Source organism: Castanea sativa, chromosome 5 (assembly GCF_040712315.1).
Source record: "Castanea sativa cultivar Marrone di Chiusa Pesio chromosome 5, ASM4071231v1".
Taxonomy (NCBI): domain Eukaryota; kingdom Viridiplantae; phylum Streptophyta; class Magnoliopsida; order Fagales; family Fagaceae; genus Castanea; species Castanea sativa.
Window position 1 is genome coordinate 69,376,992 of NC_134017.1, and position 72,089 is coordinate 69,449,080.

General features: G+C 34.4%; 5 protein-coding genes and 2 pseudogenes across 5 annotated transcripts; 1 reads left to right on the forward strand and 6 right to left on the reverse strand.

Moving 5' to 3' along the window:
- Nucleotides 1-5,973: 5,973 nt before the first annotated feature.
- LOC142635679 (uncharacterized) lies at nt 5,974-8,127 on the reverse strand. Its single transcript, XM_075809801.1, has one exon. It carries the CDS (start codon nt 8,125-8,127, stop codon nt 5,974-5,976), a length of 2,154 nt encoding a protein of 717 aa, XP_075665916.1.
- A 25,108-nt stretch (nt 8,128-33,235) lies between these two features.
- LOC142635680 (F-box/FBD/LRR-repeat protein At5g56420-like) lies at nt 33,236-34,150 on the reverse strand. Its single transcript, XM_075809802.1, has one exon. It carries the CDS (start codon nt 34,148-34,150, stop codon nt 33,236-33,238), a length of 915 nt encoding a protein of 304 aa, XP_075665917.1.
- Nucleotides 34,151-36,055: 1,905 nt separating this feature from the next.
- On the forward strand, nt 36,056-37,003 carry LOC142635681 (uncharacterized). The gene has a single exon (XM_075809803.1). The coding sequence runs from the start codon at nt 36,056-36,058 to the stop codon at nt 37,001-37,003; it is 948 nt and encodes a 315-aa protein (XP_075665918.1).
- Nucleotides 37,004-42,536: 5,533 nt separating this feature from the next.
- LOC142635682 (F-box/FBD/LRR-repeat protein At5g56420-like) lies at nt 42,537-46,958 on the reverse strand (annotated as a pseudogene).
- A 7,377-nt stretch (nt 46,959-54,335) lies between these two features.
- LOC142635683 (F-box/FBD/LRR-repeat protein At5g56420-like) lies at nt 54,336-56,191 on the reverse strand. Its single transcript, XM_075809804.1, has 3 exons — nt 55,061-56,191; nt 54,782-54,943; nt 54,336-54,665 (listed from the first exon to the last, which is right to left on the reverse strand). Exons 1-3 carry the CDS (start codon nt 56,189-56,191, stop codon nt 54,336-54,338), a joined length of 1,623 nt encoding a protein of 540 aa, XP_075665919.1.
- A 3,736-nt stretch (nt 56,192-59,927) lies between these two features.
- LOC142636793 (F-box/FBD/LRR-repeat protein At5g56420-like) lies at nt 59,928-62,925 on the reverse strand. The gene is made up of 4 exons (XM_075811090.1): nt 62,671-62,925; nt 60,690-61,847; nt 60,433-60,582; nt 59,928-60,343 (listed from the first exon to the last, which is right to left on the reverse strand). The coding sequence occupies exons 2-4, from the start codon at nt 61,830-61,832 to the stop codon at nt 60,011-60,013; spliced, it is 1,626 nt and encodes a 541-aa protein (XP_075667205.1). The 5' UTR covers nt 61,833-61,847; nt 62,671-62,925; the 3' UTR covers nt 59,928-60,010.
- A 2,223-nt stretch (nt 62,926-65,148) lies between these two features.
- LOC142637033 (F-box/FBD/LRR-repeat protein At5g56420-like) lies at nt 65,149-68,191 on the reverse strand (annotated as a pseudogene).
- Nucleotides 68,192-72,089: the final 3,898 nt, after the last annotated feature.

Sequence of the window (72,089 nt, forward strand, 5' to 3'; positions counted from 1 at the left end):
TTGATTTTTGGAAAGTAAAGTGCCACATAAAAAGAAAATGAAAAAAAAAAGGATAAAGATAAATCACTTCACATTCCATAATCTAAATACTAATTCTACCTTATATATTTTAATTCACTTAATAATATAAAATTTACAAAAGAAAAAAAAAAGTAAAACAAAATTTACCTAGTACTTGATTTCTTGAAAGTAAAGTACCATACAAAAAAAAAGATAAAGATAAATTACTCCACAGTCCACAATCTAAATATTAATTACTATCTTAAATATTTATAATCCACTTAATAATATAAAATTTACTAAAGAAAAATGTGAATTTTTTTTTTACTCAATACTTGATTTTTGGAAAGTAAAGTATCACACAAAAAGAAAAAGAAAAAAGAGGATAAAGATAAATCACTCTGCATTTCAAACTCTAAATACTAATTATTATCTTATATATTTACAATCCATTTAATAATATAAAATTTACAAAAGAAAAAAATGTGAAAAAAAAATTTACCCAATATTTAATTTCTTGAGAGTAAAGTGCCATACAAAAAGAAAAAGAAAAAGAAATAAATAAATCACCTCGGAGTCTATACTCTAAATACTAATTATTATCTTAAATATTTATAATCCATTTAATAATATAAAATTTTCAAAAGAAAAAAAAAAGTGAAAAAAAAATTACCCAGTATTAGATTTTTTGAAAGTAAAGTGCTATACAAAAAATAAGAAAAAAAGAAAAAGATAAATCACTTTACAGTCCACATTCTAAATATTAATTACCATCTTAAAAATTTATAATCCTTTTAATAATATAAAATTTACTAAAAAGAATGTGAAAAAAATTACTCAATACTTGATTTTTGGAAAGTAAAGTACCGTACAAAAAGAAAATGAAAAAAAAGGATAAAGATAAATCACTCCACACTCCACATTCCACACTTTAAAAAGTAATTACTATCTTATATATTTATAATTCACTTAATAATATAAAATTTATAAAAGAAAAAAAAAGTGAAAAAATATTTACTCAGTACTTGATTTCTTGAAAGTAAAGTACAATACAAAAAAAAAAGAAAAAAAAAGAAAAATATAAATCACTCCATAGTTCACAATTTAAATATTAATTACTATCTTAAATATTTGTAATCCATTTAATAATATAAAATTTACGAAAAAAAATGTAAAAAAGCAATTTACTCAATACTTGATTTTTGGAAAGTAAAGTACAATACAAAAAAAAAAGATAAATCACTCCACAGTCCACAATTTAAATATTAATTACTATTTTAAATATTTGTAATCCATTTAATAATATAAAATTTATGAAAAAAAAAATTTATAAAACAATTTACTCAATACTTGATTTTTGGAAAGTAAAGTACCATACAAAAAGAAAAAGAAAAAAAAAGGTAAAGATAAATCATGCCACATTCCACACTCTAAATATTAATTACTATCTTATACATTTATAATCCACTTAATAATATAAAATTTACAAAAGAATAAATAGTTACAAAAAGTTTACCTAGTACTTGATTTCTTAAAAGTAAAGTATCATACAAAAAGAAAAAGAAAAAGATAAATAAATCAGTCCGGAGTCTACACTCTAAATACTGATTATTACCTTAAATATTTATAATCCACTTAATAATATAAAATTTAGAAAAGAAAAAAAAGTGAAAAAAAAAATTTACCCATTACTAGATTTCTTAAAATTAAAGTACCATACAAAAAGAAAAAGAAAAAGAAATCACTTCGGAGTCTACACCCTAAATACTAATTACTATCTTAAATATTTGTAATCCATTTAATAATATAAAATTTACAAAAGAAAAAAAAAAGTGAAAAAAAATTTACCCAGTACTGGATTTCTTGAAAGTAAATTGCTATACAAACAGAAAAAAGAAGAAGATAAAGATAAATCGTTGCATAGTCTACATTCTAAAAACTAATTACTATCTCAAATATTTATAACCTACATAATATTATAAAATTTACAAAAGAAAAAAAAAAGTGAAAAAAATTTACTCAGTATTATATTTTTTGAAAATAAAGTATTATACAAAAAAAAAAAATGATAAAGATAAATCACTCCACGTTCTACACTCTAATCTCTAATTATTATCTTAAATATACCACTTAATAATGTAATCCACTTAATAATATAAAATTTACAAAAGAAATAAAAAAAGAAAAACAAAATTTATCCAATACTTTATTCCTTGAATGTAAGGAACTATACAAAAAAGAAGAAGATAAATTACTCCATAATTCACAATCTAAATACTAATTACTATATTAAATATGGGTAATTCTATTGTATACTCCTTTTTTTTTTTTGGGTACAGTACCTACTAGTAAACAACTTGCTATACCAGGTTATCAAAACATCACATTTGACGATTTCATCCTTAAATTGTGCAGTTCCAATATCACATGTGATAATTCTTTTATCACATTTGATGGTTCCCTTATTTTTTCTCAGCTTTGTTATTTTTTTCTTCGTGTCTTGTCTAGCTTTCTAGATCCCGCAATTCGCCCAATTGCATCTGGCAAAACTTGGCTTCTTCTAATACTTTCCAACAGCACAAAAATCTCATCGGACACTCAGTATAGGTGTGGTAAGTGTTTGGGCTATCAACCTTTTAAGGATTTGGAAATGGAGAGGTAGGAGTGGAGGAAAACCACAATGGATGATGTAGAGAATTATGGGTATGACAATCTCTTACTCTCAAGGGTTTGTGGCTAGGGTTTTCTCTCTAAAAAGCTCTCTACTCAATATATGGGTAATGATGATATATATAGTGTGTATGAGGATGTAGTGGAGCAGATAGTGATAGGCCAAAAAAACGTATTGACCCCTTGTGATGGATTAAGTTGATTAATTAGCCAAGTTCAATTAATTAATCAAATTAACATGCAAACGCGTGGTAGCACAAACAAATCACCAATAAACTAAAGTATGTAGCGGAAAATAAATGACACGGTGATTTGTTTACGAATGGGGAAAACCTACACGGCAAAAACCCCACCGGGTGAATTTAAGGTCACCACTCCCGAAACTCCACTATTATCACAACAAGCAGTTATAAGTAAAGGAATCCCAAGTACCTTACCAACCTACAGTTGAACCCTTACCCCAATACCCAATTGGACTTGTTCTGTAGTGACAGTTTCTCCTTTTGATGCATGGCTCCCAAGTACGTGACTAACCAATTGCGCGGATCCCAGTACGTGACTTTTATCACCAACCAGAGAAGATTTTTTGGCTGCAAAGTTCTTCAATTCATCCACACGATGAAGATCAAGAAGATGCTTGGTTACAAAACCCTACGGTGCAAAGACACATCAACTTCTTCACAAGAAAGATGAACTAGGGCAAGAACTTCGTCTCAAGTTACAATTTGCATGAACAAGGAATTCTCAATACTTGTGCAACTTGCCACGCTTTGACGGCCCTTAAAATAATCCTTTTATATGTCTAGGGTCAGGAGAAAAGAAAGCCCAAAGACACATCCACAGATTAGAGTTAAAACAGAACTTGAAATCTGTTTTTCTTAAATCTCGACAGCTACAGGTGTCGAGGTGCTGTCGAGCTTCAGGGCTAGAATAGCTTCTTAAAGCTTGATAGATGCAGTTGTCGAGTTTTAATGAAAAACACTTCTCAACTTGTTTATTGGACAAACTTCATGGCTTTAACACTTGATCTTGAAGCCTTGTTTCTTGAAGCATTAATCTCATCTTAAATTTACCCAATTACAAGTAAAGTGCGTTTTGATAAAGGATTAGCCAATTACATAAATAATGAATGACATATGTTCTAAACAAGCGAAACACATATGTCCTAACAGATAGGACAAAATAGCAAAACAGACTGTTTCGCGGGTATCTCACGAGAAAGCCTTACCTGCGAGACACTCGCGAAAACCAGTTGTCACCATCTGTAATGATTCTTCGCATTCTAGTCATGTGCTGGGCACATGCATTACTTCGCGGGATGGCTAGTCACGAGCTACCCGCGAAAACTCCTTTTGTCTTCATTAAATGCCTTGAGTCTTCACACTCTCTCTCTCACATATAACCCTTACAAATAAATCCCACATAAAATACATGGTTCAAAAGATTGAACAAAATTAGAATCAAATTTAGCACGGAATTAAAGCCAACACAAAATAGTTGTAAATTACAACTTTACAGAGTTTAATGTAATTTTTCGATTTGAATTTACCTATTGTTAGTTAGGTTATACTGGAAGGGATTTTTAAGAAACTAAAAATTTTGGGATTTGAAATAGAGTAAACTTCTGAGTTTAGTGTGTGCTAGTTTTTAAGAAAAAAAATTATCAAATGTGCGTGAAATATATTTAAATAGAAATTTTACTAATTTTTAGGAAAAAAAATTTCTATGGTAGTTTTTTATTTATTTAAATTTTGTTGAATTACAATCATTTTTTATTTTTTAAGAATAATGATTATCTAATTAACTTAGGGGTATTTTTTGACATTTTCTGATAGCATAACTAACTTTCTGAATTCTCTTAATATATAGGGATGATTCAAAATGTTTGCTCGGTAATATGATTTGTTTATAGGAAGAGATTCAAGCTCGGTAAAAGGTGAAAATTCGAAAAATTGTACCAATCGTATAGCGCACCCTCCCATCAAGGACACAACCACACTAAACTTAAAAGCATTAACATCATGCTCAATAAGTTCAGAGCCATACAAAATTTTACAACTGTATAAGTAAAGTTATTGTTAGTAGAGAAGAAGTGATATTAGTGATGGACCCAAATAAAAACAAAGTATAAACTTACTACCTCAATTATTGTGAAAAATATTACAACAATATTATGTACACAACCATTCTCACATCTAATTTCACAACCTGTTAATTTGTGCAATTATGAGTATTTAATGATAAGTGGTAGATTCATATGAGTAGAAAATATCTATCGCTCACAGTCTCATAAGTCAGCAAATAGTAAAATCATGTGTGCAATTGGGTGTATCTTTAGAATTATTCATATTATTATGCATATAGCATTACTCGTCTCAATGTAGTTGTAGGCAAATTTAGTCTAAAAATCCCACTAGCTAAGCTAAGGATGGTGTCTTATCCATAACCCACCTAAGAGCACTTGTAGCAGTTGAGCTAAAAAGCTATATAGCTATTTTAACTCCACCAAAACACCAAAAATAACCACATAGCAGTGGAGGTAAAACTATTTTTTTTTAGCTTCATTGCCACAGTGCACGTCTATCTATGGATGTGCAGTGTAGCTTAGAGTTTAAAAAAAAAAATTATTCCTTGTCCGGTTGTGTGTGTGGCTGTGATGGTTGTATGTAGTGAATATATTATTTTATTGTAATAGATATCTTATTTTATTGTGTTAAAATAAAAAATAGATTCATTGCTGTAGCATGTCTGTAGGTAAAATAGATAAAATAACTTTTTGTGGTGTCAAATAGCTAAATTTTTAGCTCTACTGTTGTGGATAAGGGTGAGTTAGGTTAGATCTTTTTACTTTTTACCTATTGCCAGTTTTAATTCAAATAATTTAACTTTAAATTTATTTTTTGAAATAAGCTTAATTAGTTTTTAGCTTTTTATTACATATTTAACATAAAATTTACCAAAAATTATATCTTTTGATAAATATTATACAAATAAGCAAGGTCAAATGTACACTGATTCGGGAAAATAGTAAATATCTTTCTCTACAGAAATCGGAAAACATATACTCTAATGAATTTGAATACGTTAAGCAATGCGAAGGTTAAAGAAATCAAATCAAAGGAAATGAGAGAAGATCAAACACAAATCAAACCAAATATACAACGCGCGTTACAATACAACCACAGCGCCCTACACATGTTTTATTTATTTATTTATTTTATATGAGGGCACACATCTATTATACATACTCGATTGGAAATGCATGAGAAATCACACAATATCAAACAATCATAAGGAAACACATCAAACATCCTGAGTTGAGTCTCGCATGAGTATACCAGCATGGGAGAGTAATGCCCACAAGTGAGTCACAAACTCTCCTCCCATTGCTAGGTGGTCTGCATGGGCAGTTTCATCACCTGAAGAAGCCACAAACAACATCATCTCTGCCCAGAATTCTGCCAGAATTTTCCATTTCAGCCCATTGTCTTCTATTTGTTCTATTTGCTTTGCAAGAGTAGCACCCCTTTCAATAATTTCTTCAGCTTCCGCAGGATCGTCTTTGCCTAAAGTCAACATATCTTCGGAAATTCTTTTCATGCAGTCATCTTTGCAAGTCAACATCTTTTGGTAAATACTTTTCTTGCATCCCTTGAGTTTATCCCTGGCTTCAACAACTACCTGATCAAAAATAAATTCAGTGGTATATGCATGACCAGGTAAAAGTCTTGGAGCAAAAGCCACCAAATAGGCACAATATTTAGACAACTTAGTTGCCACAATGAACTCATTGCTTTCCCTTCGTTGGTTGGACTGTTCTCCTGTAGCAATTACTTGTGATGATAAGTTGAGCTCGCAAAAACTAGTAGCTATATGCCAGACCATGATAACATGTGACTGTGTCTCAAGTCTACATGCCCATGATAGTTTATCCTGAACCTCGTTTCGCTGCAGAGAAGCTACCCCATTTCTTAGTTGCTGCTCATTGGTCTTTAGTGAATGAATAACTGCTTTTTTCACCTCCACTGGCAATGTGATTTGAGCACTTAGCTTTCGACCTTTTTTGTTAATATCTATCAAAAGAGAGGTCAAAGGATTGTGGAGAATTTTGCAAGGGTTATGATTAAAAGATTCAAGAAGAGAATATTGGCCAAGCTTTCTATCCCAAGGTTTTAACGCTTTCCTATGGCACAGAATTTGTATGATCATCTCTATGCATTTATTATTCTGCAATGAGGGTTTTTTAACATAATAGCAAAGCCACTGTACCTTAGCCCAATCCGAGAAGTTGATAACAAAAATTTGCCCAACTTCCATTAAAAGCGTAGCGCCTATAGCTATAATAGTAAGAAGAGTAGGAATCTCATATGAAGTCAAACGTTCCTTTTGTGCGTAGAAGCTAACTAGAATGGATACCACAATCCAACAACCAATTATAACAACAACGAGCTCAAGATTTCTTAACCAAAGAAGTCCATTGGCAAAGAAGACGGGATATGTTGTGTAGAAGAGATCATGCAGAAATGCGAGCTCTACCTCAATAACTCTAAATGCTCTCTTGTGACCGTCATCTTCTTCGGAAAGTAGCCCATATCGAACGAAATTCCATGTCTTCTGTTGGGAGCTTTCAGAGAAGGGATATCCTGCAAATCTACGGCAGAGAAGCCTATACAATGCATACGAAAGGCAAATATCCTTGAGTCGACCGTCTGGATCTCCAGTGGAGCTTAAGAGACTTCCTTTGCATTGCCAGATCTTATCAATGGTAATGACTTCATCATCTGCAGCCTTTAACTGCATGTGGTAGCGTGGTGCTTTAACTTTCTTCTCTGCCTTTCCGCCTTTCACCAAATACTTGTAGCCTTTCATGCAAGTAAGATCTGCACCTACATCTTCTTTGTCCTCATCTTCCATGAAGTCTGCAATCAGTTTGGTTTTTCTCACCAAACCATAGCTGCTAGCCATGGTCCAAGCTTTACTTCTTGCTACTGTCTTGAACACAGACAAAGCAAAGAGAACAGAGATCAGTACAGCGACACTGGTCTCAAGACTAGAAATAGACCTACCTAGCTGCCAGCCCAACCAACAATATAGAACCAAAAGTTCCAAGTTATATTCCTTTCGACATTCACTGTCTTCAAGCCTGTAGGAGGAAATGCAATCAGCGCTTCCAAGGGTAATAACTAAAAACGTCGCCCAAATAGCAGACAATGACTCTGGGAATTCTCCCGCCATGCCCATGGTGTATGTTACCAGGTCCGGAGGCAAACTATAAGATGCCCATATCAAATATTTGAGCATCAAACTGTGGCTACGACGCCTCCATGATCCGAAGATTGTTAGAAAGGCTATTAGCAGCATTGTCAAAAGGACATATACTTCAATAACCAATAGCGTTCTACAGGATTCTTTGATCACACAATTTCTGACAACATCAATTACAGTAGAATTTGCCATTTTGTTATGGCCTCCCAGTACAGCACTCCTAATACCAAAAATATATGAATGGATACTTCTAGAGCCCTACATTCTTAATTAGCAATCTGAAAACAGTGAAGAGTGAGAGTGAGAGTGAGAAGAAAAAGGACTTTCAAAAAAATAAAAGGAAGAATAGTGAGAAATGTTAGAAATACTGAATTCAATAGTATTGTATTTCACACTAAAAGAATATACATGAGTGCCTTTATATAAGAGGCATATCAGTGCAGTACAAGTAAGAGTGTAGTACAAGAATGTGTGCTATACAAGTAAACTAGTTGGGCCTAAATCCCACAACACTATACATGTTAGCAGCCCCCCTCAAACTCAAGGTGGATGTGAGACCAACTTGAGGTTGTCAACCAAAGTACGAAGGCGTCCCTTAGGATGTGACTTGGTGAAGATATCTGCAAGTGAATCTGTAGAGGAGACTGAGATTAGCTTGAGAGCACCATGGACAAGATGATAACGGATAAAATGACACTCGATCTCGATGTGTTTAGTCCGTTCATGGAAGACATCATTGTAAGCAATATGAATGGCACTCTTGTTGTCACAATAAAGAGGAGTAGCAGAGGATGTAGACACACCTAAAGCTTTGAGAAGCCATCGTAGCCAAAAAAGCTCAGATGTGGTATCAGCAAGGGCACGATATTCTGCTTCAGTAGTAGAACGGGCCACATGAGTTTGTTTCTTGCTTCGCCAAGAAATCAGAGAAGAATCAAGAAGAAAGCAATAACCAGTGGTGAACCTGCGATCAGTGGGATCTCCTGCCCAATCGGCATTAGAAAATGCACGGAGAATAAGAGGAGACTGAGCAAAGTAGAAAAGACCATGGAAGAGAGTGCCCTTTAGGTACCGAAGAATGCGTAGAACAGCAGCATAGTGAGTCGATCGTGGAGCAGACAAATACAGGCTCACCTGGTGAACAACATAGGAAATGTCTGGACGACTAATAGTAAGATAAACTAGGCTGCCAACTAAGCGTCTGTAAAGAGAGGGATTAGACAATGGTTTCCCCCCTGAGGGAGTCAGATGCGCATTAAGCTCGACTGGAGTGTCAATAGTCTTGCTATCAGTGAGTCCAGCTCTAGACAAGAGTTCAGAGGCATACTTGGCTTGAGTAATGTAAAGTCCATCTGTAGAATGAGTAATTTCAAGACCCAAGAAGTAGCTAAGATGTCCAAGATCTTTCATCTCAAACTGCTGACTGAGAAAATCCTTGAGTTCTTGAATGCCACTGAGGTCATCACCAGTTATGATCATATCATCTACATACAGGAGAAGTAAAATAGTGCCTTTGTCAGTGCGATGAAGAAATAAGGCAGAATCATAATGACTGGCCATGTAACCCAAACGAGAGATTGTAGAGCTGAATTTGGCAAACCAAGCACGTGGAGCTTGTTTAAGGCCATAAAGTGCACGTCGAAGGTGACAAACCTTGTTTGATTCAACAGAGAGACCAGGAGGAGGTTGCATATAAACTTCTTCACTTAAATCCCCATTAAGGAATGCATTTTTGACATCCATCTGGAAAAGATCTCATTTACTGGCAGCAGCAACAGCTAAGAGGGCACGAACAGATGAGATACGAGCAACCGAAGCAAAGGTCTCTTCATAATCAATCCCATACTCCTGTGTAAAACCTTTTGCAATAAGACGAGTTTTGTAGTGCTCAATGGATCCATCAGAGCGAGTCTTAATCTTGTAGATCCACTTACAACCAACCACAGATTTTCCAGGGGGGAGAGTGACCAAGTCCTAAGTATGGTTTTTAGATAATGCATCAAGTTCCTCTTTCATTGCAATCTGCCATAAAGGGTCAGTGGAAGCCTCACGATAGATGTGAGGCTCGTGCAATGTAGCAAGGGCAGTGTAACAATGATAGTCAGGTAAATGTGCAGGAATGGACCTTACCCGAGTTGAGTGACGAGGTGGAATGTCTTGTGCATGATCTTCAGGCGGAGCAGGAGCAGAGGAACCAAGATCAGGGTTGGGTAGCTTGTCTTCAACCTATTCATCTTCCACCTGTTCATTAAAGGAGGAACTAGGAAAGGGATCAAGGATTTCTGGTGGTTGGACAGAGAAGTCAATAGGAGAATCAGGAGCAGCTACAGGAGGACCAGGATCAGCTATAGAAGAGTCAGGAGCAGCTACAGAAGGAATATGTGTCTCATCTGGAAATAGATCTAAGACAGAAGAGGAAGATAGAGAAGCACGGAAGTGAGAGAGCTCGACAAAGAGGCGATGTTCCAAAAAGACAATATTGCAGGAGATACGAAGACGATGAGAAATAGGATCATAACACCGATACCCCTTTTGAGTTTCGCCATAGCCAAGAAAACAACAAACTCTTGACCTAGGCTCAAGTTTGTTATGCTCATGTGGCTGAAGAAGAACAAAACAAGCAGAGCCGAATGAGCGTAGGTGGTGATAGTCTGGAGGTGACCCAAAAATGTGCTTATATGGAGTTTGATTTTGGATGACAGGACTGAGAATGCGATTAATAGCATGAACAACATGAAGAGCAGCTTCACCCCAAAAAGGAGCAGGAATTTTGGCAGAGAGAAGAAGAGCACGAACAGTGTCAAGAATATGACGAAGTTTTCGTTCGGCTTTACCATTTTGCTGAGAGGTACTTGGACAAGTTAGTTGATGAATAGTGCCATAGGAATGCAAAACAGCTTGGAAAGCATATTAAGTGTACTCAAGAGCATTATCAGATCGAAAAATTTTGATACGTTTAGAAAATTGAGTTTCAACCATTTTTGCAAAATTAGAATACACTTGCAATAATTCAGAACGATGTTTCATATTAAAGATCCAGCTATAGCGAGAGTAATCATCAACAAAATATTGAGATCCACCAATACTAGAGACAGAGGAAGGTCCCCAAACATCAGAATGAATAAGGTCAAAGATATCAGTGGATATAGATTCACTAGAATTGAAAGGCAAAGCTGGTTGTTTTCCTGACTGACATGAAACACAATCAAAATTTTCTGTAGACACTGAACCTAACAAACCTCTAGAAGCTAATTGTTGTACACGGGAAGAAGATGCGTGACCAAGTCGAGCATGCCAAAGAGCAAGAGAAGGAATAGAAGAAACTGCAGCAGCTGCGGCAATAGAAACAGGAGCAACAAGTGGAAGACGAAGGTTGTCCACGGGAAACATACGCCCAACTCTGGGACCGGTCCCTAGCTCCTGTCCCGTCCTTGGATCCTGCACAATACACCAAGAATAATCAAATATAATTCGATAACCCAACTCAGCTAATTGTCCCACAGAAAACAAATTGTAAGAAAGGTCAAGAACATTAAAGACTCCAGAAACGGAGAGGTTGGAGGTTGAAACGGAACCTATATTATGACCAGACATTGTGGAACCATTTGCTGTGCGAATAGTAAGAGGGTGTGGTGTAGGTTTAAGTTCAGAAAATAAGGACGAGTGAGGTGTCATGTGATTGCAACAAGCAGAATCCATAAGCCAAGAGGAAGGAGACATACTGGATAAAGCTGAGAGAGAAGAGGAATAAGATGCATTACCAACCATACGAATGACATTGGCGATGATGTTTTTAAGGTCATCTGTGGTCATGGTGAAAGTGCGACCTAAAGACTTAGACTGTGTAGAGACAAGAGCCATTGGTTGGACACTCTCAATGTTAGCAATAGTGGCAGCAGAAATTGAAACATCTGATTTATTGCGCTGAAAGTAAGTCTCAATATTATGGCCAAAACGTTTGCGAAAATTGCAAAAACGTTTGTTGGATTATCGGCGACGATTGTTGCAAAAGGAAGAAGACCTGTCCTTATTCTTCATTTAGAAGCAAAATATGCAAAAATGGATTGCAAAAATGAAATCTACGTGAAAAACTGGGTAAGGAGCACTTGGACTGCAAAAAAGTCAACCTTGGAGTAAAGTCAACAGTCAAAGTCAACGCAGGTCAACGATGACGTGGCAGGTGACGTCAGCAGCGCAGATAGATGATGATGTCAGTGATGATGTGGCAGTGATGATGTCACCTAGGGCTGACGTCAGCAGGTTCAAGTCTGGCGCGTGCAGCGCGTGAGGAAGAATGGCAGCGCGTGGGCGCGTGAGCTTTAGTGCAGAATATTTGGACAGCGCGTGAGGGCACGTGGTGGCTCCGATTACTGCGAGGTTTCCACGATTAAGTAGATCGGGAAGAGGCGATCACTGTGGTACCTGAAAAATATTTATAGGAGCAAGATGCACGGCGGAGATAGGAAGTGCAGTGGTCTGTGTGGTGCAGTACTCCTCAACGACGGCGGCTGCAGGTCCGGAACCCAAGGACAACAACTGGAAGACGTTGGAGGTTCTACGGCGAAAAACTGCGTCGGCTGCTGTGATGGCAGAAGCGATGTTGAGAATATAGTACCACCAATAAAGACAAGATTGCTAAGAAAAGGTCAGAGCAGTGGCTCTGATACCATGTTAGAAATACTAAATTCAATAGTATTGTATTTCACACTAAAAGAATATACATGAGTGCCTTTATATAGAAGGCATATGAGTGCAGTACAAGTAAGAGTGTAGTACAAGTAAGAGTGTAGTACAAGAATGTGTGCTATACAAGTAAACTAGTTAGGCCTAAAGCCCACAACACTATACATGTTAACAAGAAAAAAATGAAAAGACAATGGAGAGAGGAGAGGAAAAAGAAAGGAGATGAAGTCTTGTCTGAAGCCTGAAATGAGAAAGAGTGGGACAAGAGAGAATAATGAGTGACCCATATATCATTTTCCAAACAAAATGTTGTGGTTGTGGTTGTGCTTTCCTTTTCTCTCTCTTTTTTTTATTCTTTCTTTATTCTTCACTCAAAGCAACTCATCAGGTTCTTCTTTCTTTTCTTCTTCTTCTTCTTCTTCTTTTTTTCTTTCTTCCTTCTTCACTAACTCTTCAGGTTCTTCTTTTTCTTTGGAGCTGCTGCTTTTTTTTTTTTCTTTATGTTTTTCTTCTCTTTTTGCTCTTTTCTTCTGCAAGTCACGCCAGGTTTAGTGCGTGTTATATTTTAGGAAAAAATTATTAAACGCGCGTGAAGTATATCAAAAAAAAAAAATTGAAACGCGGCTATACCTCTAGCCAAATAACATATAAGTAACACCAAAAAACCAAAAGCCCTCTCTTAAGCTTCCCACATACGCCCCACTTTCATCTTTTCTTCCTTTTCTCTTTTTTATTTTTATTTTTATTTTTATTTTTTATTCTTTCTTCATTCTTCACTCAACGCAACTCATCAGGTTCTTTTCTCTTTCTTTTTTTTTTTTTTTTTTCCTTATTCTTTCTCCCTTCTTCACTCCAACGTAACTCTTTTTTTTTTTTTCCTTTCTTTTTTCTTCTTTTTTTGCTCCTTTCTTCTGCAAGTCATGCCAGGTTTAGTGTGTGCTGTCTTTTAGGAAAATATTATTAAACGTGCGTGTAGTATGTTAAAAGAATTTTTTTTTTTTGAAACACGGCCATATCTCCAGCTGAATAATTTTTTTTAAAGGAGTACCTATAGCTGCGTTTTTAAAAACGCAGCTATAGGTAACACCAAAACAAGTACCACTTTTTCTTAAGCTTCCCACGTACGCCCCACTTTCCCACCTACATCCCCACCTACCCCACTTTCATATTTTCTTCCTTTCCTCTTTCTTTTTTTTATTCTTTTTTCATTCTTCACTCAACGCAACTCATCAGGTTTTTTTTTTTTTTCCTTCTTCACTAACTCTTCAGGTTCTTCTTTCTTTCCTTCTTCTTTTTTTTCCTTTTTCTTTCTTCCTTCTTCACTCCAACGTAACTCTTCTTTTTTTCTTTTTCTTTTTTCTTTGGAGCTGCTGCTTTTTTTTTCTTTTTTCTGAGAAAAGATAAAAAAGACAGTACTGTTTTTTCATCAATACAAAAACGACAGTGAGAAGTATTTGTTTATGCCATTGGCAGGAACGAAACGACAGCTTTGTGGTATGGGAATTTGTTTGTTTTTTTTTTTCAGATGGAGAGGATGAAAACTGAAAAGGTATCTCTTTCACATATATTTAATATTTATAGGTTTGTTTGTTTTTTTTTATGGCGGGAAATAGTGAGAAGAATTCCCTCCAAAGATTGATGGGCCAACGATGGAAAACATCAGCGCATTGGTGAAAATGATTAGGTGAGTCTGGGCCCATTAATATGGGCTGATTACTTAGATGTGTGAAGCCCATATATTATTCAACAAGACTAAATTTTTTCTTGTCATTGAACATGTCAAGTGAGTTCTTTAATGGTTAATCGGTGAGGATAAAGATAAGCTTGCGAGAAGTACTATGGACCCCTTTATGAACAGACTCTTGTAATCAACAAGTACCAATATTTTGTAGCTTTGAAGATTTTATGAGGCTTAGTCCACGGTATTGGCCAAATTTAGAGTTATCAGGGAAAAAAATATTTGGCCCGTTTTTAGCCTATTGTGAATTATATGTGCATGACATAAATACTATTGTTTCAAATTAGGGTTTGACGTGTTGTTTGAAAAGAGAAAAGTTGTACTGGCACATTTTATATTTTTCTCTGAATATAGTAAAATCATTGTAGTTTCAAGAACGTAGGCAAATTGTTGAACCACGTAAATATTGTCTTGTGCAATTGTTTTCTTTGGTGCATATTTTTTCTTTATTTTTGTATCTCACAAATTTGAGAATTTCATCTGTAGGGGCTCAGTCCTAAGTGACCCGAACAACCTATATGTAGGGGTTTAAGCCCAAGTGACCCAAAATGGCCCAAGCAATCCAGGACAGTTTGGGTAGCTGAGGCCCACTGTTGTTAGGCCAAGACTAGTTCGCTAGTAGATGTGCTAGGTCTAATTGCAATGATTGGAAAATGTACTGCGTTCGGGACCACGTTGGGCCCAATGCAGGTTGACGACCAAGGGAATTCAACAAGAAAACAGGGCTGATTTAGGTTAGTAACAGATCATAGTTAATGCCTTTGGGAAATTCGCTTCCAAACACTATTCAACGTTTGGAACAAGTTTTGAGAGAATTTTTAGAGGACATGATTATTCTGGGGATTGGAGGTGAAAGTGGGATTGTGTGGAAACCAGCGAAATGTAATAATTTCAACCCCACTAAGAGGAGGCTATATAAGGGACTGAAGCACACAAAGTTAGGGGTTGGAAAAAAGGGGGGGGGGGGGGAGAGTGGAGAGAGAGGAAAACTCAAGAAAACACAGGGGAGTTAAGGGAAACCAGAGGGAGGTTCTTGCATTGGGGTTTGGAGGAGATAAACCAGACAAAATTTAGATCCCAACCTGTACGATTATGACATAGCCCACATATAAATAAATTGGGGCCAAAATACTATCAATTGTGTAGTTTTTGGAGACCACATCGTGTATATTCCCTATGGTGATAATATTGGCTTCACAAAGGAATAAAAGGAGTTGGACACCGAATTACAAAATATGTTTTCTACTATTTAAAAAAAAAAAAAATGATTTTCACCACTGTGGGCTTTTTTTTTTTTTCACAAAACGTTTTCAATTTATTTTTGATTTTGGATGTACTCAATGAAAAACACAGGCAACTTTTCTAGAATATCATTTTCCACAAAAACAAATAGAAAATTAGTTATTTAGATCGATCTCAAGGTCCACATTTAGCCACATCTAAAATATCATTTTCCACAAAAACAAATAGAAAATAGATTGATCTCAAGGTCTACATCTAGATAGAAAATTAGATTGATCTTTTGCTAAAGCATTATGAGATGAAAACGAAACAAAAGAAATACAAAATTGAAGGCAAATCAATAATGTATAGCCCACTATGCACCTAGACGTAATGTTCACTCCACAAATGATGGAGAGTCAAGCTCCTCACTTCTTCATCCTCATCTTCTTCGTCTACACCTTCCCTTTCTTCTGGAACTAAGTTAAGTCGAAACCCATCGGCCGCCATGACCCTTTAGTGAAATTGACTCCCTCTCGTCACAAATTAGATCCAACTCACTCCAATTTTGCGAAATCAATTATGGTCTTTAGCATTGTTGATTTGAGTGGTGATGATGATAACGTTGATGAGGTTTTGGTGGATGTATTGGGTGGTGGGATGGTGGACTAACTTGATTACGTGGTTTGACTTTGAAGAATGGTTTGAAACATGAGCACAGGAGAATAAAGATGGATGGAAATGTTTTAAGTTAATGCTATTTGGGGATTTTAGTTAAATAGGTACGTGACTTAAAATTAAGTAGGCAACTTAAAGTACTGCACTTAAGGTACTTTACCTAAATTTTGCCTTTTATATAGGCTAAAATAGCCAAATACCACTTTTTTTGAAAATATTTTGCGATCTGCCACTATTTGCAAAATATTTAGCAATTTACCATGAAATTCAAGTTCCATGAACTCCAGTTATATCAAAAACTTAAAAAAAAAAAAAAAAATTCATGGTACTCGAGTTCATGGAACTCGAGTACCATGGAAAACTCAATTTCCACAAATCGAGTTTTAAAAAGGTAGTAAATTGCTAAATTTTCGCAAACAGTGGTAGATAATATATATTTTCTCAAAGAGTGGTATATGACCATTTTGGTCTATATATATAAAAGACAAAACTGAGATACATGACCTTAACAAATAGCACATAACAAATAGCAAATGGCAGTATCCCACGTTGGGTGTGTGTGTTGGGGTGTGTGAGTTTGTATACTGCTCCGCATAATCAATTGTTGCATGCACAGTTGGTTATGGCATAAGCACAACCACTTGTCTGCATGCTTTTTTGGTTCTAGCATGCAGTATTAAGCTTTCAACCCCTTCCTTTTTGTACTAAGAAGGGGAAAGGAAAAGAAAGTTTTGGTTGCAATATAATGGCCACAAGTTTTGAGACATTCAAATTCTACCATCAGTTTGTTTACATCAAAAGTCCTGTTATGTGCCATAGAATGTAGAAATCTTAGGTTGATGTAGCATTGATATATGGACTGCAAAAAAGAAGAGTTGAAGCAGTACTTCTAGGATTAAATCTCTCAAAAATTACCCTTTCAGCATCCACAGAATAAACCTGCTGGAAGAGAAATAACTAGCACAAATGATCATCATATGACAGCAAGTTACATAGTTAGGTACTTAGGTAGAAATAAGTATAATGAAATAACTAGCCATACATTTACATGTTCCAAGAAATAAGTATTAAAGGCTTTTCTGAGTGTAAAAGCTCAAAAAAAGCTCATTTTAAAAACAAATTCACAATTTTTTGACCCTCTAGGAAGCTTCAAAAACTGCTCACAAACCTTGCCCCGCTTCTCCAAGTCCCCTGCAAAATTCTTTGAAAAAGATATAACTATCCTGTCCAAGGCCACTGCATTCTTGAGCAAAATCTTTACTGCAGATAGCTCCTTTTCATCTTCATTATAATGATCAACTTTAATGCACTTTAGCTGTGACAAAAAACACGGAGGCACTGGGTCCAGTATGCTATCAACTTTTTCACAATCTGTGGACAGAGACCCCCTAATTTATCATTGCACATTAAATGTTTTAATCATCATGGCAAAAGGCAACAATAATATGGAACAGACACAAGAAAGTAATCATGGTAGTGCTGGTGAAGTTACCTCACTAAATTCCAGAGTCTAAAGATTGGGAGATTCTTGCAATTAATATCTTCAACAGTGCTATGGAGTCATATTTATTGACCCGTCAATGAAATCCAAATCCAGCAGGTTATTGAACATGGGCATATGAGACAGGAGTTCTGCAGCATATCTTAGAGCCTAACAATAGTATAAAGCAATGCATCATAATTAAGACTTCGTGGAACCTAGCAAAAAAAAAAAAAAAAACGAGGCAAGAAAGAAATGACAAATGTATTTATGAAAGGATGCAAATATGGTATTGAAGTGTGACTAAAGGTTGTAAGATAAGCAACAACTAAGAATTAAATAAAAACTTAGGTTATGTTTGGTAATAGTTTTTGTTTTCTATTTTCAAAAACTTGATTTTGGGAATATAAAGAAAAAACAATTTTCTTGTATTCTTTAAATCAAAAACATGTTTAGTTAGTGGAAATTAAAAAAATAAATTTTTGAAAAAAAAAATAGAAAATACTAAAATATGTTGTTATTAGGATTTGAACTCTAATGCTAACTCATTATATAAGACAAATTTATTAAATTAAATGCATATTTTCATTAACTTTTGAAAATTAGAGATTGCAAACAGCATTTTGCATGTTTTCAGTTTCCTTTACAAACTCAAATTTGAAGGTAGCACAAAAATTAGACCAAATTATATGCATTAACTTACCTGGGTTGCAAAAGGGAGTTTATGATACAAATCTTGATATTTTTTAGTCTATCAAAGCAACAAAAACACCATCAACGGAAGCGAATAATTGGTTGGACTTGTCAACACCCACTACGTCTACAATCCCATCAATCCATGAATTCAATTTCTAATTCATCCATCATCCAAGTCTATGCATAATGTATTAAAATAAACAATAACCAATATAGCAGATTTAGGGAAAACATAAAAATTATTAAATGATTATCCCAACAACGTTGTGAAGGCAAACAAAGAAAAAAGATTGAAACCTTAACTATGTAATTAATAATTATTATCTGGTAATCATCCTAAACAGTAACATACCCAAAATTAAGCCTAAATCAAAAGCAATTCAATTGAAATACCAAAGCCAAAAACATATTTTGTCAGCAATTTTTTAAATCATAACTGAAAACTTTACTGGCAATGTTTCAGGAGGTATAACGGTGACTTGAAGGCAGAATTTGGAGGGAGACCGGTCTGATAAATCCCTCAAATTTCCCTATCTCTCTCGGGCTCTTTGCGACTTTGCCCCATATAGCCATTCGCTCCCAACTATAGTGAAAACTGATTAGGGCTGGTGGGCCTTTTTTAACATTGTAAAGATTCAATAATTCCACCAAACCAAACGATCCCTTCAAAAAGTACCAAAACGGATCGCTCAATATTGGACCAAACGAATCTCCATATTTTTTTTTTAGGGTTTGTGAATGAATAAGAGATGGTAGTTTTGGGACGTTGAAGATGCAGAGGAAGGATTTGTGAGAGGATTTTTATGGGATTTAAAAGAACGTTTGAAGCAGCAAAAGTTAAAATTTTAAGAATACTGAAACGATTCTCTTTTTTCTCAAAACAAAAGCAAATATCTACAAACATTTTGATAGAAAACCCTAAAACCCAAAACAAAAATGAATCAAAAAAGTAACCCTAAACCAAAATCAAGTCTTTTAAAAGAGTAAATCATATTTAAAATTGAGAAAAAAAAAATGTTTTGACAGAGAATCCAAAAACCCAAAACAAAAACAAAATCAAATCTAAATCTATCCAACAAAAAAAAAACTCAAATAAAAGTAACATTTCATACCCAAATCTAAAAAATGGAAAAAAAAAAAAAGAAGAAGCAATGTACGGTGCCCAATTGATGCAGTGCTTACCGTTCTGCCTCTTTCTCTGTTTCTTTCTCCATGTCCCAGGCCTCATACTCTCTCTATTTTATCGCCTCCCTCTTTCTCAGCCTCTCTCTGTTTCATCGCCCTTCTCTCTATCTCTGTCTCTCTATTTCTCTCTCTTTTCTCTCAGTCTCTCTCTCCATCAGTGCCGGCTCAAGGCCTAGGCAACTTAGGCCTAGGCCTAAGGCCCCACAACCAAAAAAAAAAATTCCCTACTAAAAAAAGGCCCCATTTTTATTTGTAAAGGCCCAAAATTTTATAAAAATATAACATTTTTAAATAATTAGTACTTTTTTTTTTAAGTGATGTTAAAGATACCACAAATTTTACTATTGGTTTAAGTTTAAATTTAACTAACATGTCACCAATCACATAAAAAATAAATTCAAACACAAATAAATTAAGTTGTTGAATTTCATCAATTACAGTCATTATCACATTATATTGTGAACATTTTGCAGTATCTTTAGTATTTTTCTTTTTCATTTCTAACAAGGCTTCCAAAATAGGAGACCAATAGAAATTAAAACCAATTGAAACTCTAAAATGTTTCAAAAAAAATGCTGCAAATGTAATAGATCATCAATGATGACTAATCTCCTCTAATAGTTTGAGATCTTAATTTTGGTAAACTAATATCCTGCAAAGCCACACACCAAATAATATTTATCTATCTCTTTCTCTTAAAAAGAATATATAAATTAAAATTTAGGTTACAACTGTACTTAACTATGCATAGTTATATATCCAAGTTAAAGTAAGTTTTTTTTTTTTTTTTTTTAAATATTTTTTCTAGTTCTTTTTGTTTAAATTTATGGTTCAACTATAATATTTAATCCTCTGTATGAAATTAACCTTAGTTTAATTATTATAATTCATCAATTTTTGTATTTACATCAAATTAGTCTTAATTTAATTAGTATTATATATATTTATTTAATTAATGTTTATATATAAAAAGGCCTTATATAAAGTTTCCGCCTTAGGCCCCAAATTTTGTTGGGCCGGCCCTGCTCTCCATTCTCCGAGTAGCAATCTTTGTTTTTTGTTTTTTGTTTTTAACGGCTAGTACCCTTTTTTTATACCAAGAGGGCTGCAAACAGTGTTTTAACGTAGGAAAATGCTTTTAAATGGTGTTGTAGCGTTACCAAACAATGTAATATATAGCTTTTTAACTTAAACTTGTCTGAATCTTAGATAGGCTTTTTTCCTATTTGTCAACGCCTCTTTAATTGTAGGAATCTACTTTCTCGCAGCTTCTGTTATTATATATACTAGCATTTAACCCGCGCAATGCGCGGGGTATTCCTAACAAAGCGGCTTCTATTATAGAGGATTTTTTTATTTTGGGGTTGCTTTTCTTTTTTCTTTTTTCTTTTTTCTATAAAAAAAAGTCAATACTTTCTATTCAACCCAATTCAAGTCAGATGTGTTTTCTAGTTACATTACATTTTATTAAAATATCAAAATTTCTTGATTTTTTTAATTATTTCTCATTCTTCATACACAACAACCATCTACTTTCTTCCTTCATCCTTAGGATACATAAAAAAAAATAAAAAAAACTAAATGTATAATAAATAGTGTTGATGTGAATTTAAAGGTTTGCTATAAATTTACACGGTCACTAATTAGTAAACCTATAAATTTACACGGTTATATATGGATTAATGTGGGTCATTTTTGTGCAAAACTGTGTAAATTTTACACATTTTTCTATTATACACTCATTGATGTGAGTGCTCTAACAATGAAAAAAGAAATACCCTTTCTTTATCTCATATATAGGCTTCTTATAACCTTCCTTTTCCTCTATCTACAACATCAGCAGTACCACCTTTGCAAATAGTTGGATGTCCTGGATATTGGCTTCTTAGTTTTAGGAGCATCATAATTATAGAATGATTTCTATCCCAACATAGCTAGCTCCTAGTATTCCATCCAAACCTTTCATATCAACCTGGAATGAAGGGCTTCTATTATTAGTTTTTACATAAGAAGATGAACAAAACTCTAATATTGAAAAGCACAAATTGAATGAAATTATAGAGAGATATTTGAGAGAGAAACATGGAGGTTAAGTATAGGACCATGTAACTGTATCTTTTTGGTTCTTTGATTTGGCAGGACCAAACTCCCAACTCTTTAAAATCACCATTTCTCATTAACAATAATTTTCTCAAAGAAAAAATGCAGTCATATTTGCAATTGACATATACATTCAGATTTACATAAATAAACCCACACTCATACTCAAATTAATAACCAACCCCTTGTTCTCCACCAAACAAATCACACACAAATAGTGCTTCCGAGGAAATTAATGACCAAAGCCTTAATTATATTTTGCATCCAATTCAAAACCAAAGCCTTAATCATATGTTAGCAGCAAATTTGGAAATAAAATTTAAAACTTTAACAATAATATTTTGAAAGTTAAGATGGTGGCTTTAAGTTGTAAAGCAGGGTGACACTGGTTTGACAGTGGTAAATTTCCTTAGATTTCTCTCTCTCTCTCTCAAGGAATTTTAATGATCTTGATTAAACCTTATAATCAACACAATAAGAAATAGAGAAAGCAGAAAGGTAAAGGAAACATTAACGAAAGACATTTTAGTTAAACATTAAAAAAACCACAAAATAAATTAGGAAACAAATAGAAAGCCAAAGGTTATATACGCCAAAGGAAAGCATCCAGAGGAGGAGCATAACCCCATCAATTAACTATGCAATCAAAGTAAAAGTATTTGAATAGGAAAAGAAATTGTGGGAAAACAATGACCTGGGAATTACATAAACTACTGGCAGAAACAACACTTGAAGAAGGGAAAAAATGCTATGGCCTTGAGTATATATTGTTGAAGAAAATTCAAATAAGATATATGTAAAGAAACATCTAGAAGAAGTCCTATAAACGAATAGAAAAAAGAGCAGAATAACTCATGTAAGAAATGTGTAAAAGAATAACTCATAAGCAGTATCCAGCAACGTAGATATGGTTGGCAGCATAGTATACAAATTGTAAAATTAATCACATAACAGCCCTGAACCATTTCAATCCTAAAATCCAAAACAAAAACAAATAAACAAAAAAGAATTTCTCTAACCCAAGTACCTAAATCAATCAATCCAACCAAATATCCAAACATAAAGCATATTTAACACTCAATTAAAAAGAAAATTACTGGCAATGGTTCAAATAAAGTGGAAACTATACCTGGTAATACTGTTTCTACTCAGACTTGTATTGCTACCAAGGATTTGCCTTTTCACCTACAAACCCAGAAAAGAAAAGTTAAAGAAAAACTCTTTAATTTTTTATTACATAAATTGGAATAGAAATCAATCAATGACAAATGAAATTTACAATTGAATCCAGGAGAGAGTTAAATAAATAAACGCTGAGTGGAATGATTGGAAACTCTTCGCCAGGAATACTCATTCAAGAAGCGTAAAAGAAATTGAAAAGATCCAAAATACTCTGCTCTCTATGCAATTGAAAAATTACCTAAAACAACTTTAACTTGAAAATCCAAAACCAAACCAAACCAAAGCAACACAAATACCCTAACCATAAACCAAATCTAATCCAATAAACTTAATCAAAATCAAATCTAAGCCCAAATGCCTAAATCGAACCTATAGTACCAAACACCCAAACATAAATCATAGTTACCACATAATTTTTGTAGAGTTTGTTTAGACCCCTTAAACTACAATTGGATTAACCTAGTTAACAAGCCAAGTTATTACTTAGTCCAAATTCCAAATCTAGGTTAACACAATCAAATAATCATATCATGTAAAGCTGCGGAAAAATAAATAACACAATGATATGATGACCTAGGAAAACCAAACCGATAAAAAACCTGGGGAGGATTTAACCTAGCTATCCTCAAGGTAAACCTGAATCCACTATGAAAGAATTGAAGTGTACAATAGCGATTTAGACCACTAACATCCTATTGCTACCTACCAGTAGAACTTACTGACATGACCACGTGCAAGCTCCGAGACCATGGACTCCTTCTTTCTTGGATTTTCCAGCAAATACAAGCACCTCCGCTTGTGTATCTTCAAGCTCTTATGACAGCAACTGAATAATTATCAAGTTCTTGAAGTAATCTCCTTCTTGATAATCCAAAGCTTGTGTGAAGGCAAGCACCTCTCTGATCTCACAAGAGATTCACACAAACAGCAATATGAGCAACCTCAAAAACGTGGTTAGGGTTTGCCTTTTATACCTAGGGCAAAACATAAAACCCTACACGTTATATGGGCTTCAGGCTAAGTTGGAAAATCTACTGAAAAAAATAATCTACACGACTTTCGATCGGTCGAGTCTAATTCTCGATTGATCGAGTCAGACAGAAATGCACAGTAACTTCTACAGTTAACTCGATTCCAACTTTACATAAATCACATACTTTGAGCAAGTCTAAAACACAACTAGACACCTATTTTGATCATGGTTTGCCAACAATACATATTAGGGTTCTAATACATTAGTTCCTAAGTACTTATAACCTAACAAACTTCCCCTTTGGCAATCCGTGACAAAACACAACTAAAAGCTCAAAGTTTACCAAGAAAAGCCCTTTACTAAAATATGCCCATCAAATCCAATCCTAACTACTATCCATCAGTTGCAAGTGTAGACAGCAGCTTAATTGATCAACCTATATTTTTCCTGAAACACTAAACAAAACGCATAAACGTATGTGTGGAAAATACAAGTAAATAATCATAAAATCCTTGATTTCACAAAACACAAAATATAGACAAATAGCAATGATATCAATGAATAATATATAATCATAAGTAAGTCTATATGCAGTGGAACAAGAAACAAAAATAACTCCCTCTATCTAGAATACACCAAGAGCCAAAAACAAAACATACACAGTGAAGCACCTAGATACAATCTAATCTCCACAGGATCTCAAAGAACAAAGTCCCAAAAACTCCAATAACCAAAACTCAAACTCCCCCTAAGATATACAATCTACTCTACTCCCCCTTTTTGTAACGGAATGCCAAACAACAAATCAAAAACCATCACCAAAAGGAGGCGGCGAAGGCGAACGGTGAAGAAGTGCCAAGTCTGCTCGCAAAGCACGGATCTCATCTAGAATGTCCACCAAAATCTGACCATGAGCCACCTGAACGGTCACGACAGACTCCAATGTACGATGAATGTCAAAGTCATCTGAAGTCGATGGCGGAGGAACATCAGCAGTAGCATCGGCAACAGGATCAGCAGACTCCTCACCAGAAGGAACACCTGTAGAAGAAGAGGGAGGAACGGCACCAAAAGACTCAGCTCAAGGGCGTTTAGAGCGCTCTCTCATCTGAGCAGCTCTCTGCCTAAGGAAAGTGGCACCTATGGGAGCAATAACATGAACAGGCTCAGACACGAGGAAGTCGGACAACCCTAAAAACATCAAAATCCTATGAATGAAAATTGGATGAAAAAGAGCATGAGCAGTAGGTGAACTCCTATACACTTCGTTCAAGGAACAAAGAAACAGATGAGGAAAACTAATAGGAGCATCAGTAACTAAAGCATACAAAAATACACATCGCTCCAAAGGAATTGTGTGCAGATGCGAAATAGGCCACAGGGAATGACACGCTATCCTAAAGATAAGATAAGTAGACTCAGTGAGCTCAGTAGAAGTGGTCCAAGGATCAAAACCCCACCGGATAAAAGTACCGGTGATGTAGGACATGATATCATCTAGGGGAGGAGACACAGCATAGGGGTAAACAAGATGCTGAACAAGAGGCACCCGGAGAGCATTAGCCACTACCGAAGGAGAAATGGTATACTCATCACCACGAATCCAACTCCTCACAAGAGTGCCGGAATCATATGGGTGAACAGAGAGGTTCGAATAGAACTCTCTAATCAAGATGGCAGGAGGAGGAGTATCAAAATCCAAAAGAGGCAACTAGCCTCAACGCTCAAAGTTTGCCCTAATGGCAGGATCAAGCTCATCTAACAGAATCCTACACTCAGCCCAAATTTTTCTCCTAGTGTTAAGATTCTCAAAAGTCTCTTGGTGCTTCTCACTCAAGAACCTATCACTCTCAAAGGGAGAAGCAGAAGAAGAGGAGGATGTCCTATTGGCTCTAGTCTTCCTAGGCATGATGCTAGAGTATGAGACAAAGACACAAGAGAAAGAATAAAAACAAAACACAAGGGTAGACTGCAAGTTAGCACAAAAAAGAACTAAATGATGCATGATCAAATAAATGTCATGATGCATGCTCTAATGCAGTGACAACAAGTTCTAATTAAAGTTGAGAATCACAAAATTGGCTTAAGCATAGAGTTTTAAACAAAACAACTCTAAAATTTTTTAAAAAAAACCACTTGTAGAAATTTTACTCAATTGACCAATTGATCATCACACAAGATAGAAAACAGTTTATAATGATCAATTACATCAAGCCAACAAGCCAATTTCATCAATCCAACCTAAATTGAACAAAATCTCCAATTCGGAACAAAACAAGCCTTAGAAATTTCAATTCTCCATAAAACACAAAATTGACCAAATTAAACATTATGGATCATGAATATAGCATTATAGGACAAAAACCCATCAATCAATTTCAGAAAATAAGGCTTGAATCATCAAAAATCCCAAAATTTGCTTAGTCCGAAAATATCCCTTAAAATGCATGAATTTATGCATGAAACTTGAAATAAAATGCAAAAGGAAGGGTATAAAGGTCTTACCGGCCTTTGGAGAGAAAAACCTTGCAAAAAGAATGGAGGAAAACGACAAAAATTTGAATGGTTGGCTTGACCGGTTCATATGGAGAGAGAAAAGTTTAAAAACTTTTTGAAAAAGTGGATGAACACGTGACAAGAAAACTCCTTTTAAAAAAATCTCCATACGATTTTCGATCGATCGAAAAACAGATTCGATCAGTCGAAAATGCTTCGATTGATCGAAAACCAATCGAGCATCGATCGAAACAGACAGAGGCTGACCAAAGAATTTAATCGCAATTTCGATTGATTGAAAAACATGTTCGACCGGTCGAAATTCTGGAAAACTCAGTTTTTGAAAAAATAAAACAAATTTATGTAGAAACTCCTCAAAGCATTGAATATTATGAATAAAATGCATGAGTATGAGATGAAATGCTTTTCAAAAACATAAGTTTTGAACCCAGTTTCCCAAATTTATAGATTTTCCAAACATTTTCCTTTAATTCTCAAATATCAAAATGATTTTTGCAAAATTCTCAAGGCACTTTCAAACTTGGTTGGTCAAACCAAAAACACACGCAATAACATGTACAAAGTTTACCAAAGAGTAACTTGTGTAGTGTGTGCAACTAGCAAAAGCTTGAGAAACATGTGAGGTGATATGTAAGTAAAAATCAACCACAAAGTCTTCAAAATTCATCACAAAGAATGTAAAAGAGACTATCACCTAAAGAGTTACATCATATAACTCTCACATCTCCTAGATCATAAGCTTGCAATCATGTAGGTTTCTTAAGTTTGCTTCATAATGTACACACAGATTTTCAGAAACTTATAAACTAAAAGCCAGGATAATGTACAAACCAATTTTATGTATTTGCCTTTTGCATTAAGTCCAATAATGTGCACACCAATTTTAAGCAATTAACCCGAGGCTACACCTTATGTTCTTTTTGTGCATGTGCTACACTTTCTCGAGCACAAAATCTTACGATATGTACTAAGGTGTTCATGATTGGCTGGTGAACAGTAGTGAGATGGTTATGTATGCCTTTCTCAAAAAGGATCAAGTCCGTTAATTAAAGACTTGTGACTTCAGAATCACAACAAAGTAGTCAAAAACTACAAACATCTTCCCACACAACATGCACTGCAAGACTTTAACTAGTAAAGTGCAATAAATAAGCTCATCCAAGCTAAATAGAGTACATGCATGTACATGATATATGAAAATAAATTAACCAACCTTGTTTTCAAATACCAAGAAAATAAATGCAAAAACATATTTGCTTCCCTTTTTTTTTTAAAATGAAAATTAACAAAAACATCCTAGAATGAAATGCATGAATGTTATGCAATGCAAATCCTAGAAAAAAAAGAGAACAAAAACAAAAGAAAGCAACAAAAACAATTGGTCACAAAGAATGGAGCAATGAAGCACAAAGACCATGTCAGAAAGACTCACTTAGATTGAGCCTTTTGCATCCAAAGACTTTTAGATGCACCTTGAGCATTGGAGTTCTTATTCATAATAGAATGATTTCCAACTCCAGAATTGGAATAAAGGTTTAGAGCCTTTACCAACTCACCAATAAGTACCATAGGATCATGTGCTTGAGGCACAGGTACTTTTGGTTTATTTGCTCTCTTTGTAGCTTGAAACTTGTAATAGTTTGGACAAATGTGCCCAGACTTTCCACAAAAATGACACACCCAAGTAGACTTCTCATGTGTCCTGTTCCTAGGAAGGGTAGACTCCTTAGGTTTAGACTCTTTTAGATCAACCCTAATCTTCTTAGAAGGATAAACTTCTATAGGTTTGACAACCTCACTCACAGAGGGTTCAGAAGAAGATGAAAGAACAAATATTGTGGAATTTGGTGTAGACACATTGATGCTCTCTACAAAACCTAACCCAGTTTTGTCAGAAGGAGACTTTTGAACACTCAACATCTGATCAAGTTTGGAACTAGCAGACCTATTCGTTTGTTCTCTAGCAACAGATAGTTCATGTTCCAAAGATTTAACTTTATCAAGCAAAAGCATGTTCTCAGTCTTCACATTATTCAAAAGTTCAGTAGCATCAAACAAATTCACAAGCAAATTTTTCTTATCAAGCTCAAGAGATGCAATTTTCTTTAAGCCTAATTCAACATTCATAGCATCCTTTACAGCAACTTTGCAAAGTTTATTGTAGGCTTCTTGAAGATCTGCATCCTCAGAGAGTTCCCCATCAGAAGGGTTCTCTTCAACAGTTACACTTTCAATAACTACAGCAGTAGCAGTGAAAGTAATGAAGTTTTCATCCTTGTCACAACCAGACTCATCATTAGAAACTTCATCATCACTAAGGGTTACAGCCATAGCCTTACCCTTAGACCTCAAGAATGTTGAACATTCAGATTTCACATGACCATATCCTTGACATCCAAAACATTGAGGACCCATAGAATTATTTGAAGATTGACCAACTTTTTCTCTAGGTTTTTCAATTTTGTTAACCTTAGTGGGATCACTCTTCCTAAAGTTTCTAGGTTCATCAATGTTTTTACCTCTTGCCCTTCTGTTGCTATTTCTAAGGAAATTCCTAAAGTTCTTGACAAGGTAAGCAATCTCTTTAGTAGAGAGATCATCATCACATCCAACAACATCAACATCAACATCATCAACTAACTTAAGAGCCATTGATTTGGATTTGCTTGTTTTGGGTAGGTCCAAATCATAGGACTGAAGAGATCCTACAAGTTCATCTACAGGGATGGAGTCCTCATCCTTGCTTTCAGTGATGGCAGTCACTTTGAGTCTAAAATCTTTAGTCAAAGATCTAAGAATCTTCCTAACAATTTTAGGTTGATCATAGATTTCACCCAAGTTGTAAGCAGAATTAACAATGTCATTTAGCTTAGCATGGAATTCATTAAAAGATTCATCATCAAACATCCTAATGCTTTCAAATCTAGTTGTTAATTGTTGCAACTTATTGATCTTAACTGCCTTTGTGCCTTCATGCACAGTTTGGAGGATATTCCAAGCAGTGTGAGCAAACTCAACATTAGAGATTCTCTTAAATTCCTTTATAGAAACAGCATTAAAGATAGCATTCATAACTTTGCTATTGAAGGCTACTGCTTCTTTCTGAGAAGTTTGCCACTCACTCATAGGAGTAGTGGGCTTCTCCCATCCGTATTCAATGGAGTTCCAGACTCTCTCATCAATGGATTTCAGGAAAGCTTTCATCCTTACTTTCCAGTAAGCATAATTATTCCCATCAAAGTGAGGAGAAATAACAAGAGAGTGTCTGTGTTCCATGACAACAGGGGTCAAGGATCAGTTCAGAGATCAAAAGATCAAAAACAAAAGAGCTACCTGCTCTGATACCACTTGTAGAATTTGTTTAGACCCCTTAAACCACAATTGGATTAACCTAGTTAACAAGCAAAGTTATTACTTAGTCCAAATTCCAAATCTAGGTTAACACAATCAAATAATCATATCATGCAAAGCAGCGAAAAAATAAATAACACAATGATATGATGACCTAGGAAAACCAAACCGATAAAAAACTTGGGGAGGATTTAACCTAGCTATCCTCAAGGTAAACCTGAATCCACTATGAAAGAATTGAAGTGTACAATAGCGATTTAGACCGCTAACATCCTATTGCTACCCACCAGTAGAACTTACTGACACGACCACGTGCAAGCTCCGAGACCACAGACTCCTTCTTTCTTGAATTCTCCAGCAAATACAAGCACCCCCGCTTGTGTATCTTTAAGCTTTTATGGCAGCAACTGAATAATCATCAAGTTCTTGAAGTAATCTCCTTCTTGATAATCCAAAGCTTGTGTGAAGGCAAGCACCTCTCTGATCTCACAAGAGATTCACACAAACAGCAATATGAGCAACCTCAAAAACGTGGCTAGGGTTTGCCTTTTATACCTAGGGCAAAACATAAAACCCTACATGTTATATGGGCTTTGGGCTGAGTTGAAAAATTTGCAGAAAAAAACAATCTGCACGACTTTTGATCGGTCGAGTCTAATTCTCGATCGATCGAGTCAGGTAAAAATGCACAGTAACTTCTGCAGTTAACTCGATTCCAACTTTACATAAATCACATACTTTGAGCAAGTCTAAAACACAACTAGACACCTATTTTGATCATGGTTTGCCAACAATACATATTAGGGTTCTAATACATTAGTTCCTAAGTACTTAGAACCTAACAATTTTAAAAAGAATAAAGAAAACCTTTACCAGTATCAGTTCCAGCTTCATGACGATGGTGGCTGCCCTGAGATTTATCTCTCTTTCAATCTCTATTTTTCTTATATGTTTAAATAGTGTAACATTCTTAACGGGTTCATTATCTCAACTGAAGGCTCTTCCTTTTCTTCTTTAAAAATATGACAGCCATTAGTCAGAGAGACACAAAGACCTAAACTGAAACCAATCCAAACAAATATAAAAAAACCTTGATCATATTTAATGCACAAACTGAAAAGACCTAAATCAAAACCACTCCAAATAAAATATCAAATTATAATCATATTTAATGAACAAACTGAAAAATGAAGAGAGAAACTTACAAGCAGCGATTTTGGCATGATGATGGTGGCAGGATTGTCATTATTGGGAAGTCTGCCAATACTAACTCTATTCTCTAATTTTTTTTTTTTTTTGGTTTAGTAATCACTAATCAGGCAGTAGCAAATGAAAAGGAAATTCATTTAAAAATAAATGCAATAGAAGATGGTTAATTGACAATCACAACTCTATCGATCCAACATGAGATCAAAACATGCATAAAAGAAAATAACAATAATACACAAAGAAACAATAATTATAGTAGTAATTACATGACAAATTGACAAATTCCAATTGTTTTTGCGCACCTACTCACGATCTCTCTCGTTTCTTTGTCTTCGCCCTCTCTAGACCTAAATTATATTTGACGCCAAATATAAATCAAAAAAAAAAAAAAAAATAGAGACTATACATGTTGACGCAGAGGCTGGATTGTAGTAGTTGGATGACAGATTTCTCAAAAAAAATTCGCCATCCATGCCTTTCTCTTCAACGGGCTGTCTCAGTTTGGGTTTTCAATTTTTTTTTTTTTTTTTTTTAATCTCTTATAACTGTGAAACTTTGTTAAGTAAACAGTTAATACCAAACCGGTGTAGTGTCTACTAACCCTGTGAAACAGATCAAAAGGTGTTTTCCAAATCAAAACCCCAGAATAAAACTATGAACGCAGATTTTAGAAAACAGGGAAAGGCTTAGTGATATCAAAATATATTGAAAAATTGAGAAAACAAACATTTCCATGGAGGACCCAAAAGCCCGAAACAAAAAGGAATCAAAACCAAAATCAAATCTAAACCTATCCAACGAAAAAACTCAATAAAAAGTAATATTTCATACCCAAATCTAAAAAAATAGAGAAAAACGTACCGGAGCCGGTTCCGACGATCTGATAGTGGTAGATATATAGCCTAACGGTGTTGATGCGGTGATGCCCATAGATTTTTCTTTCTGCTTGCAGCGGTGTTCTAAGTCTGGCGAGGGAACTCTCTCCTTCTCTCTCTGTGTCTGCGTTTTTTTTTTTTTTGGGAGTATTGGAACTCTTTCCTTCTCTCTCTGTATCTGCGTTTTATTTTTATTTTTTATGGGAAGCTTTTAATTGAATTTTAACCGGTTATTTTTCTTTTTTATAGTGAGAGGCTTTTAAAAGGTGTTGTAGTGCTGCCAAATAATATAATGTATCGCTTTTTTTAACTTAAACGTGTCTAAATTTTAGATAGACAGTTATCCTATTTGTCAGCACCTCCTTAATTGCAGGAACCAACTTTCTCTCAACTTCTGCTATTATATATATATATATATAGATATAGATATTGATTTCATATAATTAAAATTTTATTTTAATCCATTTGATTTTGTAAGCATCATTAATTTAAAAAAAGAAAAAATTCTCATCATTCAGATAATTTTCTTGACAATCAAATCATTAAATCACCAAAAGAAAATAATCTTTGAAACTAAAGGAAATGTGGGATCCATAACATAGCAGATTTCTAAAGTTAAGATAGGGATATGGGATATTTCATCTGGGAGTAATTTGGATTGTAACTTGTAAGCAAAAGTTAAAATTCTTGAATATGATGAAATTGCTTATATATAGTTCATGAAATGATTTCAAATGTAAGTAGCTGAATCCACATGTAATTCATTAGTCAAGAATCAAGACTCTTTCTCTGTCATTACATTTCCTCCCCCACAAGAAGATTCTTCAAACATAAGTTACATTCTCTAGTTTTTCCATTAAATGATTACATATTTATGCAAGCAATTGAAAAGGAGGGATTAATTTCCACCATTATGTCGACACTATAAATAAAAAAATGAAATTATGAAGAGAGAAACAAGCATACACCTCAACAGCAAAGCTTGTAAGCATGATCTCTTTTGCATTAGAGAACCCTATTAGAAGGGTATACATGCGGTTAGTGTTGGGTTTTGTAGAGCCTAGTTGTGTTTGATTCGGTTGATAACCCGACTCGACCAGAATAATGTTGCGTGGTTTTTAATGGGAGATTTTCTAAGCCTTAGTTCATGGAGTGGAGGCTTGGGCCGACATGCCCAAGCCCGTTTTGTAGCCCATTGTGAATCCTGTGCGTAGGATGTAGAAAATGTTGTTTTTGTGATTAGGGTTTGTTGTTGTCATTTTTTTTAGAGTGAGAAAGACTGCAGCCGTACTTTGTATTTTTTTCCTAATAATAGTGAAATTCCTGCAACTCTGTGGACGTAGGCAAATTGCCGAATCACGTAAATAATGTCTTGTGCGTGTGATTACTTTTTCTTTGGCGTGCGTTGTTCTCTATATTTTGTTCTCACATGTTGGGAATTTTGTGGTAATTTCCCTACATTTAGCAACTAGTCTCGGTCTAGTTCTAGAGCCACAAACATTAATGTATGCCTCTACAAGTAAGGCTGACTTATGTAAAGAATATTCATTGAAGAATTCACCAGTGTAGTAAAAACTTTTGAGACTAACTCCCAAAATCGTGACCTGACAACCATCCAAATCACTCCGCCTTTTTTTATAAGGGTCTTGTATCATCAAGGAAGAAAGCTTGTGAGCACAAATACTAACAACCTTGAGATTCATCCAGTGGCAATCATCTAAACACAACTCCTCAAGGACTGGAAAACCAGAAAATAGCTGTTGGGTTGAGTGCTCATCAGAAAAGCGAACACACCTAAGAATTAAGATTTTGAGCTTTGAGAAACAAATTGTAGGAGGAAGTTTAAGGATACAAGGCATAGTAAGATCTAAGTTTGTTAGTGTCACACAAGTAAACAAGCAATGAGGCAATGAAAATGGTTTTTGAAAGTTGGAAAGGCGAATATGCAACTCTTGAACATTATGCTTTACTGCAGCAGAGATCCACGCATTAACACGAGATGCATCATGTTGCACTAGAAAATAGAGAGTGAACTTTTTTATATCAGAGACATGAAGAAGAAGCACTCTTTCCACAAAATTCAAGAAAAGTGTTCTATCATAATGCAGCCTTTGTTGAAAGTCAAGATTGGGAATGCATGTCAATAGGTTTTCCCACCTTTTAGAAAGCATGCTTGTTCTTATAGCATCTATTGTTGGAAGTAAGGAAAGTATGTGTCGAAGAATCTCCTCAGGTAAATTGTCTAAGTTTTTTCTGTCCTCATCAATATCTTGTTCTTCATTCAACTTCAGCCTTTTGGGTTCTTGAATAAGGGCACTTTCATCCATTTGCAGATAGTTTGCTAGATACCTAATATTAAGAATACTGTTGTGAACCGGAAAAATAAAAAGATAACTTCGATGATTTGAGGTGACTAACCTCTTGAACTTGAGAGGGATAATAAAATTTTTGGTTTAATTTTTGCTTGCTTCATTCATAATTCCTACTTACATAAACACTAGTGAGGAGATAATCCTCCTCACAACAAATTCCTAAAATATAGGATCCAACTCCTATTTGAATTGAAATACAAATACAAATACAAATCCTAATCCTAATTTATTGCAGAAATTCACATCCTAATCTACTGCAGAACCTTATTTAAAATCAAGAGCTTTATTTGAATTCAACTAGAAAACCAACATCCTTATCTTCTTAGATTGTTATTCATGTGCAATGCAATTTCCTTTTGGTGTTGTCTGAATCATAACAAATACTTTGTCAGCTATAGCAATATCTATCAAATGTTGTTATAGAAAACTTTGTAGAAATAGAGTGAGGTACAAACATTCAGCTAAAAACATAAGCTATTCCAAAATTTTCAACATTTCAAAATCTTGACTAGATTGACTAGTCCCTACTCAAAAATACTCCCATGAGTCCCATTACATATTCATGCATTTGGGTGGATCTTTGCATTTCTGTTCTTTTTTATACTTCTTAAGTCGGAGAGAGGGATTCGAACCTTGAACACATTGGTTGGAAATAGCTGGAAGTTTCAGTTGACCTAAAGGTCATAAATAGATCTTATATGCATTTGTAACACCACCAAAATTGAGAAAGTAACAGGAAATTCAGAACTGTGCACTTCAATTGACGGATAAACCATCATCTTAGGTTTTTTTTTGTTCCATTTTAGCAATCAAAATTTTCTATGCATAGTTACATCTACAATAACAATAACAATAACAACCAAACCTTATCCCAAAACTTTTTAACTATGGGTCCTCCACAAATTAATTAAGATCTATGAAGCACGGGTGCGGCGTTTGGGCCGCCGCACCCGCGTTGGACGCGGCGACGCGCAGGTGACGCCGCTGCCTGCGCGTCCGGCAATAAAATATTATTTTTTTCGGCGCGATTCGCGCCGATACGGCACTGATTCGGGCCGACGCGCGCCGATTCGGCCTGAATCGGTCCGTATCGGGCGATTCCGGCGATTTCGGCCGAAATCGGCCGATACCGCCGAAATTCAAAAAAAAAAAAAAAGAAATAGGTGCGAAACGCACCGTTTTACTTAGCCCAAAAAAAAAAAAAAAGCCAAACGGCTGCGTTTTGTAAAAAAAATTTTGAAACCCTTAAGGCTTAAGCTCTCTTCATTTTTTTGAAACCCTCAGTCCTCACAGATCACTCGTCCCAACACCAGCAGCCAAACCTCTCTTCATTTTTTTTTCTCAGATACTCTCGGCCGCCCCACCGCCCACCGCCTCTTCAAGCTAGTGCTCTCAAGTCTCAAGTCTCTCCCACTCTCTACCTTGATCCTTCACACTTCGTCTCCCTTGCTCTCCGTCTCCCCTCACCGTCGTGTATCATAGCTGATGGCTCTCACACTCACACTCTTAGTTTATTGTTAATATATGATTTTTTAGTTAGTTAATAGCTAAATTTGCAACTATTAGTTATTATGATTTGTGATTGTGTTGTGGCTGTGATGAACTGATTTTTTTCTATTTTTTATTTTATTTTTTGTGAGTCTTGTGACGTTTAATTTTTTATTTAGTTAATACTTAATAGTTATCATTACTTAGATTTGTGATTGTGTTGTGAATTGTGAATTGTGAATCTGTGATGATCTGATTTTTTTTTTTTTTTGTGAGTATGTGACAGTGGGTTTGATTTTTTATTTAATTAATAGTTATTATATATTTGGAAATTATTTGTAGGTTAAATTGAATCTGTTGAATTTGAAATGGATGAAGCTACTAGCAATAAAAGGTTCACCTTCATCTAATGAAGGAATGCCAAATGATGAAGCTCCTCTTTGCGATGTGACTAAAATAGAAAAACCATCCGGTTCTCTTGTTAAATCGTGTGGAAACACACACTTTAAGTGCAACTATTGTGGTAATATTTATTTGGGATCCTATTCTAGGGTTAAGGCTCATTTATTAAGAATTGTTAATAAAGGTATTAGAGTATGCCCTAGTGTGACACCGAGCCATAGGTTGGAAATGCAGCAAATGCATGATCAAGTTGAGAATGATAAGTTAGAAAGAGAACGGAGAAAACAAATTCCTCCCTTACCCCCACCTCCCCCAAGCCGTGGGCCTATTGGGAGTATTCCCCCATTTCGTACACAAGAAGAGAGTGATAGTACAAATCCCTTTGATGGTAATAAGAGGAGGAAGGTTGTGAATCCTACGGTGGAGAAATTATTCCAGAATAATTCTAGACATGAATTGGATAGTCAAATTGCTAGGATGTTTTACACTGGTGGGATTTCATTTAACTTTGCAAGAAACCCATATTATCGTAGTTCCTATTCATATGCTGCTACTCATAACATTCCAGGTTATATTCCTCCTGGATACAATGCTTTGAGAACAACACTTTTGCAAAGAGAAAAAGCTCATGTTGATAGACTTTTGAAACCAATTAAGGACTTTTGGGTTGAAAATGGTGTAAGTATAGTTTCTGATGGATGGTCAGATCCACAAAGGAGGCCCCTTATTAATATTATGGCTGTATCAGATGGAGGTCCAGTGTTTATTAAGGCAATTGATGGGTCAGGTGAGTTCAAAGACAAACATTATATTGCTGGGGTGTTGAGGGATGCTATAAAAGAGATTGGACATGAGAAAGTTGTCCAAGTCATCACTGATAATGCTAATGTGATGAAATCAGCGTGGAGCTCTTATTGAGGGTGAGTATCCTAAAATATTTTGGACACCCTGTGTTGTCCACACTCTCAATCTAGTTTTGAAGAATATTTGTGCAGCAAAAAACACTGAAAAGAATGAAGTTACATATGAGGAATGTAGTTGGATTACACGTATTGCTGATGATGCATCCTTCATACGTGTTTTTATCATGAACCATTCAATGAGGTTGGCAATGTTTAATGAATTTTGTCCATTAAAATTGCTCCAAGTTGCTGATACTAGATTTGCTTCGGTTGTGATAATGCTAAAAAGGTTGAAGTTGATAAAAAGATGCCTTCAAGCCATGGCTATTAGTGAGCAATGGGCTTCTTATAGGGAGGATGATGTTGGAAAAGCTTAAAAGGTGAAAGAGATGATTCTAAGTGATCTTTGGTGGGATAAGGTTGATTATATCCTTGAATTCACAGCACCTATTTATGATATGATACGAGTAGCTGACACAGATAAGCCTTGTCTTCATCTTATGTATGAGATGTGGGATTCAATGATAGAGAATGTAAAGGTAGCAATATATCGACATGAAGGCTTGGAAGATAATGAGTATAGCTCATTTTGGAGTGTGGTGTATGATATACTTATTGATCGTTGGACTAAAAATTGTACTCCACTACACTGCTTGGCTCATTCGTTAAATCCTAGGTAAGTACATTTATTTTCTATTTTCTATTTTCTATTTTCTTTAGTTCCCCTTTCTAGTAAAACACACGTTTCATTTATATTTGTTTTTTAATCTTTAACTCTAGGTATTACTCTACTAAATGGCTTTTGGAGAATTCAAAACGCATCCCTCCACATCGAGATCATGAAATTTCTATGGAAAGGAGCAAGTGTTTGGATCGATTCTTTGAAGATGTGAATGAATTAAATGTGGTGAAGTCTGAGTTTGCTGCATTTTCAGGAGGGAGGTTTCCTTCACCAGCTGTCTTGACAGATAGGTGGGTCTTACAACCTTTGGTTTGGTGGCAATACCATGGTTCCACATTTCCAACTCTTCAAACCCTTGCTCTTAAACTTCTTGGACAACCTTGTTCATCTTCATGTGCTGAGAGGAATTGGAGCACATACAAATTTATTCATTCCTTAAAAAGAAACAAAATGGCTCCTGCACGTGCTGAGGATTTGGTATATGTGCATTCTAATCTTCGACTCTTGTCAAGGCGCAATGCGGAGTACATAAATAGAGATACAAAGATGTGGGATATTGCAGGAGACTTTTGGAATGAGAGCGACATACATGGAGGAGCTGGAATTCTTGAGAATGCAGCTCTTACACTTGATGAGCCAGAGTTGGAGGCCATGGTTATAGGGAATGTTAGCACTAGTGTTACAACTAGTGAAAGTGAAGTTCGAAGTGAAGCTATTGATCTTGAGGATGATGAAATTGGTGTTTGATTGTCTTGTTGATTGTCTTGTTGATGTATCTTTTATTTTGTTTTAGACTTTAGTTTCAAACTTGTGAGTTGTATTTTAATTTTCAAACATCATGGAATGTTTATATAATGAAGTTGTATTCTAGTTATTATTTACTATTGTTCTTAAATTTGGTATATGTTTATATAATGTGAAAAAAGTATGTTTAGCAATATATTAAAAATATAAATAAAAATATTTTTAATAATTTTTTAATCGCCGCACCCCGCCGCACCCGCACCCTACTTTTTCAGAAATTGCCGAGTCCCGCACCCGCTCCCGCACCCGCACCCAAATCCCGAAACGCACCCGTGCTTCATAGATTAAGATCGACCCCATGTATTCATAGAGGACATCTCAAGTTATATTTTTAGTGGATTTGTTTATAATAAAGTGAATAAATTTTATGTCAGTAGATTAAACTACAGCAACCCTCCTTATTTTGAACTTTACCAGTTGTGAACGGAATATATAAAACTAAGCAAAGGGGGAGTTTTATTATGCAGGAATACATTTATAAGATAATATATTATAGTGTGCATGCTTACATATTTATGTGTAGCATAATTAAAACACACCCAAAATTTGTATCAATTAATCTGTCAAAACTATACTCTCTTTTTTTTTTGGAAATATCTAGCCCCTATGAATTTGTTTATTCAGCCAGGGCAAGTAAGGGCAAGATAGTCATTGTAACCATGATGAAGAGGACAAAATCGTTAAAAGTATAAGTTAAAAAAAAAATTTTAAAAAAAAAACTAAGAATTTAAGTATAGCACATAAGCTAACATAAGCAAAGTAGTGAGAGAAAAATGTTTAAGGATGATAAAATCATATAGAAAAGAGTAATGGCTGGATAATTACCGTTTATGCCACTAGAGGGAATTAAATGATGGCGTTTATGGTGGATGGCATGGCTTGATGTTTTCAGATGGAGGAGGAGAAGTAGAGAAAAGAAAGTGTGAGTTTAGGAAAAGAAATCCCTCCAAAAAAAATAAATAATAATAGTGAAAACGATGGAGTGAGCAAAACGTTAGTGCTTTGGTGAAATGAGTAGATGGGCTTGGGCCTATCACATTTTTTAGTGATCAATCCATTTGAAATTTGTTCATATTCATAGAGATAGGTAGAATATGTGAGCCTCTCCAAACATTCAAAAAAAGGCCCTTTGGGGGTGGAGGGGAGATAAGGGGCACTTCAGTCCGAAACATCCTAGGCCCGTAATGCCTCTCTTCATTTGCTTGCCCCCTTCCAACTCATAATGCCAAATGCCTATTAAATTATCTAGTTCTAAAAGCTAATCGCCAAAAGCTCACCTTTCGGGTGATCCATGGTTTGGTAACAAAAAAGGGTGTAAGCTTGGAGCCCACCATGTCTTCAAGAGATTTTGGGGATGGTTACTAGGAGTCTCTAGCATTCATCCTTCAGTTGGATTGAGTGAGACAGAAAGATGACTAAGCCTTCCTGCTCTATTGGAAACTATCCTCTATCAAAAAGTCTCGTAATCTATTAGATTTTTTTTATTTGATCAATAAGAAAGAAGTCAGAGGTAAACTCCCCTTTATGTTTCCCTTCCTTTATGCAAAGGTTCTCATAAAGCTCATCTTTTGAAAAAGCGCTTGCTACTTTTTTGTGAATATGCTGCTCATCACACATATATATGAACCTTGAGTTGTGCTATTCACATATCTGGTGGGCTAATTATTTGGACTGTTATACCCATAGATTATTTAACAACTCACTAGTTTAACTGGTAAAGTTTATAATAGTTGAATAAGAAATTTCTGGTTCAATCCTCGTCTACACCAAAAACTGATTGATGTTTTTGTAAAAAAAAAATGTCTAATTTTTTTTTTCCATTATAACTATCAAATTTGTCCCAAAAAAAAAAAAAACATTGGAATGGAAGGGATTGGGGATGAGAGAGGATCATTCCCAAACTTGAGCTAGGCTGACCTCCCTTTTTTTTTTTTTTTTTTCCCAATGTACTACTATTATTAAATGTCACATAGATTTGTTCCCTATGTTTGATTGACTAAAAAAAAAAGATCCTATGATTCCCAAGAAAATCATCTACATGTCGGAGGTGAGGATAGCACTAGCAATGGCAAAGCACTATTTTAAAGCCAAAACAGTTTTCATATAAAAAATTTATTTTTGAAAAATCTGTGTGTTTGTGTTTGGTAACAATTTTGATAAATGATTATGAAAAAATTTTTTTTTTTTTTATCCCACCAAATATCATATTAACATGTAGTGGTTGTGGTGGCGAAGGCAAGTCAGATGGCGCATCAAAGACCATGTGGTGACGAAGGAGGCGATAATGGTGGTGGTGGTATGGCAACAAAGGCAACCATACCGTCTATGGTAATTGCCATGGCCTGCAATAATAGGAGTATTTTGTTTACCACAATCCACAAAAACGTTTTCAATTGACTTCTTTTGTTTTTGGCTGTACTCATTTAAAAACAAGGACAACTTTTATAGGAAAACATTTTCCACCGAAACAAATAGAAAATTAGATTGATCTCAGGCCCACATTTAGCCACATTGATATTTGATACCTTTTCTTTCTTTTGCTAAAGCATTATGAGATAAAAATGGAAAAAGAAAACTGAAGGCAAATCAATAATGTACAGCCCCAAAAGATAGAAATGAGAATGGTTGTCAAAATTCCGATCTAGATCTTACGATCCTACGATTTTACAATCTCACCTACTCAAAACGATCCGGATCTTTCAAGGATCTTTGTGATCGTTCAGAATCGGTAGGATCGTATGATTCTGACGATTCTAAACGACCTTGATTTCTTATAATCTTCTTTAACAAAAGGCTCAGTTGGACTCAAATGAAAAATAAAATCTCAATAGATCAAGTTTTTCCACTCTAATGTAGAAAGAGTGTCAGTTGGGCCCAAATTTAAAAAAAATCACAATAGTGTCACATTTTGAGGTTTTTGGCCTCTTTAAATGATATGTACAAATAAATATAGTGATATATGATAATTATATCAATGAATATATAATTTATGTGATTATTTAACATACTAATATGTATTTTTTGTTTTTTCTCAAATAATGTAAGATCTTACGATCTTCAATCTGATCCTATAATCTACAATCCCACCTACCTCCTACGATTCTACGTTGGATCCCGATTTTGATAACCTTGGAAATGAGGGGTTTTTTTTATTCAAAAAAACACATAACCACAATAAATTTATGCATGTAAACTAATGAATCATTAACATGTGTGTATATATAGGGTCCATTTGGATAAAACTTATTGCTGAAAACTGAAAACTGAAAACATTGTAGCAAAATAATTTTTAAATGTATAAATAGTATTGTGGGACCCATTTTGAATTAAAAAATAACTGAAAATAAAATTTGTGGGTCCGTGAACAGTACACGAACGCACTGTTCACGGCAGAAAGCAGCTGAAAAGTCAGATATATACGGCTACTGTTCATGAACAGTAGCCGTTTGTCCCTGAAAAGCGTGCTGCTGCAGGAAAAAAAAAAAAAAAAAGAGGAGAAACGCAGGACAGTCAACAAGTGCGGCTGGGAAAAAAAAAAAAAAAAGAGCAAAACGCGTCTGGACTAAACGCAGACGCGGAAACGCTCAATCCAAACACTCACATAGTGTGCATTACAACTTATAATTGTGTCTTTAGATCACTCATTAACATAACCCTATTTCAAATTACACAACATATAACTTTAATCTTCAACCCCTTGCTCCTTGTACTAAGCAAGGGAAATGAAAGTTTTGGTAGCAATATAATGGCCAAAGTTTTGAGATATTCTACCAACCATGAGCAATATAATGCCTGCTATGCGCCATAGAATGCATAAATCTTAGGTTAATGTAGCATTGATATATGGACAGTAAAAGCCTTGCTAAGAGAGAATAACAAGTACAAATTACCATCACATGACAGCAAGTTACATAGTTTTTTTTTTTTTTTTGAGAAACTAAGTTACACAGTTAATTAGAAGGTTAAGGCAGGGAGCAAAGGAAATGGAGTCTTTAAAGTTCAAAGTATAATGAAATAAATAGACATACTATCACATTTTCCAAGAAATAGGTATTAAACGCTTTCATGAGTATTCAAAAAGAAATTCACAATTTTTTGACCCTCTAGGGAGCTTCAATAACTGCTCACAAACCTTCTCCCGCTTCTCCAAGTCCCCTGCCAAATGCTCTGAACAATATATAACTATTTTGTTCAAGACCAGCGCATTCTTGAGCAAAATCTTTATTGCAGATAGCTCCTTTTCATCTCCATCATAACAACAAACTATAATGCAGTTTAGCTGTGACAATAAACATGGAGGCACTGGGTCCAGTATGCTATCATCTTTTTCACAATCTGAGGACAGACTGAACACCTAATATATCATTGCACATTAGATGTTTTAATTATCACGGAAAAAAGCAACAATAATATGGAACAGATATAAGATAGTAATCATGGTAGTGCTGATGAAGTTACCTCATTAAATTCCAGAGTCTTAAGATTGGGAGATTCTTGCAATATCTTCTGTTAGGTTCTAAGACCTTTAGGTTTAAATGTATTAGAATACTAATTTGCAATGTTGGCAAACCATGATCAAAACGTTTTAGTCTTGTTTAGACTGCTCAAAGTATGTGTCTTATATGTAAAGTTAGAATCGAGTTGCTGCAGAATTTACTGTGCAATTTTGCCTGGCTCGATCGATCGAGAATTAGACTCGACCGATCGAAAGTCGTGCAAAATTTTTTTTCTACAGATTTTTCCAACTAAGTCCAATCCCATTAAGGATTCGGGTTTCAGATCTACTTCTCCTACTATATAAAGGAAACCCTAAGCACGTTTTTAAAGGCTTAAAAGAGAGAGAAGAGTGTGTCTCCTTTTGTATCTAGGGTTTGTACCCAAAAGCTCTCTAGAGTCTTTTTTGTTGTTGATGCTGTGTGTGTGAATCTTTTGTGAGATCTAGAAGTGTTTGCCTTCACACATACTCAGGGTTATCAAGGATCAAGACTATGTCAAGAAATTGATGATCATTCAGTTGTTGTATTAAGAGTTTAAAGATATACAAGTGGGAGTGCTTGTGCTTGCTGGGAATTCAAGAAAGAAATAGTCTGTGGACTCGGAGCTGTCACGTGGTCGTGGTAGTAAGTTTCCTACTCGAGGTAGTAATAGGATGTTAGTGGTCTAAGTCGCTATTGTGTAAACTTCAATTCTTTCATAGTGGATTCGTTTTACCTTGAGGATAGTTAGGTTAAATCCTCCCCAAGTTTTTTACCGGTTTGGTTTTCCTGAGTCATCATATCATTGTGTTATTTATTTTTCCGCTACTTTTTGCATGATATGATATATTTGTGTTAACCTAGATTTGCATAATTTACCTAAGTTAATAACTTGGTTAAATAACTAGGTTAATCTGATTGTTTTAAGGGGTCTAAAAACGTACATCTTCAACAGTGCTGTGGAGCCAAGATTTATTGACCCTTGCCATAATTCCAAATTTAGCAGGTTATTGAACATAGGCATATGACGTGGGAATTCTGCAGCATATTTTAGAGCCTACCAATAGTATAAAGAAATGCGTCATAATTAAGAGACTTTGTGGAACATAGCAAAAAAGAAAGTAAATGACAAATGCATTTATAAAAGCATGTAAATACGATTGTGAAGTGTGATTAAAGATTATTGGATAAGAACTTATAATTAAACAAAGATTTAAATAATTTCCAATCATTAAGTGATGTATGTAAGAAGTCACTAAGGCTTTGGCTCAAGTGATAAGATATATTGGATGGGGTTGGGGTACACCATATGTTCAAGTCTTTATCTAGAAAAGAAGACAAAATTGTATTCAATATCAACGAGACAATGACACCCTACAGTACAACATTGACAATATACAGAAACTCTAATCATTAAAATAGAACTCATTTAAGTAGCACCTCTTCAAAGCTTTTCCCATTGCAATATAGAAACTACTCATTTGGGTGCCTTCATTCCTTACTAAATAAGTTTTTAAATTACTATACTTTAGTTTTAACCCATTTGATTTTGTAAGCATCATTAATTAAAAACAAAAAACAAAAAACAAAACAAAACCAAACAAAAAAAAACAGAGAAACTTCTCATCATTCATATAGATTTCTTGACAATCAAATTATGAAATCACCAAAAGAAAAATTCTTTGAAACTAAAGGTACACTGGGATCCAAAATATAACATATCTTTGAAGTTAGCATAGGGATATGGGATTTTGAATATGGGAGTTGATTGGACCAGATATACCCACATAGGATGCAGATTGTAAGCAAAAGTGAAAAAAAATCTTGAATATGGTGAAATTGTTTGTCAATGTTAATAAAATGATTTCAAACGTAGTAAAGCTGAATCCACATATAATTAATTGGTCAGGAATCAAGTCTCTTCTGTGCCATAACATTGCCTCCTCCACAATAAATTTTTTTAAACATATGTTACAACTCAACCAGCATGAAAGCATAAATGCTTACTTTCCTTTATATGACATTAGTATCAACCTTAAGTTTGCTAACTTTTCTAATTTTACCATTAAATGATAATATATTTATGCAAGCAATTGAAGAGGGCTTAATTTCCACCATTATGTTGATACTAATATACTATAATCAGATTTTTAGACATTATGTAGAGAGAAGTAACCATACCTTAACAGCAAAGCTGGAAAGCATTATTCCTTTTGCATTAGAGAACCCTATTAGAAGCTTATAAATACGGTTGGCAACAACTTGTCTTGGTCTTTTCTTGGAGCCACAAGCATAAATGGATGCCTCTTCAAGTAAGGATGAGTTACATAAAGAATATTCATTGAAGAATTCACCCGTGTAGTAAAATTCTATGAGACTAACTCCCAAAATTGTGACCTACCATTCAAATCACTCCACCTTTTCCTTTCAGCTTCATGTATGACCAAGCTAGAAAGCTTGGGGACACAAATACTCACAACCTTTTGATTCATCCAATGGCACTCATCTAAACACAAGTTCTTAAGGACTGGAAAACCGGAAAATAGCTGCTGGGTTGAGTGCACATCTGAAAAGCTAACACACCTAAGAGCTAAGATTTTGAGCTTTGAGAAACAAATTGTAGGAGGAAATTTAAGTATACAGGGCATAGTAAGGTCTAAGTGTGTCAGCGTCACACAAGTAAACAAGCAATCAGACAGTGAAAATGGTCCTTCAAAGCTGGATAGGCTAATATACAACTCTTGAACATTATGCCTTACTACGGCAGAGATCCATGCATTAACAAGAAATGCATCATGTAGCACATGAAAATAGAGAGTGAATTTTTCTATATCAGAGTCACGAAGAAGAAGCACTCTATTCACAAAATTCTTGAAATGTGTTCTCTCACCATGGCACATTTGTCGAAAGACAAGATTGGGAATGCACATCCATCGATTTTTCCAGCTTTTTGAGAGTATGCTTGTCCTTGCAGCATCTTCTGTTGGCAGTAAGGAAAGTATATATTGAACAATCTCGCAAGGTAAATTGTCTAAGCTTTCCTTGTCAATGTCTTGTTCTTCATTCAACTTTTGCCTTTTGGGTTTTTGAATAAGACCACTTTCATCATTTTCAAATGGTTTGTTAGTTACCTAAAATTAAGAATACTTTGTCAGCTATAACAATATCTATAAAATGCTATGATAGAAAAATTTGTAGAGACATAGCTAGGTACAAATATTCAGCTAAAACATGAGCTATTCCAAAATTTTCAGCAGTTCAGAATCTTGACCAGATTGATTGGTGATGCAGGAGACACAGAGAAATTTATTTTAATTTAGTACAATTTAATTATGCTAGTCAATTGTATTTTCGGTTTATTGTATTTTATTTTAGATAGTATTTGATTAGGTTTATTAGTACTTTTATTTAAAGTCAATGGTATATTTGTAATCAAGCAATTAAGGTTTCCTACTCCAATTAGAAGAAGGGCTTAGTATTCCTATAAAAGTAGACTATGTATTCCTATCAAAGAGAGAAGATATTGATGAATGAAAGTTTCTTTTGGTTTTTAGTCTAGTGTCAACTCCAACCAACTAGGTGCCGACTCCTAATGGTTTTTCTATGCGTGATGCTGATTCCTAGGTTTCTATCCTTTAATTATCTATTTCTTAATTATTTCCATCGAAGCATTTAGTTTGTCTTGTGTCAATTGGCCCCTATATAAAAACACTCCCATTATGTATTTTGTATTTATTTATTTGGTTGGAACTTATTTGCATTTCTTTCTCTCTTAATACATCCTTAAGAGCAACTGCATCTGTTGATGTAAAATTGTGCAAAATAGAAAAAGATGCTCATTTTACACATTTTGAGCAAAAAAACACCCACGTTAGTGGGTGTAAAATTGTGCATTTATGCACAATTGCTACAGTAACCGTGCATATATGCACGGTTACTGTAGCTGTGTATTTTATTTTTTTAATACTTTTTTCTCTCACTTCTCAAGTTACATTCTCTTTCTTCTCCATCAATTCCCTCTCTTCTCCGCCGGACTCTCTTCCATCTCTATCTCCTCCATACAAATCATCAAATCCAAACAAATCATCAAAAGAATCCTAGATCTAGATCTTAATTCATCAAACCCATATAGTTTTCTTAAATCTAAATCTCAAACTCCTCAAACCCATTTACAAAACCATATCATCAAATCCATTTACAAATCTATGTGAATCATCAAAGAAGAAGAAGAAGAAGCAGTCAAGACGAAGAAGAAGAAGAAGCAGTTAAGACGAAGAAGAAGAAGTAGCAGCTATAGCAGTAGTAGAAAAAAAAATGAAGCCTGGAACCTTGGAGGAACAGAGCAACACCAACTGATGTGGGTGATTGTGTTTTTTGCGGCGACTTTAGAGCAACACCAACACCTTGGAGGAACAGAGCAACACCTTGGAGGAGCAGCGGCTATTGTGTGTGTGTGTGTTTTTTTAAAGCATTTTGTTGACTGCTTATGTGTTTCATAGGAATGAATTAGCTAAATATTTGTGGGTTGATAATGGTGGCTAGGTGGGTTGAGGGCGGGTGTGGATGAATATTTTATTTGAATAAATGTGTATAATAGACAAACTGATTTTGGTGTTTTGTAAAATTGGGATTGTAAAAAAAAAAAAAAAAAAAGTTTTAGATGTGCAAATTTGCATAATTTTTGCATCCACTGATGCGGATGTGGGGGAAGGAGATTCGAACCCTGTGTGTCTCCATTGGAAATAACAAGAAGTGTTAATTGACCTAAATGTCATTGGCATTTGGTAGATCTTATTTGCATTTCTACCGCTACCATAATTGATAAAGTAACAGAAATTTGGAGCTGCACACTTCAGTTGAATGGGTAAGATTGCATCTACCAAACCCGAGTCCCAAACTTTTATGTTTAATACGGATAAAGCAAGATTTGTCAAAATTTGGAGCTGCACAATGATTTCATTTCATTATCTCAGCAACCAAACAGAGGATAAAGCAAGATTTGTCAAAAGAAAACCAAAATTAAAAAATCTCCACAACAGGCTCTACCCGGATTCTAGATCACAATCACATAACAAACCCTAGAAACACAACAGAACAAAATACACTAAAAAAACTCAAACAAAAGAACAGCTCAAACAACGAATCAAAAAAAGAAAAAGAAAATCATAATTTCCAAACCTGTTGAGAAACTTTCCTAGATTTGCACTATGAATTGAATTAGAGAGAGAAAGAGAGAGTGTGGGTATGGGAATAGGAATGGGGAATGGGTGGTGTATAGGTGCATTTAATTATTAAGTTTGGGGATGTGCGCTTTTGGGTTTGGCTTTGGGTTTAGGTTTTTGGTTTTTGTTGAGTTAATATTTTACTATATAATAAAATTATAAATGTTACTTTTACAATATTTTACAATAATTTTATAATAAGTTTAATTATTAAGATATAAGAAATTGTTTTAGGCCTTTTCAAAAACAAAAAAAAAAAATTGTTTTAGGCCCAAAAAAAATTTGTATATGTGTGTGTGTGTATATATATATATATATAATTTGGGATTAAAAAAAATATTATTATATTAGATGATTATTTGCTATCATGATGATTGAGAAATTGTTTTAATAAAAAAAATGTATAAGTATAATTTGGGGTTAAAAAATCACTTATTAACACCAGACGATTATTTGCTATCATGTGGCGGTAGCGGAGGTGGGGGCGATGGTGGAAGAGTTGGTGGCGGTTGCGGTAGTGGCAACGGTAGCAGTTGCGGTGGTTGTGATTGTTGTTTATTTTAGTTGATATATTATTTTATTGTAGTAGATATATTATTTTATTATGATGTTTATATTATTTTATTGTGTTGAAAACTAAAATAGATCCACTGCTGCTCTTGGATGTTTTGTGAAGTGAGTAGTTAAAATAGATAAAATAACTTTTTATGGTGCCAAATAGCTAAATTTTTAGTTTCATTACTGTGGATACTCTAATTAGAAACAAACTTTTATGTTTACTACGAGATAATAAACATAAAGTTTATGGGTATATCAACTATGATATATGACCTTATACATTAAAAACGTAATTACTGCAATATTTAGTATGGAATCAATCACAAATAATTTTCAAGAATTAAAAGAATGTTGAAACTTCATTTTCATAGATAATAGCATTGGAACGTAATAAGAAACGATTACCTTGTGTCTTTTCATTTTGTTGACATTTTGTTAATACTACACGAACGCTAATTTTGATTTTCACCACAAAAAAAAAAAAAAAATATATATATATATATATATATCTTTATACTTCAGCCCCCCTAATTCGAACTGTGGCTCCCTCCTTAAGGATGGGCTACATTTATTCTTAGAGAACACTCCAATTTGTATATGTACTGAATTTGTTCATAATAAAATGACTAGATCGTACGTCTGTCATTAACTTACCGCAAACTTGGAAGCACAAATTCAGACACAAGTACGTGTAGGAAGAGTTGTATTATGCAAAATTACAGCTTAAAGGATATATTATAGTGTACATGCTTACACATTTAAGTGTTGCAGACTTAAAAAGTTAAAACACACCTAACATGATATGTATAAATTATTCTGAGAACATTATACTTATCAACAAAAATTAATCAAACAAAATTATATAAAAGAGTAATAATGGCTGGATAATTACTGTTTATGCCACTGGAGGGAATTAAATGACGGCGTTTATGGTGGGTGGCATGGCTTGGTGGTTTCAGATGGAAGAGGAGGTTAGGGGAAAGAGGAATCTCTTATATTTAACAGTAATAGCTTTTTTTTTTTTTTTTTTGGCGGGAATCAAGTTAGTAAAAAGTTTAAAATCCCTTCAAAAATTGATGCGGTGAAAAAGTGAAAATGATGGAGATGGAATGAGTGGAAACTAGAACGTCAGCGCAGTGGTGAAACTAGTACGTGGGCCTGGGCCTATCAAGGTGGGCTGAATTACAAGTGGCGATATGTCTATTGTTTAAGTTTAGGCAACATTGGAAAAGAAGTATCGAAGAGTCTTGCTTCCCTTTGTGTTTTCAACTAAAATGTTTAGATTTCTACTAAAAAAAATTTGGTAGAGCCCATCAAAGAACTCAATCCATTATTTTACTCCTCTAGCTTGAGACAATTTATGCCAACCAAAAAATTTGGGTGGCCTTGGGTTTAGGCACTTCTCTGATATCAATATGGCCCTCCTCTCCAAAGTTGCTTGGTGGATTTTAAATCAGTCCAACAGACCATGTGTGCAAGCACTTATTGCCAAATATAAGGTGAGAAGAAATTGGCTCAATGCTGAATCATCCAAAAAGGCTTCTTGGACATGGAAGAGTGTGGAATCTGCTAGGCATATTCTTGTGGCTGGAGCTTGTAAGCAGGTTTGCAATGGAGAAAGTATTCTCACATGGGAAGATCCTTGGGTCCCAGGCCTATCAAATTATAAACCGGTACCTTTGTCACCTGAAAATCAATCTAGTTGCTTGGTAGTATCACAACTTCTAACCCCAGATAAGTCAAGGTGGGACGAGTCGAAATTCTATGAATTATTTACTGAAGTCTCAGCCAAGGCTATTAAGAAAATTCCAGTCAAAGTGAACCAAAGGAGGATAATTGGTTATGGCTGAAATCCCATAATGGAATACTCTTAGTGAAGTCGGCTTACAAGGAAATTCTAGCTCTATCTGATTCCATTGAGACTGACCTGGTGAAGTAAAAAATCTAGAAATAAAAAATACATGATAGACTTAAGATGGTCTTATGGAGAGTTGCCTCAAACATTCTTCCCACCAAGGAAAAATTGATAAGATTCTTTTCATCAATAGATCCCAACTGTCATCTATGTGATGCCTCACCTGAATCTTCTTTACATCTCTTTGTATTTTGTCATGCAGCCAGATCTTTGTGGGCTAGCAATGTTTGGGGTTGTAGACCAAATGCAATGCAATTTTCTAATCCAGATCAGTTTATAAACTTTCTTGTATCCCCCCTTGTTTCTTTTTGTAGGGGTAAAATGGTCAAAATATGCATTTGGGCCTTGGGCCTGATTTGGTGGTGTAAGCCTGTCCGAGCAGAGTCTTCGAGGCCCACAAGTCGACTCGTGCTAGATAGATTGGTGAGGTTGTCCGAGGAGAGGCGTCTCCTCGGCCAAGTTAGCTAAAGACCGTGTGACGTGTCATGATATATGGGGAGAGAATTCTGGAAGGCCTAGTAGGTAAAGATGTGTTCCATGCTGTTGTAAAGAGAAAGAACGTATGTGAAATATTGAGGGAAAAGGCTGCTACCATCGCATTAAAGACCCTGCACCTACCTTCCTGGCCGCATTAATGGAGAAATGACCTTTGAACAGTAATATTCAGCCTTCTAGCTATTGTTTGAAGACTTCAAGAAGATGGTGGATGTGACAAATATCTATTTAGAAGATCTGTGCTACACGTGGAAGGAAAAGGGGAAAAGAAGATGGATATAAGAAAATGAGAGAGGTATGAAGAGGGGGATCGGAGAATTAGAGGAAAGAGATCAAGAGAGAGAAGGAATTGAAGACTTTAACTTCAATTGTAATCTTTTGCTTAAAGAAAGAAAGGCAATACAAGTGGTCCTCGGCTTACATCCGAGGAGAGTTTTTTTTTGTCATATTCTTCTATTATTTGCATAAGTAGCAACAGTCTAGCCCGTTTATTATTTCTCCAACATCCATGGCCTAGGTTTTAAACCTATACTCTACAAATTTCATTGTATAAGACTCTTTGGGTCTGAGTCCATCTAGTGATTGGACCGGGTAAAAATTGTGCACTTACACTTTCCATGGCTCTTTTGACAAGGAGGAGTTCCTTTTATTTGGGGCTTTGGTGTTGGAGTAACTTTGGTTTGCTAGAAATCAAACTGTTCACAAAAGAATGAAGTTTTTCCTAGATAAAAGTCTACAAATAATCTTGAAAAAATTTAATGAACACTCCGCTATGCTCACTGATGTCCTAGGGTCGCCTAGATTATTTGTTTATTCTTGGAACAGGCCTGAGCAAGGAGCTGTAAAAATAAACTGCGATGTGGCGGTGGGGTTGGATCATTCATTCATTGACATTGTGGCGAGAGATTAGAGAGGTGACCTAATTTTCTCCCTGTCTAAACGAGTGGAAACCAACCTCCCTCTCCAAGCAGAGGCTGAAGCCATTAATTTGGCGACTCGTGTAGCTGCTAATCGTGGTTTTGAGAATGTTGTGGTTGAGAGCAATGCCAAAGCTTGTATTGAAGCTCTTAAAGCCTCAACTAATGTCGTGCCTTGGAGAATCTCAACCATAACTGCCGATACTCTTTTGTGGGCATATCGTGGCCAACAATTTGTTTTTAGGTGGAGTCCAAGAGAATCAAATAAAGCAGCCCATGTATTAGCTTCTTGGTGCATTGGGAAAAATATGTCTGGGTGTTTTGGTCAGGGTTATGCTCCTAGCCCTTTTATGGATGTAATTAATTCAGAACATCTCAATGTTGTAGTTGCTATTTAGTCCTTGTTCTTTGTGTTTGGTAATAAAAGTTTCTGGTCATCAAAAAAAAAAATGTTTAGATTTCTAATAAGGGAGAAGCTATGTCCACAATATTTTTGTAATATTTTCACAACAAATTATAGGTAGTTAGTTGTTATTGGTTCAAATTTGAACCTAACACGAAGTTTACTTTTTTGCCACTATAAAGCCACTACAATAACAACCAGTATCAACTTGTCACTTAAGATTTATTATAAAAATGTTGTGAAAATGTTGTAGACATATAATTTCTCTTCTAATAAATATCCCTTCTTCGGTTTTTTTTTTTTGGCCCACTATGTTATTTTTGCAAATATATTAGTTATGTAGCGGAAAACGAAACATATTAGTCATGTGACCTCATTAAGAACTCAGAGACTTGAATTCCATGGAAAAAACCTAACATGATATATATATATATATATATATATATATATATTTTAAGTCTTTAGAGTTTCAGAAAATCAAGTTATTCACATTCCAAATATGGTCTTGCAACTAATATGTTTAGTTTTCGGTCACATAACAAATATGTTAGCAAAAACAGTGTAACAGAGAAAAAAAAAAAAAAAAAAAAAAAACTGCTGCAACTATCAAATTTATCCAAAAAAATAGAACATTGGTAAGGAAGGTGTTTGGGATGAGAGAGGATCATTTCCGAAATTGAGCTTCGCTGACCCCCGTTTTCTTCCAATTTACTATTATTAATGTCACATTCACCTAGTTTGTATAGTTACACTTCATTTGTTTTGTCGGAAAACCTTTTAGTGGGAAATCTTTTTGGAAAACATGTTACGGAAAAATGTATTTTATTATATTTATTGTCATGTGTTTGATTGACTCAAAAAAATGATCTTATGAACCGCAAGAAAATCATCAACATGACAAAAGTGATGGTAGCAATGGGGTGGTGTGGCAGATATGGGAGAGACAACAATAGCGTGGTGGTAAAGAAAGCAGTGTTGGACAAAGAGTGGTGATGGTGGCTGTGGAAATATTGGAGTGAGTGAGTGATGATGGTGGTGACAACATTGAAGTTAATGTGGTGATGATGGTCGTGGTGGTCGTAGAGAAATGAACGCGATTTTTCCACTATTTTAACGCGGAAACAGTTTTCACCTTTTTTGACTTGTTTTAAATTTTATGAACAATAATCATGTTTCAAGATTAAATATAATCATGATCTAAAAAATTCTCTAGCACAGTTTTGAATGAAAAAAAGAAAAAGAAAAGAAAAGAGGAATACTCTTTTTGAATCTGACTCTATTTCAATTCTTGCTTTTCTTAACTTCAACCAACGTTCTAGTGTTAGCATCACTTTATATATATTCTGTTATGCGCCACATAATGCAGAAATTTTAGTTTGATGTAGTATTGATATATGGACAGCAAAAGGGAATAGAGTTAATGCAGTACTTCTAGGTTTCAGTCTCACAAAAAGCCCTTTCAGGCTTCCACAAAATAAGCCTGTTGGAAGAGATTAGTAATAGTAGACGACTATGCATCCACCAAAGATATCCCCTAGACCAAAACACAGTACCAGCAAAACTATCATAACCAAGTCGTTTCTCTTTATAATGCGAGTTAAGCTGCATGCACCACCTTTGTATTTTAGAAATGGCATGGACATCCGAAAAAGCCAGAGAGATGACAGCCATACCAAAAGCATAACATCAAGCAGACATGCACTAATGGTTGGAGGATCTTAAAATTAATTTTCAATCCAGCAAAGAAGAGAATTCCATAACAGTAATTTACAGACCTAGCATGTGAAAACGTAGATGCCTAACATGTCATTCAATTTTGTTACACCATGAAATAGCCAGCCATGTTCTTATTTGAAAAGTTGGAACCATCAGAAGGGTTAACAGAACTCAATGGTTTTGTTCTTCTTCGGTGGACAAGATATAGCTATAAGACAACTCGAGGACCCTCTAGGAAAAGATAGTATTTGTTCCTGAACCTCCTGTTGCTTCTTTAAGCCATCCGTGTCTTCAAATTCCCATGGATTAAAGGATATAACCATCTTCTCTAAGACTGTTGCACTTTTAAGCAAAATCTTAACTGCAAGTAGCTCAATTTCTGATCCATTAAACATAGAGATTTCAATGGTCTTGAGGTGTGTCAAGAAACATCCAGGCACAGGACCCAAAGTCCAATCATATGTTCCAGAATAGCAGAACTTGAATGACAACTACACGGATAACAAAGAATACAAATTTAAGTTGTAATAGCAATTGTTTATGCTAGTCAGAAGCGCACACATACAAAGAGTAAAAGAAAAAAGAGATTAGTTTCTAGCAGAGTTACCCCTTCAAACTTAAGGGAAGAAAGACAAGGTGACTTCCGGAGTATGGTCAGTAGTGCTTCACGTTGTTGTTTGTAGATCAAGACCACCCAATCAATATGTATATGAGTCAAATTATAAAACATAGGCAGATGGTCTAATAATTCGTCTGCATCAGCAAGAGACTAACGCAAATATCATAATTCACAAGAAATTCAGATGAACCTCTTAGGAAAATAATATAATAAAATGAAAAAAAATCAAAGGAAATATATTTCATCCAATTCAGGAAATAAACATACCTCAACTGCATTGTCATCTAGTTTTAGGCTCTTGGCATTAGAGAGCCCCCGAAGGAGTTTCAATGCACGATAACCAATTTTTCTGTCTCCATTATATGCCTGAAGATGTGCTTCAACTATTGAGGATGAGTCTTGAATGTGACAATCATGAACAAAATCACCCATGTAAGAAAAGTACTTCAAACTAGTCCCAAAAACCGCAAACTGACAACCATCTGAATCACATTGATCATCTGCATCATCACTTTGTTCATCTGAACTATGTACGTCATCTATGTCATCATTAAGGTAAACCGGACTATTCTGATCATCTATGTTATCACTCTCATTATCTGAATCATTATTCTGGTCAACTGAATTATTCTCACCATCCTCATCATCCGTATCAGTACAATATGAAGTATCTTTTTCTTGTATGTACAATTTCTGAATCTTGGGACTGGAAATACAAACAGCCTTGACATTCTCCCAACTACAAAAAATTAAATACAACTCCTCCAAGATGGAGCAAACTTTAAAGAGCTTTTGTGCTGAATGATCATCCGGAAATACAATGCAGATAAGAGTCAAGATCTTGAGATTTGAGAATGATACAAAAGAAGGAAGCTCAAGAAGATTGAACATGTTGAGATGTAACTCTTGTAATGATTCACAATTAAAAAGGCAACTAGGCAACATGAATGGTTCTCGAATTTTATAAAGGCTAATATTTAATACTTGAACCTTATGCTTCACTGCAGCAGATATCCATGTAGTAATGCGAGACGAATCAGATAGAACATTGCATGCGAGTGAGAAGTTTGTTATGGTTGAGGGTTCACGAAGCAAAAGAACTCTTTCCACAAAATCCATAAAGAGTTTCCTTTTATGTGGTGGCTCTTCAGCATCAGTAAAATGATATGCCCCATCATGAAAATCAAGAACTGGGACTGATAACCATAGGTATTTCCACCTATTTGATAGTATGCTAGTTTTAGCAGCATCTTTTGTTGGAAAGAAGGACAGGATGTGTTGAACAATTGCATCTGCCAGATTGTCTATTCTATTTTCACCTTCACCCACATCACGTTCTTTGCTAAACTTTTGGTTCTTGGTGTTACATACTGAAGAACTTACATCCATTCTCTCCATAGTCTTTTAGTTTGCCTAAGACACATTATACATTATCAAAGTGATAAAACAAAAAAACTAATGGAAAGGAGCGCATGCATCCATTTGTACATGACACACCAAAAGAAAAATAAAATACAAAGTAATAAGAATGCAATGAGGAAAACTTATTCAAATTTCAACAAATTATTGCAAATATGAGATACTCCTTGCTCTGTATCTCATCTCATCACATTGACTTGTGTCATGTTTTTCACTTAATAATTTTCCAATTGTCCCAAAAGTTTAGGCGGTTGGAAAATTGTGAATTTAACCATTTAATCAAAAGTTTAACACTTCCCCTTCATGTGTGAGCCTAGTAAGGCTCAACACGTGGGACTTTCAACTTCTTATATGGGAGGTAAAGTAGAGGCAAAGTTTGAAACTCAAGAGAACTTTCTCCAAAACTATGATAAATTACAAATTGTCTCAAAAACTTTGGCTGTTAAGAAAGGTTGAATTTAATCATTATTATAAAATTGTTGACCTTTTGTTTTTGTTTCTAAAATTTGTTCTTGGACACTATATACATTTTTGTGATTCACTATGACATGTCAAAATGCCAGAATAAGAAAAAAAAAAATAGGCAGAGACACATGCATCCATTTATAAATAACATACCAAAAAAAAACTAAAAACTAAAAACTAAAGAATTACAAAGCAAGTCAGCAAGAAGAGGATTTAAGAGCATAAACACATTGCATTTTACACAAATATGAGGTCCTCTTGGCTCTTGCCCTTTATCCCATCTTATCTGCCCCTTTTTTTTTACTAAAATTACAAACCCACTTGACAGTTTTTGTTGTTCTCCAAAACAACAAATACAATTGACTATTTAGAAGCAGCCTTGGCTACACTGAACTATACCAGGACAAAAAAATTAAGAACCCAGAAACCAAATAGAGTAATTAAGCTAAAAGAATACATTTTATATTTCAGAGAGAGAGAGAGAGAGAGAGAATACCTCCGAGCATGAAGGTGGTGCTATTGAAGTGGATGAGACCTAGAGAGAGTTAAAAGAGACTTTTATTGATTTCTTCTAATTCAGTTTTGATAGTGTATTTACTATTTATACATAAATATAGGATTGGTTTGTCGAAAGGATGACTTTTTGAATGTTGTTTTTGTTTTGCGCCTCCATTTAATGAAGGCAGTTATATGCACAAATGCTACACACTTGGGGCCAATAACTTCATGTTGCCGCGAAAGACTTCAAAATACAATTTTTTATTAAGTTGCACTTTAGAATTTAAATACCATCTTTTTTCCCCTTTCTGTAGGTATCCGTGTATGCAATATGGTGAATGGACTCCATGGTGCATTAATTAAACTAAATAAATAGAAATATTAGAATAAAATTGGTGATATATAGACATGACAAAACGGGTCAGAAATTACTAACCCGATCCAAAAAATACCAGACACGAACCGATTTTTTTGACCCGAAAAAAAAATGTGTTGACCCATGATCCGACTTGTGTTTTTGCCCGTCAACCCGACCATTAAAATATATATATATATATATATATATATATATATATATATATATATATATATATTTCTGGTTAAAAAAATTAAGACAATATTAATTTAATTGTTTGTTGTGAGCTTTAAGGAAATAATTGAGACATTTATATAACTGCATGCAAATTAATTAAAAGATGAATGGTTGAGCATTCTGTAATAAGTAAAGATTTTTAGATGTCAAATAACAAAGTACATGCCAAGATAATCTGGTTACAGTAGAGTTAAAAATATAGATTTAAAATTATGGACATGTGTTATAAACATTCACAAGTGTGAAAATAGTGAAGCCAAAATATCAAATTAGCATAAATTATAAATGCTTAGACTTATTTTTTAACAATTTATGTCCAAAATAACTGGCTTTTCAAAATAAATTATGATATTTTCTAGAGTTTGTGTTGCTTAACAATGATCTGATATTCATAAAAGAGACCATATATAAATAAGTAAACAATCAAATTTTAATGTATATCTCAAATTAAAATAGAATGCCAACTACAATTGATAATAGATTATAAAATTAATTTTCAAGATTATAATTTTTTATATATTTTTATTCTTTATCAAATGAGTTATTCAATAAGTCACTTGTAATTTTGTTTTATATTTTGGAATGTTGATATTGTGTAGAAATAAAACTTGTGTATTTTTATTTATTTATTTTTGTGTTATTTTATTTTAGATAGCAATGTTAAGATTTGTATAATTTTACAATTATTTTCATTCTTGATATAAGTGGTGAATTCAAAGTAATGCATTCTATATCAAATAATTTGTTATATGACTTTTCAAATAGCATACACATGATTTTTTCTTTATAAACAAAAAAAAATTCATGTGAAAAATACGATCAACCCAACCTGACGCGCAACTCAATTGACTTGAACTCGTTTTTAACCTGCAACCCAATTGACCCGACCCGAATATATGGCAAAATGACCTATTTTTAACCCTCAACCTGATTAACTCGACTTGAACCTGAACCCGAACCCAACTTGCCTGTTTTGCCATGTCACTTATATATATATATATATATATATATATATATATATATATATATATATATATAGTAAGTACAAAGTAAGGGAAGCAATAGTTTGGGGCCAAAATGGTCAAATAACATCATTGACTGAAAAATATTTAGCAATTTACCATTGTTTTGAAACTTGAGTTTGTGAAACTCGAAATTTGACATATAACTCGAGTTTCACAAACAATGGTATATTGCTAACAATTTCGCATACAGCGATAGATTGCTAAATATTTGAGCCAAAGATAGTATTTGGCCATGGTTTTTGTAGGGATAAAAATGGCAAAAAAAAGTTAACAAATTTTTTAAAAATTTGATGAACATTAAATCATATAGTTTAGAGCCAAAAGTTTTGTCATTTAACTGGCACATTTGGTATTTCCAATGAAAATTTACTGGATTCAAATCTACATTCTCAACTATCAAATTATCACAAAAAGAAAACCATAGCTTGAAAAATTAAATATAGTCATGATCTATGAAAGTGAAACTTTTTTTTGGCTGACTCTCCCTCTCCGACTCCAACTGTTGCTTTTCTATCTGGTAATTCTATCTGGTAATTCGAAAGTAGTTTCTTAATCTTCTGCCAGCATTCTAGTGTTTCCAACCATCACTTTATTTATGTCAAGAGTCCTGTTATGTGCCACAGAATGCAAAAATCTTGGTTTGATCTAGCATTGATATATGGACAGCAAAAGGGGATCGAGTTGATGCAGTACTTATAGGTCAGAGTCTCACAAAAAGCCCTTACAGGCTCCCACAAAACTATCATAACCAAGTCATTTCTCTTTCTAACGCAAGTTAAGCTGCATGCAATAATTGTAAATGTCCTTTTCGCCTATAGGCTCCTCTACCCTTGTGATGGCACCAGAACCAGGATTTGATCTCCAGTGGCTTCACTAGCCAAAGGAAAATTTTGAATGGAATTATTTAAACAGGTATTCAATTCAAAAAGTAACATGAATTTCATATGCAGATTAGTATTTGTATTTTACAAATGGCATGGAGTTCCAAAAGGCAGGCTGATGCAAACATACCAAAAACAAAACATCAAGCACAAATCAAGCTTGGAAATATAAAACTAATTATCAATCCAGCAGAGAAGAAGAGAATTCCATAATTGTAATTTCTAGACCGTGCATGTGAAAAAGTAGATGCTAATTGCTAAACATGTCATTCAATTTTGTTATACCATGAAATAGTCAGCCATATTCTTATTTTAAAAGTTGAAACCAGCAGAAGGCTCATAAGAAGAACTCGAGGCGTTTCTTCTCTTTTGGTGGACAAGATATGGCTATAAGACAACTCAATGATGCTCTAGGAAAAGATAGTATTTGTTCTTGAGCCTCCTGTTGCTTCTTTAAGCCATCAGCATCTTTTAATTCCCAGGGATTAAAGGAAATAACAATCTTCTCTAGGACTGCTGCACTTTTAAGCAAAATCCTAACTGCATGTAGCTCAATTTCTGATCCACAAAACATAGAGATTTCAATGGTCTTGAGGTGTGTCAAAAAACATCCAGGAACAGGATCCAAAGTCCAATCATATGTTCCAAAATAGCGGAACATGAATGACAACTACATGGATAACAAAGAACACAAATTTAAGTTGTAATTATAGTAGTAAATAATGATTAAAAAAAAAGTTTAGGTTCTAGCAGAGTTACCCCTTCAAACTTAAGGGAAGAAAGACAAGGAAACTTCTGGAGCATGGACAGCAGTACTTGCCGACTGTAAAACAAGACCACCCAATCAAAATGCACATGGGTCAAACTATTAAACACAGGCAGATGGGCTAATAACTCATCATCGAGGGCCTAGCACAAATATCACAATGCACACATTAGGAATTCAGATGAACCTCTTAGGAACAATAATAAAATCAGGGAAAAATATTTCATCTAATAAAAAAATAGCAACATACCTTAACTGCAAACTGATCAATTTTTAAGCTTTTGGCATTAGAGAGCCCCTTGAGAAGCTTAAATGCACGATAATCAATTTTTCTGTCACTATAGCATGCCATAAGGTCTGCTTCCACTATTGAGGATGAGTCTTGAATATAGCAATCAAGAAAAAATCCACCGAAGTAAGAAAAGTACTTCAGACTAGACCCAAACACCGCAAACTGACAACCACCTGATTCACTCTGATCATCTGTATCATCACTTTGGTCATCCGAACTATGTTGATCATCTATGTCATCATTCTGATAAACTGGATTATTCTGATCATCTACGTTATCACTCTCATCATCTGAATCATCATTCTGGTCAACTGAATTATTCTCATCATCCATATCATCATCCTCATCATCCGTAACATAACTGGGTGGAGGTTCTTTGTCTTCTATGTGCAATTTAAGAATCCTGGGACTAGAAATACAAACAGCCTTGACATTCTCCCAACTGCAAGAAATTAAATGCAACTCCTCCAAGATGGAGCAACCTTTAAAGAGCATTTGTGCAGAATGATCATCCGGAAATACAATGCGGATAAGAGTCAAGATCTTGAGGCTTGAAAATGATACAAAAGAAGGAAGCTTGAGAGGATAATAAATATTGAGTTTTAACTCTTGTAATGATTCACAGGTAAATAGGCAACAAGGCAATATGAATGGTTCTCGAATTTTATAAAGGCGAATATTTAAAACTTGGACCTTATGCTTCACTGCAGCAGATATCCATGTATTAATGCGAGACGAATCATATAGCACATTGCATGTGAGTGAAAATTTCGTTATGGTAGAGTAATCACGGAGCAAAAGAGCTCTTTCCACAAAATCCATGAAGTGTTTCCTCTTATATGGTGGCTCATCAGAATCAGAATAATGATTTGCCACATCATGAAAATCAAGAACTGGAATTGACAACCATAGGTACGCCCACCTTTTTGATAGTATACTAGTCTTAGCAGCATCTTTTGTTGGAAGGAAGGACAGGATGTGTTGAGCAATTGTATCTGTCAGATTGCTTATTCTTTTTTCACTTTCACCCACATCATGTTCTTTGCTAAGCTTTTGGTACTTGGCGTTATGTATCAAAGAACTTGCATCCACACCCTCCATACTCTCTTAGTTTTCCTAAGACCAATATACATTATCAAAATGCGAAAACAAAAAACCAATAGGAAGGAACACATGCATCCATTTGTATATGACGTGCCTAAAATACAAAATACAAAGCAATAAGAGTACAATGAGGAAAACTCATTTAAATTTCAAATTACAAATATGAGATACTCGTTGCTCTTTATTTCATGTCATGTTCTTTGCTTAATAAATTACCAATTGTCCTGAATGCTTAAGCTATTAGAAAATCGTTAACTTAAACATTTAATCATAATTTTAACACTCCCTGACGGTGTGAGTCTAGACTTTCTCTTATTACGTAAGGTCCTTTTAAATGTGAGTTAAAGTGGAGACAAGGTTCTCTCTAATACCGTGAAAAATTACAGATTCTCCCAAGAAATAGTTAATTTAATCATTGTTCTAGCATCTCTGACCTTTTGTTTTTGTTTCTAAATTTTTGTCTAGGACACTTACACATTTTCTGATTCACTATGACATATCAAAATGCGAGAATAAGAAAAACGATAGACAGAGACACATGCTTCCATTTACACATGACATACCAAAAAAAAAAAAAAAAAACAAAACAAAGGAATTACAAAGCAAGTCAGCAAGAAGAGGATACAAAGAGCACAAACACATTGCATAATTTCACAAATATGACTAAAATCACATACCCATTTGCTAGTTTTTGTTGTTCCCTAAAAACAACAAAGACAAACGACAAAAAATAGAAAAAAGCCCAGAAACCAAAAAGAGTAAAATTAAGGTAAAAGAATGTAGCTTTTCTATATTTTAGAGAGAGAGAGAGAGAGAGAGAGAGAGAGAGGGTTACCTCAGTATATGATGGTGGCGCTGGTGAAGCCGCTGAGAGAGTAAAGGGAAATGAGTTACAGAGACTTTTAGGGTTCGATTGAGTTTGTATTTATATACATTAGAATGGTTTTTTCTCGACGATGACATTGCCGTCGCCAATGTCAATCTCTCTCAATCAACGACGAACTTTGTGTTCGACTTTTTTAGTGTAATGTTGTCTTCCTTTTTATTTTTATTTTTATTTTTTTTAAGGACGGCACGAATGCAATACACTCGGAGCCACTATTTCATGCTGCCGCGAAAGACTCAAAAACTGTAGATATATATACTATCCTCGTCTAAAGTGCTCCACTTGCGATGTGCCCCCTTTTTCTTTTTCTTTTCCTTTCTTTTTTTTTTTTTTTTTTTTGAATTGATCTATTATTAAAAAGTTATAGAGATTTTTAAGAAACTAAAATTTAAGATTTCAAATGAAGTAAAAGGTTGGGTTTAATATGTGCTAATTTTCAAGAAAAAAATGTACCAATAATGCTTGAGATATAAATTTAAGGCCAAGGATTTGTTGCAAACTAAGTTTGTAGCAAATCTTGCAAAATAATGATGGGTCAATATCTGAGAAAAATACCTATTCAAAGCAAGGCAAGGTGTTGAATTTACAAGACAAGTGTTGTTTTTTGCATTTGACACATCACTATTTTGTAGAGATTAGTCCTTGCCACAAATAGGAAGTCTGCTAACTTTAAGGAAAAAAAAGTTAATTTGGTAGGTTTTTTTTTTTTTGTTTTTTGTATTTGAATTTTGTTGAATTACAATTTTGACTCAAATTTTTATTTTTTAAGAATAAGGATTATCTAATTAGATTATTTAACATGCCACATCATTATGTTACATATTTAAGAATAGATACAATCACACTCAATCAATTATAATATCTATTTAAAAATCCAACTAACTATGAGTTTATTTAGATGCTATTATGTGTGGTAGTATATATTGATTTTTAAGTGAAAAACTAATGTGAAAATCTCTTATTAGATAATGTAAAACATGAGTTTTATACTCTATATTTACTGAATTTTGACTATTTTTAAATTAAAATTTTTAAAAACAGTGAATAGGACATTTTCAAAATACAGAAAATATTTATAATGGCATAGCTGTAAATAAATTGAAATAGGTGGATTCTATAGATTTGCCAAAACTCTTATGTCTCTTAAATTGAGGAGCTTATTTTTATCACAAAAAAAAAAAAAAAAAAAAAATTCACATTTCAAATTTGAAACTTAGCATTATGAAAAAAAAAAAATGTATACTAGTTCTATTATTGTTTATTACACTTTAAATTTGAAACTTATCATTATAAAAAATAAAAAAAATAGTAAAGAAGTAATCTATCTACACATTACTTTCTATAGAAAAAATTTTTTATTAAAAAAAATCTCAAAGTAAAAAATGATCTCCCAAATATTATATTATATTTTCTTTTTTTCAGTATTTTGAAAATTGTTCTTAAAAGTGAGAGTCAAACATGTATAGTGTAAAAATTATTCTATGAAAACTAGTTTCACATTCAATTTTTTGAAAATTATTTTCATATTGTTTTGAAAACAAAAACAAAAATCCTACTACCAAACAGACCCTAAGTTTTTTTTTTTTTTTTTGAAAAACTAATAAATTATTTCTTTATTGATATTTTATAATAACATTCTCATGATATACTAATAAGTCTATTTTTTTTTAAATTTAAAATAATTATATGAACATAATTTTTTATTATCACAAAAACAAATACAAAAGAGAAAAACTTTTTTGGGGGAAGGGGGAGGAGGAAATGGAATCTAAGCACATTTTTTTAATAAGTGTCACATACAGCATAATATTCGTATATACATATAAATATAATATACATATTTTAGAATGTATGTAACAAATATTTTGTGTGTGTATAAATATATATATATATATATATATATATATATATATATATATAAGATTTTCATTTTATTGTACTTTTTTATTTTTATGATGCGGAACCTCATCAAGGAAAGATCTTTAACCCATCCTAGAGGGGTAAACCAGTAAACCACGAATACATGACATGATCCTACTTGCTAAAACTGTGTATAAGGTAATCTAACAAAACTCAGCAAGACATTTTTTTCATCTTCTTTTCTCTTGTGGACTTCTCAATTGAAAAAGTAGCATGTCAATATCCTATATTAGCCTTCGACAAGTCAGTTTTGCTAAACGATCTCCCCAGGTGAAAACCAGCCAATATTTACAAAAAGATTTAGGTTACAGCAGTCAACAACCCCAATGCTCAAGCGCACAACTTTGAAACAATTGCCATTCATCAGTTTTTCAACTATTCAACCACATGGTTAAATCTTGTGAGGTGGTTGAATTTAGTTGGGGAAAACCTGCCAGTGTGAAATTATCTCCTAGATGTAACAGGTCAGGAATCTGCATACTACACACCAAAAGGGAGGTTGAGGTTAAGGCAGCTTTCAAAGCATAAACTTTACAGCTTAGATAATTTGTTTCAAACCTAATTCATCAACTAGAGTCAAATAGCCAAAGGAAATGCAGAAAAATAGTTGAAAACAAACAACTCTAGAGCTATGATTGAAATTACATGACGGAAGTCAAAACATGAAGCAAAAGATGTCCTGCCATAATTCTTACATGTTCTGGATAATGTTGGAAACAAACACTCAGAAATAACCATACTGTAGTTGGAATTTCAAGAAAGGCTCATGAAAATTCAATTGCACAAGTCCTTGATCGTCTAGATAGCATTAGCTGATCATGAACCTCTTTTTGCCGCCCTACACCTCCAGAGAACTTATCAAGTGAACAAGATATGACCAACCTCTCCAAAATTAGAGCACTTTCAAGCAAAAAGGTCACCACATGTAACTCTCCTTTAGTTCCACCAAACTCCCTAATTGTGATGGACTTGAGGTGTGTTGAGAAACAAGGAGCAACAGGATCCAATCTCCATTCACCTTCTTCACAATATGGAGACAGGAAGATCCCCTGCACGGTCATCAATGAATACAGGGTTTAGACAATGAGTTGTAAAAATTTACTGATGCTTCCTAAAGGCATAGTTAGTTTTAACAACATTACCACGTTAAATATGAGAGAATTCACACAAGGAAGCTTCTGAATTATGTTCCCCAGTGCTCCAGAAGCAAAATTCATTGGCTCCCCAATAAATTTAAGACAGGTCAAATTACCAAACACAGGCAGATGAGCTAACAATTCCTCTGCATAGCTGAGACCCTACGAACAGAAAATACACCTTTGGTAAGAAAAATAATGAGAAGCAACAACTGCAAAAATAAAGAAACTCACTCATTCAAATGACAAGTGAAAACATACCTCAATAATGTAAGGAGTGATAGCGAGTTCTTTTACTAACGAGAGCCCTCTGAGAAGTTTATGCACCCGGTAAGAAACTTCTCTGTGTCTTTTGCCCTTTTCTATAGTCTTTTCCACCCAAATAAATAACTGCTTTCATTAGAGATGAAGTTTTATAGAAGAAATATTCATTTCTCAATGAACCTCCATAGTAAAAGTATTTGAGACTCATTCCAAAAATCAAGAATTGACAATCATCCTGATCCAGACCGTCTACAGTTTCATATATGGCTAAGGTTTTAAGCATGGGAGCAGAAATACAAACAGATCTGACATTCCACCAACAGCATGCATCTAAAGTTAAATCCTCCAGGACTGGGACACCAGAGAAAAGCTGTTGCATTGAGCGATCATCCGGAAATACAGCAAACCTTATTTTCAAAGTCTTAAGACTTGAAAACCAGATGGAAGAAGGAACCTTGAGAAGAATATACGACTTCAGATTGAAATATGTCAGTGATTCAGAAATAAATAGGCAATGAGGCAGCACGATTGGTTCTTCAGAATTACACCTTGAATCTTCATCACTACCAAGGCCAATAGATAACACTTGAACTTTGTGCATTACTGCAGCCGAAATCCATGCATTAATGCGGGAGGCATCATTTAGCACATCACATGAAAGCACGAATAGAGTCAAATCTGAGGAGTCACGAAGCACAAGTACCCTTTCCACAAAATTCATGAATTGCACCCTCTTCTTCCTCTTATCTGGCCCATCATCCTCCATAAACACAAGATCAGTAATGGACATCCACAGGTACTGCCATCTTTTTGATAATGTACTAGTTTTAACAGCATCTTTTGTTTCAAGTAAGGTTAGAATGCGCTGAAGAATTGCATCAGGTAGATTGCTTATTCTATCCGTGTTCTGTTCATCATTTAGCTTCTGGTTTTTGGCTTTGCGTGCTAAAGGACTTACATTCATGGTTTCCCTAAATTACAAAATACATTGTCAAATATGGTAGTGGCATAGAAAAGAACTTGACTAAGATAATTATGAGAAATATAGAACTTAGAGCAAACAATAGATAAACAGACATTTTGGTTAATTGGTTATACTCCTTAATTTATGGATTGGTTGTGAAGTAAACAAAGAACTGCTTTAGTAAATAGAACTTATGCAGTTATGACTGTCATACAATTTTAAATCAAATAGCCAAACCCAAATGTAGCTATATGTTTAAGATTTCTTGAAACCCTTAACCAAAGGTTTAAATACCGTACTATATCGACCATACCAGCCAATAATATGGATATATTCTTAAACTTAATGATGAGTTAGATGAAGTTATTTTGTGGTTTCAAATGTGTGTATAACGGTGACCCCAAAACGTTATACCAAATAATAACCGGTATCAAAAAACTTTGTTCCCGTAATCAAACTGAAACTGCCGTGGGTACAGTATTTATAACTTTGCCCGCAGCTTTCATCTAAGCAATTTTTTCATATTAGCAGCAACAATCTGGCCTACTTGACCAAAGATAAAGAACAAAATAACCAACATTTCACACTATAAACATTTTGCACCGGTTTTTCACAAAAATCTCAACATTTCAAAGCTCCTATAAATTTAAAATTCAGAACCCACGTGGCTCATTGAATTCAAACATTCATTTTCCTTCTTCTTTTCTTCTTTTCTTTTATTATTATTATTATTATTTTCTACCCCAAACCCAAATCAACCCTTCAAACTATGCAAACATTACAATCACTATCATTTCTATGAACAAAGGGCTGTAGAAATCACTAATCAGGAGCACATAACAAGAAATGAGAAACATAGGGGGCATAGAAATATATAAAAATTTAACAAAAGGTTAGAGCTTTGAAGGGCTGGCTATATAAAAATGCAGAAACAAAGCTTAAAAAAAACACACACACACACACTCACATACACACCCAATAATTTCCTAAGGCAAAGCTACTGGGGTACCATTTGAGAAACTTTAAAGAAGAGAGAAAGCAAAGACCAACCCGATTGCACGGCGTCGCCGGACGATCTCCATAGTGGAGGCTCTGACTACCAGACTCTTTTATTCAGGTCCAGTCCAGGTGGGTTGGGGTTTCTTTTTTTATTAGGCAATGCCCGCCTATACCCACTGTACGAATCTCAAACACAACCTATGACACGACACCCATGTTTTTCGGGGGAATATGCAGGCTAACGCAATAGGGAGAAAGAATATAATAAGTTAACGAAGGTTTCAAAGGAATTTGGAAAGTAGCGTCTCGAGTTTTAAAAACTCGAGACCAAAAACAAAAATCGAGCGTCTCAAACTCGAGTTCTACTGCTGGTGTGGAAGAATTTAGCCACGTGGAACTTGAGTTTGAGAGACTCGAGTTCCATGGAAGCAAATTTCCAGATGCAGAAGGAGAAAAGGCGGAGAAGACAAGGAAAAGAAGATCCGAATCAAAAAGAAGAAGACGACGACCTGGAGAAAACTGGATCTGACTGGAGAAAACTGGATTTGAAGAAGATGGAGACGACGACGACCTGCACGAAGAAAGGAACGATCTGAGTCTGACCTGCACGACGACGAAGAATAGAGACGAAGAACAGACCTGAGTGAGCGATTGGACAATCTGAGTCTGATCTGCACGACGACGAAGAACAGGGACGAAGAACAGTAGGCGATTCTTTGAGTTTGATCTGTAGGAAGTCCGACCGAGCGAGGAAGAAGAAGTGAAACTCGAGTCTTAGAGACTCGAGTTCCACATGGATTTCTATGTGTATTTTCTTCCACATCAGGTTCTACCGCTTACAAATCGAGACTTAAAAACTCGAGTTTTATCATGAAAATCGAGTTTTTAAAACTCGAGATGCTAGTTTACAACATTGTTTTGAAACGTGATAACTAACTAAATTTTTTGATATTTAATGGTATTTGGAAAGAAAATTCCATGTTTTTCACAACCGAAGTGAAGTGTGGGGATTTTATTTTTTAAATCTAATTTTGCATAAAAATTATTAAATTTGAGATTTTTTTTTGAAGGTATTAAATTTGAGATTTTAAAATATATATATTTACGTTATGTACAATGCACACGTTAAGAAGTAGTATATTTCAATTTTGGTCCCATAGTCAATATATTTGCAAAATTTTTATCAAAAAAAGAAAATTGCAAAATTAGATTTTTTTTCTCCTTCTCAAAAAAAAAAAAAAAAATCTAATTTTGCAAATTTTTTTTTTTGATAAAAATTTTGCAAATATATTGACTATGGGACCAAAATTAAAATATACTAGTTCTTAACGTGTGCATTGTACATAAAAATTATTAAATTTGAGATTTTAAAATATATATATTTACTTTATTTACTACATGTATCAATTATTCAATATACTATTATTCAATCATAAAAAATAGCAATAAAATGAATAATAACATACTATACTATTCAATAGACATTGCAAACAATATGTAATAAATTAATTTTTATTTTCTCCGTAATTGCAGATAGTGGTGCAAGTTCCACATTACAGTTTCTGCATTGTTACAGGAAATTGATGCACTTTGACGAAGCCAACATAAATTCTACCCACGTGGTTAAAGACCATTCACTTCTTTAGTTCCTTCTCTCTTAATCTGGCCCTTCTTTTTCTTTTACACCTAGGGCAATAAGTGAACCAAGTGGTTTATGAATAATTCAGGCTCAACTTGATAAAAAGTTTGTTTATGTTCATTTGTTTATAAATAAGTTAAGCGTGAACTTTAGTTTTAGGCTTGTTTGATAAACAAGCCGAGCCCAAGCAAAAAAAAATTGCTTATGAACAATAAGACTCGATATAAAACAAGCCGAGTTTAGGCTCATTTATAGCTTGATAAAAAGCTTGATATATGTTCACTAAATAAACTCATTATTATGACGTTATATAGTTTAATAATAACATAGTCTACATTAGATCACCTACTACTACCCATTAATTTTGCTTCTTGTTGGAATGGGTGTGTTTCAAACACTAAGCCTTTGCTTTGTGTCCCACGTTGGTTAGGAGTCAACCAAGTTATCTATACTATTATTTAAGAGGTTTTCTCTGTTTGGACCGGATTTTCTTTGTTCTAAAATACCCCTACATCCCTATGTTTAAGTAAAGACAAAACTAAAGGACAATCTGGCAAAAATACAACTCTAACTCCCATTAAAACATTGCCTAAAAAATTGGGTTACTTTCCGGTTGATTTTCAAATTTCTTTATCTACTTATAAATTAGATTCTCAAAATAAAAATTATATATATAAAATAAAAAAACATAATTTTTTTTTTGACTACGACCACTAAAAAAAAAAGAAAGCCTCATCACACGTGTAAAGCGCATGTGACGAGGCTAATAGGTTTATAAGCCATTATCCTCCTTAAATGATAACTTGAAATAATGGGCTAGGTGTTGGTCTTGGGCTTCAGCTTGGACTTTTGTCTTTTTCCCTTTCTCTCCTTCTAACCCATTCTTTGTTTAGACTGTTGGGCATTAGCTAAGCAACCTGTTGGGGGTATCTAATGTGCTGCCTGTTGGGCATGCACATTGACCGTTGAAGCCCATCTACAACCCAGGTGTCCTTTTCTTCTTTGGCTTATAAAACCCTTATTCCACTTCTTTTTTTGTTTTTTTGTTTTTCCAGTTTTTTCCCAGCTCTCACTGCCGCCTCTCTCCCTCTGTTCTGCTTTATTTTTTCTGCTTATATCCATAGAAATTTCAGCTTAATTTTTTGGTTTTAAGGAAAGACAAATAAGGTTAGTTCTTCTTGTTTGAGTGTGCGTTCAACTTAAAGAAATCGCTATAGTCTAATCCTGGGAGTCATTCAGCCAAGAAAGCCATTCGCATCGAGTTCTACTCTGGGTGACATGAATCAACCTTTAAGGACAATGCATTTTGCATAATTCTATAGTTTGTGAGATTTTTCTAACTCTATCTATTCATTTTTTTCATTGCTAATTTTTTAGGGTTTATATTGTTAAATAATTTTTTTTTTTTTTAGTTTGCCATATTTTCCAACACTTCTTTCCTCTAATTTTTTTTAACACTCCCTCTAAACGGACGATGGAACACTTTTAGACATAAGCTACATATTTTTTTAATCCAAGTGGGCCCACATATGGCTATTCTCCCACCCACAATCTTTGTAAATTTATGAAATATGTTACTATGTAAGTCTTTCCCATTCAGTTGCAAATGTAAGTCTTTTTAGACTTCTAGTCTTTGCCTAACTTCACAATCTAGTTCTATCAAAACTAAGATTCTTAATTGTCACCTTCAATGTTGTTGTCGAATGTCTATTTTCTGCAACCTAAAACTATATGTTACTTTGAGGAAATCGAAACTTCTTTAAGAAGCCTTAACCTCTCTCTTTTACTGCCAATTTTTTTCCCCAATTTTTCACAAAGAAGAATACAACTCCCTCTCCCTCTCTCTCTCTCTCGGTCAAAAAATTCCACCAAATCTTCAGTAGATCCCTTTGCAACCTCATCAATTGGTGAACAAGTCCTAGATTTGGATGAGTTTGATGCTAGCGAAGAGGATTTAGAGTCTGTGTTCATTGAATCACCATGTAATCTAAGGGTTCTAGTGGGTGTGCGAAGAGCTCTAGCAACGGTTCTAGATCCAATGTTATATTTGGCATCACTACCATCTTCACTCTTTACCTCCAAGAAATTCACAATCTTCACTCACTGTAGGTTTCCATGTTTGGAAAAATTTTATATATTTTTATAGTTGTTTTACATTGTAGTTTGTTTGATATCGCAAAATCATCTTGATCTTCAAGTTATGGTTGTTTATGAAATTTCTATATAACTTAGAGAAATCTTGTTGGTTGTATTTATTTGATAATAACTCAGCACTGTAACTAGTTGATTGTGGTTGTGGGAGTTCAATATATAGTTTGGAATGAGGCTGTGCTTTTCTTTTCTTTTCTTAAGGTGCAAAGACCATTGTGGCTAGCTACTGAAAATGTTATAGTTTCTTTGTAATTAGCTTTGTTTTGTGCTATGTGCTATGTGTTTTTGGATATTA

What these genes read in the sequence shown, in the direction of transcription:
- LOC142635679 (XM_075809801.1), bottom strand. Translation starts at nt 8,127, where the DNA reads ATGGCAAATTCTACTGTAATTGATGTTGTCAGAAATTGTGTGATCAAA.
- LOC142635680 (XM_075809802.1), bottom strand. Translation starts at nt 34,150, where the DNA reads ATGGATGAAAGTGCCCTTATTCAAGAACCCAAAAGGCTGAAGTTGAAT.
- LOC142635681 (XM_075809803.1), top strand. Translation starts at nt 36,056, where the DNA reads ATGAAGCTACTAGCAATAAAAGGTTCACCTTCATCTAATGAAGGAATG.
- LOC142635683 (XM_075809804.1), bottom strand. Translation starts at nt 56,191, where the DNA reads ATGGAGAGAATGGATGTAAGTTCTTCAGTATGTAACACCAAGAACCAA. An exon ending in TAGATGACAATGCAGTTGAG is followed by an intron (nt 54,944 to 55,060) that starts GTATGTTTATTT and finishes TATTTGCGTTAG; the next exon opens with TCTCTTGCTGATGCAGACGA. An exon ending in CTTCCCTTAAGTTTGAAGGG is followed by an intron (nt 54,666 to 54,781) that starts GTAACTCTGCTA and finishes TTATCCGTGTAG; the next exon opens with TTGTCATTCAAGTTCTGCTA.
- LOC142636793 (XM_075811090.1), bottom strand. Translation starts at nt 61,832, where the DNA reads ATGGAGGGTGTGGATGCAAGTTCTTTGATACATAACGCCAAGTACCAA. An exon ending in TTGATCAGTTTGCAGTTAAG is followed by an intron (nt 60,583 to 60,689) that starts GTATGTTGCTAT and finishes TATTTGTGCTAG; the next exon opens with GCCCTCGATGATGAGTTATT. An exon ending in CTTCCCTTAAGTTTGAAGGG is followed by an intron (nt 60,344 to 60,432) that starts GTAACTCTGCTA and finishes TTATCCATGTAG; the next exon opens with TTGTCATTCATGTTCCGCTA.